This window comes from Callospermophilus lateralis, chromosome 8, assembly GCF_048772815.1.
Source record: "Callospermophilus lateralis isolate mCalLat2 chromosome 8, mCalLat2.hap1, whole genome shotgun sequence".
Lineage (NCBI taxonomy): Eukaryota > Metazoa > Chordata > Mammalia > Rodentia > Sciuridae > Callospermophilus > Callospermophilus lateralis.
In genome coordinates this window covers 24867800-24939888 of record NC_135312.1, presented here as the reverse complement: position 1 = coordinate 24939888, position 72089 = coordinate 24867800, and the positions used below count along the sequence as shown (strand labels likewise).

At 31.9% G+C, this 72089-nt stretch overlaps 2 pseudogenes; both read left to right on the top strand.

Annotated features, from left to right (window-relative positions):
- The first annotated feature begins 23721 nt into the window (after positions 1 to 23721).
- LOC143406435 (palmitoyltransferase ZDHHC6 pseudogene) lies at positions 23722 to 25507 on the top strand (annotated as a pseudogene).
- Positions 25508 to 41366: 15859 nt separating this feature from the next.
- Positions 41367 to 42205, top strand: LOC143406321 (mitochondrial glutathione transporter SLC25A39-like; annotated as a pseudogene).
- Positions 42206 to 72089: the final 29884 nt, after the last annotated feature.

Genomic DNA, 72089 nt, shown 5'->3' with positions numbered 1-72089 from the left:
ACTCAGAATTATGTTTCCGCTCTCACCCTGTCTGAGGCATTGTCTTTGAAGCAGGAATACCTTTCTTTTTGTTTTCTCTTTCCTGAAATGTGTTCCTTCTTAAGGAATTCCTAGTATCTCATGCAAATTAAGCCCTTGGAGACTCATTCAACTTATTCTGCAGACGTATGATATGATTAAATTTTAGTAGCCACAGGTTTGAGAAAAAGTGAGAATCCTTATAATCTCTTGAACCATGAGATGATCCACATAAGTTATTAAAGCACTCATGGTAAACCTACTTAACATTATACTTCTTTTTGACCATACTTAAATCTCATAAGAATTCCTTTTGTTGGCTTATAATGTATATGGACTACTTCATTCAACAATTATTTTGTTCATTCAAATTATAGATTTGAAACAATATTTTAAAGTACTAATGAAGGGGAAAAATATCATATTGTTCTTTTTTATTATTGTAGAAGACACAACTGCAGAAACTACATAGAATATTCTATGTAAATGTTTGATTGTTTATATGATAAAATTTTAGAAAATACATAGTTGGTTTATCAACATTTTATAATGTTTTACTGAATATGGAACCAAATTATTATTTAAACTGAGCAACAAAGCTAACATTTACAGTGTTGTTTTATATTCTACCTCATATTTTATTAAAAACAATATTGTGTGTGTGGTGCATTTTGCCAAAATTCAAACTTTCAAGATGTGCAAGAAAAGGATACAAATGGGATTTCCTCCCAGGTCAGTGTAATTGTTAAGTAGATAGTGATTTATGTTGAAACCATGATTCAAGGAAATTTAGTGTGACATTCCATCAAAATCTCTTGAAATTAAAATTGTGTGCTTTTACCTCACAGGGTAAACTGGCTGATGTTTGGGGGGGAAGGCTTTAAATCTGTCACTTTCTCTCCATCGTCTCCTAATTCACATCTTCCTCCCTTCACGCTGGCTGGGCCTCCATTCATCACACACTCTGCAGCTGTAACAGCAGTACTATCCTCCACTCTTAAATCATTGGCTGTCTCTGGCACTGTCAGGCCCAGTGTTTGAAACAGGAAAAAGAAAACCCAGAACAGCAGTTGCAATAGCACAAGCATCGTAAATGTTCCCCAGGACTCCCATCACACGATCCATTTGTGCCAACTTTAGGTTCAGATCTCTTCGCGCTACTGACTAGCAAATCATACAGGAGCTGTAATTGTGGAGTAGATGACAGTCACCCTGCACATCTTGCAGTTCAAGAGGGAGAGAGATTTAGGGCTCCTGGCTTCTTGAATGTAAATAAATTGGTGACAGCCTCTTTAAAACAGACCATCCTAACAAAATCACTTTGGCCAAGTTGGTTACAAGAAGCTTTAATTTTTGTCAAATTTTAAGAGTTTGAATGTGAAACATGACAGTGCTTTTTGCACCAAGAAACATAGTCATTCCTCTTCACCACCTCATCACTTATCATCTATGTCATTGATGTCTGGAAAAAAAAATGAGCAAAAGAAGAACCACTGTTGGAGCTAGGACTCTCACTAATAGCCTCAATCAGTATTCACTTGCTCAAAATTTATTTTGTTTATTTATCAATTATTTATTTTATGAGTGCCCTAAAAAGATTTAATTAGTCAGTAATTGAAGAAAGAATCAAAATTATATAAGTGGAAGACTGCCACAAATTTTTTCCAAAATTCTGGAAGTATGAATTTTTTAGAAAAAAAATGAAACATTTTCATAACACATTCATAAACAGCTTTACGATAAGGTAGAAGCCCACTGCATCCCTAGTGTCTGCCAACAGACAAATGCAATATTGCACTCTATTGGAAATATTGGACATGAAACAATGTCTGAATCCTTATAATTATTATGGTTTGGATATGAGGTGTCCCCCAAATCTTCTGTTAATGCCGAAATATCCAGAGGTGAAATGAATGGGTTATGAGAGCTATAACTTAATCAGTCTATTCTAGTTTGAATGGACTGACTGGGTGGTAGATATAGGCTAGCAGGATAAAACTGAAGGAGGTGGGTCACTGGAGGTGTGCCCTGGAAAGGGGCATCTTTCCTGTGTTCCCTTCCTCTCTCCTTTACTTCCTGAACCCTCCCTGAGCTGAGCAACTTCCTACACTGGGCCTATCCCCTTTGACCTGCTGTCTCACCATGATCCTAAAACAATAAAATTGGTCATCTAATGAATAAGACCCTGAAACCACGAGCTCAAATCATTCTTGTCAGATATTTTGATCACAGAGATGTAAAAGCTAACTAAAACAATAATGTACACTGGGTATTATGAGAGAGAGAGAGAGAGAGAGAGAGAGAGAGAGAGAGAGAGAGAAATCAAAAACAGTATTGAAAGCTAGGGTATCTCAGTAGCTGGTGACAGAGAGGACTTGAGATTAGGGAGAATAAAGCTAGTATACTTCATAAGCAGTTGTCATTTGTATTATTCACAGTAGGAAGAGGTATGATCATTTTTATGGTCTGGTCAAATTCTTTTGATTTTCTAAATTCACACACGATTAATTAATGATATGTTTTCATCTTGATTTATTATGATCATAGAGAAACATGGCCTGGTGATGTTCTGGAACATTGTTTCAAATTCAACAAGCAATTACAATGACCCAGTTGTGAGTCAAGTGTGACACTCCTGGAAACATCTGACCAACAGAGCAAGGACACTTCAGTCTTTGGAACAGCAGAGACTGCATTTTCTCTTTTGCAAAATGCATAAATATCTTGGCAATCTACAAAGGAAATCACAGAAGTAAAATCAACATATTGGTGACAAAAGCAAAAACAAATGTGTACCTACAATGACAGTGTATGTAAAATCAAGTTGAAAATTAAAAGAGTATATGATACTATAAATTTAAGATAGTGATTATATACTTTTGAGAAAAGTCCTGGCCTGAAAATGAAATAAAGGTGACTTCTGTAGAACTGGGATTGTTTATTTATTGACCTGGGACTGCAAAAATTTGTTTACTTTGTAACAATTCTTTGAGCTATGTACAAAGAATATATTCACTCATCTGCATGTATGCTATACTTGAATGACAGTTTATATGTTACAGTAAAAAATCAAAACTTGAAAAAATGTACTCAAGTGAATGTTATGATGCATAAAATGAAAGCTATTTAAGACAACTTATGGCTAGAAGTTATCTTTTTGATATTTATTTCAAATTCCATATTCAATAAAAATGCAGTGTATGCTGGAGAAATTATCCTGGGCTCACTAATACTGGGGAAAACTGGGAATCAACAATAGTATTTCCATGATATCCTTTAATGTAGCCAGCTTCTAGCTACACGTGGCTACTGAACACTTGAAGTGTTACTAGTCATAATTTTAATATGCTTTAAGTCAATAGCCACTAATTTTGGAAACTCAGATTAATAATGTATTAATGTTAAAATATTCTGTTTAGAATATAATGTTTAGAAATATGTTAAAGAAAATAACACATTAAAATCATTAGTTGTTTCTTTTTTAATTTAGATCCTATAACATTTAAACTTTTATATGTAGTTTACATTTGTGGTTCACAGTCTATTCCCTTTGAGTACCCTCAAGGTAAGTATGAGCTAGAACTCTCTTAGGGATTTAATTAGATGATGCTTATTCATAACCTGACCCTGAGGAAGAGAATGATGGTCTCATTCAATAATTAAGATATCTATTTTAATCTTTGCTTTTATTGTCTCTGAAATTTCAATTCATAAACCAGTCACTAAAAAGAAGGAAACTGAAATGGTATGATATAATGTTCAAAGGATCAAGGAACAAAACATGGCAGGTCAGATGAAAACACTGAGCTTAGCCTTAAAAATTGCTCTAAAAAATAAATAAACAAGCAAATAAATAAATACACAAATTTCTTTTCACTTCCTCATGGTGCTCTAAGAAACGTTTTAAGATGCCTTTAAATATGGGTACCAGGGAAAGATTCCCTATATTATTGCTCTTATCCATCCCATTAGCCTATCTTAGATCTTCCTAAAATGGGTCCATGACACACAGATTTGAACAAAACCAGCAAGGAGTTGCTCCTTTTTGGTGCAGGAGAAGCTCTACTAGAGGATCTCCCTCTTTTTCTTTCTTTCTCCTTTTGGAGATGGTAATGCAAACAGTATTTAATTCCAGTGGTCATCATCATTTTCACCAACAAATCATCTTCCTAATTATTTTAGTACTTCCAGGCTTATTTTTATCCCTCTAGTCTTTCTTTCAAACTAATACCAAAGTAATAATAATTTAAAAAGACAGAGTGGATCAGAGTGGATCACATTATATGCCAATACAAATATTTCCAGGAATCTAATTGATTTCAGTAAAAATGAAAAAAAAATGTTTCTGTGGCTTATTGGGCCCTTCCTGATCTATTGACTATCTTTTCTTTAGATTCATATCTTACATTTTATGACCTGTATCTTCCTTCCCATTTAGCCAAAGAAAACATTTTTTTTTCCTGTTCCCTATCCCTTATATTTTACACTTTCTTCAGTGTCCAGGACAATGATGTACTCTTCCTGGGAAGATGTCTTCCATTTCTCCTCCAAGAATCCATTGCACTATAAACTGCTCAGGATGCATTCTTACTCCTCTTTTGCTCTTTGAGCATGGGTTTTTCTTCTCTAGATTTCCATAGCTTCATGTGCATATGCTTCTGGAAATTTTCTTATAATATAGCATTGCATGGTCATTTTAACTTGGTAGATCCTCAATCTATCTTTGCTTCTAAAACAAAAAATGAGACAGACATACTCTGAGACACAATAAGAGGAATTAAAAAAAATACTAATGTGTGACTAGCAAAGAGTTCAAGTTTGACAGAGTTTTAAAATGTCTTAAATTCTCCTATTCCCATGTGAACAGGAGTTTGGTAACACAATTATGGAATAGGTTCGCCTTCCCAAGATTATTATAAGGACTACATAAATACCAACCTTTATATATCAATCCTTCCCTACGAACCCACGTATTTTAGTCCTAATTGGAACAGAAGGTTAAGCATTGAGGAAATTTAAATGCAAATGGGTTTCCATGTTTTTACATGTACTTAACGTTTCCAGCAGTTTCATAGAATATTTTGTTTCTTTGTTTTATAAATGAGGACACTGAGGCTAACAAATTTAAAATGAAGCTCTACACTTGCCTGAAGTACTGAATTTCTTAAGAGAGTGCGTTTTTCTTTGTTTGTTGTACTATGGACATCATCTGTCTCACAAAAACATTCTATATATGTGATATTTTCCAATTAAACCACAATCCAAATGTTTTGTAGTCCAAATAAATAAATTTGTTTTTTTTTTTTTATTTATTTCTTTTAGAGCACTTTGACAGAAAGAGTGAAAGAACAAACCAGGGGCAGTAGAGCACACCTGTATGCCCAGTGATGCAGGAGGAGGAGATAAGAGGATCACAAGTTCGAGGCCAGCCTCAGCAACTTGGCAAGATCCTGTCTCAAAATAAACATTAAAAGGGCTGGGGATATGGCTTAACTGTAGAGCTACCCTAGTCCCATCCCAGCAACACAAGTGGCCCATTTTGTGTGTAGTAGAACAGAAATAGTTTCAAAAATCTGCATGTTTTTTAAAAATAAAAGGCTATTTAGCAGAATAAATGTTTCTCTGAGGCAATGTCTTTGTCACCAAGAAGTTGTTGCATGACTATAGGAAAGTCATTTAACACTCTTATCTGCCACAATTCTCTTATCTGCAGGAAGACAAGGATGAATAAAGGATATCATGTTGTTTCTGTAGCTCTTAGGATATTATGACTCACTGATTTTTATCATTTGAGAACTTCCACATTGTAAATCATAAAGATATTACACGACCATATGCATTTCTGCAGAAGTAATTAAGTCACCAATTACTGTGTATTATATTACATTAAAATTTCTTTTGAATCTCCAACAGTCAAATAAATTCATCTGCATATACTGTTTTAATTTTTGTGTTCATCTGGGATTTATCTAGAATACCAAAATAAATAATCAACCAAATAATTATTTTTCTTTCCCTATTCATTCTGCATAAAGCAATATGTACTTTATAAAGAAAAATAAGTCTATACCCATATGCTGATTTTTATAACTGTGAAAGGAATTTTATTATGTGAGTGTATTATATTAATGAGATGAATTTGATTTTTAAAATGTAAAGTAATTCAGTAAACTTAAATAATATTTACTGGACACAAATTTTCTAAAACATACACAATACAAAATATAAAATGTGAATGAAACATTAAAATAAGTAAAACAACTCATTTGCATCTAAATATGGTACTCTCTGATATATCTTGGAAATTTCTAAACAACACAAACAATACAAAAAATCCTATGCATTTTAAGAAAACTGGAAACCTTGATTTGAAGTTTGTCTTAATGTAGATTAATGGATTAGAATATGTCCCAAATTAATTGACTTTGTATTTCACCAAAAAAAAAAATTGCAGTAGATTTATTGCCTGTTGATTATAAAATTCATATGTACAATGGAAAGATATTTTCACTCTCCTATTCATAATGATTCTATGATATTACAACAAAAACTATTCTGTATTTGTGGGTCTGTGTAAAATAACTAGTAATGATATTTTACAGTTTCAAGAAATATATATATATATATTTGTATATACATATATTTGTATGTTTATTTTTTAAGTATCAGGGACTGCATCTTTTCTATTTGATACCTGACTCCCCAGATAATACCTTTAAGTACACCTGGTTGCTATCATAACCATTCACCCCTTTGTACTTAAGTAAATATGACATTCATTTTCTGAAATTCTGTTTTATGGGATTTTAGACTATAAAAGCTTGGCAGTAAACAGCAAGGTGAACCACAAATGAGATTATAATCATAAGTAAGGTTTTATGAGTCAATTGGGGAAGTTGTTTTCTTTCTCTTATCAACCACTTTAAAGCCTTTTTAAGCTTTGGTGTCACTTGAAAGTGAAAGGTTTTACTTGGTAAAACAAAAGATTTTTAACAACCAAAAAAAAAAAAAAAAAAAACAGCAGAATCTCTATGGTATTCTTTGTGACATAGAAATAAGTCATTTTTAAGTTCTAAATCTTAGTGCTTACCTTAAAATTTTATCTTTACTATCAATTATTAGGAATGATGGAGCAGATTCATATTGATTGCATTTTTAACAAGAAGGATAACATTTCCACTTGAAATACCATACATTTCTTGATTTTTATCTGTGACGATGAGTATTTATCAGGACATATTTTGCAAGGATGCATTTTTTTTTTGATGAATAATACCTTGCTTTCATTCATAAAATGGTGATCCTAGTTCTTGTATTATTGATATGTAGCAAGGATCACGTAAGTAAATCATACAAAAAAAACCCCAGAATATTGTACTCTCAATTAGAGAATATTAGAATTCTAAAATATTAGTGATCAAGTGGCAGGTCTTAACCAGCAGAAGATAGTGAATACAATTCATAATAAGTGAATAAGTTGAATTGGCAGCTTGGGAAGCTGAACAAAAAGATGCTTGGGATTAATTAAAAACTTATGTCCAAATAAAATTGATATGACCCCATAGATACAATAAAAAATAATCAAAATTGTATTTTCAATTCAATTGAGTAATAATAATTCCAGGACTCTAGCAAGAAAGACCGTCACAGCAATGATTTATGAAAACGATTCTCCCAGGACTTTCCTAAAGAGTTATTTAGCTATTAACAACCATACAGTATGGAAAGAAGAATAGTTTCTTTTTGTATATAAAGTATATATTTTATGGATGTATATTGTATATATATATATATCACAGAATTTAGAATTTTTGGGGCTGGGATTGTGTCTCAGTGGTCGAGTGCTTACCTACCATATGTGAAGCACTGGGTTAGATATTCAGCACCACATAACAAAATAAATAAATAAAGTTATTTTGTCCAATTACAACTAAAAATATATTTTAAAAACTTAATATTTTCACTTCTGTTCTTGTACAGTTCATTAGTGAATATGTTCATATTATTGTGCAACCATAACTGTCATCAGTCTTCAGAACATTTTCATCTTCTCATATCGAAATTCTGTGCTATTAAATAATGAGTCCTAGCTTTCCCCTCCATCCCAACCCCTGCAATCACCATTCCTCTTTCTGTCTCTAGGATTTGTGACAACTCTAAGTACTTCATAAAAGCAGAATGGTGCAATATTTGTTCTTTGAACTCTTGCCTTTTAACTTAGCATATGTCCTCAAGATTCATTCATGGTGTAATATGTGTCAAAATTTACTTCATTTTTTAGATTGAATAATATTTCATTGGCCATCTATCCATATATTCTAATATTTTTTTAGATTGGATAATATTTCATTGGCCATCTATCCAAATATATATATATATATATATACATATATACATACATATATATATTTGTATACATATATAATCAGTTAGTTGTGATATATATATATATATTATATCAAATCATATTTCATTGGAGTTATATATTATATCATATATATATAATTATCTATATAGATAATTATAGAAAATTAGAAAATCGGACCCTGGCATAATATTGGAGCACTTGTCCTGTGAACAGTGACCATGTGGCTGCAGTTAAGGATCCAGCATTAATTCATAAGATAATGGAAGAAATACACCTAGGTCTAGGCATGAATAATTCAAAAGGCACAGATATGCTGCATGATAAAGCTTGCCAAACTCCAACCCATCACCATTATTAGAACTCATCTCAAATCTATAGTTGCCTCAAGTTCTTTTCAGAAGTTTGCTCTAGTTACACTAATACTGGACTCAGAAGAGGTTCGAAAAGATAGCAGTGCCTATACATCCTCCAAAAAAGCAGACCATCATGTGATGAACTAGTATCTTCTGAGCATAAAAGAGAAGTGACCTGAGGTAAGAGTATATACAGGTGCAGAGGCAATGTTAGTAGATTGGCTAGTTGGTCAAGGATCTAGAAATAAAAATTGGGAGATGAAAAAGAGATGTAGAATAGTCATGTGGATAATCTATATGAAAAGAAAGAAAGTGGAAGGGTCTTATATGTTAACACCAACCCCAGAGGCACAATACAAGAAAGGATAAAAATAACTTGGCAAGTTGGCATTGATTAGATTGTATCATTCACCACCCAATGATGGCAGAAACTGTGAAGATAATATCCATGGGGTCAGGGATGGAGGTATTTATGATCTTAACATCAAATGTTTGTAGACTGACTTAGGTACTTCCCCAGACTAATGTTTAAACTAGCCATAGTATAGCACTATACTGATCCCTGATAAGGTATCACCCCTCTAGGAATCCATCAGCTGTTTGGTTGTACATGGATTAAACACTGATACTATAAATCCTAGAAGAGGGAGTCATTTGTCTTGATGGGATGCATACATGTTCCAGGTATAGGTTTTCTTTTCCTGTCTACATTGCGTCCACCAGCACTATTTTCTAACGTTAACCACTGACACATGACACAGTGTAACACTGCATTTGACCAAATAATACATTTAGACTGGAGGAATTAGAGGAGGATACACATAACCACGGGATCCACTGAACATATTATTTACTGCACTCCTGAGAAACTGTCATCCTGAGAGAACAACGAAAGGCCTTTTAAAGAAACTGCTGAGGCATCAACTTGAAGAAGATTTTATGTGAATATAGAGTGCCATCCTTTGAAAAAAAAAATGAAATCAATAACCATTATACATTATCATGTCCCTAAAAGGTATGCACTGGGCCTCTGGCCAAGAGGCAGAAGTAGCTGTGGCCCTGCTTACCATTACTTCCTGTGACTTCCATGAAAAAGTCATGCTTGCTGTCTTCATAACTCTACATTCTGCAAATCTAGAGAGTTCAGGTTCGCAGGGCAAGCTTCCATCGAAGCGCAATAGCTGCCCCTTTGCCCATTTTTCGTCTTTACCACAAAGATGCCAGCACAGAAGAGTAACCATCCTGATCATCAAGATAAAGAGAAACTACTATTCCCGATGGTATGGAAATAATACCTTTGGTACCCAGCTGATTATTTAGACATCCTTTTGTCCTCCGATCAATTTTGGTGATAAATCAATAAATGCAACAGCTATGGCCTGAGGAAAATTTGATACACTGTGTTTCAAAAAATGCATGGAAGAGGGTCTGGGTCACCAAAACAAATAAGTGATTTAATCCAGCTGAGGTGCATGTTGGGTGTGAGGGAAAATTGCAATAGTTAGGAATGTTTATCAGAGAAGGAAGTTGATGAGATTTATTTGCAGCTCTGAGACCAGCTGCAATGGTAGGGGTTTTAGTTTGACCTACTCATTAAGTAATAAATAAGTGTACCTCAGGCAAGGGGAGAAACTGGCTACAACTGTCACACAATAGGGTAAACTTAAAGGAAGTTGATCCTAATGATGAATGCTAGGAGTTGATCCAGGACAAACTTCAGTGTATTGTTCAGATCTCCCTTCTGGGGAAAACACACATTCTATCTCCTATCAAGCATATTATCTATTGCCTGCTCAATTAGTTCATCCCTAGACATAGTCTTCAGTCAAAGATTGATTTCTTGCCTGAATAATGGCTTCCTCTTATGGGTAGCCCGCATCAAGCGACTTGTCCTATTACAATATCAAAATCCTCAACAGGTGTTATGTGGAACTTCTATGAAAGTTACACCTTCAGAGATTATTCATGGGATCAGTTTAGATCTTATATGTAATAACTATTGAATTTAACTTCTTCTGCTCAATTCTACTTTCTTGACTCTCATCGTATTTTTATTTGCTGGGTGGTTTTGTTTTGTTTTTCCCTCATAAGCATTTTTTAATAAAAATTCTCTTTGCAAACCTCAGTCTCTGAGTCTGTTCCGTGGAATTCAATATAGGAACATACTTTTAAGTGATTTAACATTTCACAGAGAAACTAGATGAGCAAAAATGTTATCAACAAGCAAAGTGGGAAAGTGCAGATAAGGAACATATTGCTAGAGATCCAAGCAGTCCAGAGGAGTAAGGACATAGTTTCCTCTGTGCAGGGGATGGGAGAGGGTGGAGATAAAAGTCTTTACTCTTCATGAAGTTTACTGGCATTGCAAATTTAACTCCTCTCTATAATACTGAGGTCAGTATTTGGAGGCTGAAGAAAAATATCGCTATTATGAGATTCCATATGAAAAGCCACAGAGAGTCACTTGGGTTTTTTGGAAGATTTGAAATGACTTTTGATCTATCATCAAGGGCTTAATTTATACCTCAAGCCTCTGATACATTCATCACCATAAATCTTAAGTACCTAGATCTCTTCCACTATCACAGGTTTGGGAATTGAAAGAGACTCAGAAGACTGGGTATCTTTAGAACTGAAATAAAGATGGTAATAACTTCTTTCATAACTATTCGTTTTGAAATGGAAAATTTCTTTGCCTCAATTTCACATTTAGGAAAGAAAAGGTAAATATTTCCAATTTAGGATTCAGAGAAACTAAACTCCAGATTTATAACCCACTTACGATAATAAAAATATAAATTTCCATTTTTAAGTTACTTTTATAATTCTGTCTTCTAATATCTTACATTTTGAAAAAAAAAAGAAGAAAATAAGGAAAGGGAATTAAAGGGGAAAAGAAACATATGGTTTGGGATACATTTTGTTTGTCACCAGTGTTAGATAACAGATTGGAAAATAGATGACAGCCATGTCACACTTCTTAAAGATCCCTCAGGGGCTATAAACTCTAACCCTAAGGACTGGATATGATTTTTTGAATCAGTAGCTGATTTGGAATAGAAGCAAAGAAATCTGGTTTGAGAAAATAAAAAACATTTTTTGTGAGAACAAACAATATGAATGGACCTGTATTATCCAGTAATAAAAACCACTAGCCTCATGTAGCTACTTCATCTGAAATTGGTCGAATAATTAAATTTCAAATTTGAGTTCCTCAGGCATGTTAACCATCTTTTAAATGCCTAATAGCCACATGTGGCTGCTAGCCACTACATTGTAAAGCAGAAATATTGAATGTTTTCAATAACACAGAATGTTTTGTTGGAGAACATTAAGCAAATATTTGAAAGTTCAAAAAATAATTCCATGATTTGAGGTGGAAAGATTAAAAATTATGCACCATCTTTAATGAATGATCAAAAAGTCAGAGGACTAATTCTCAGGACAGAGTTGTTCTCTTAAAAAACAGAAAGGTTTGTAAGCGAAATGCACTCTGTGTAAACTGGTAACTCCCAGTGCTCAAGGCTATCATTGCTACCAGAACAATGAGATGGCAAACAGGATTTGAAGTCCCTGGTCCACCACATTAAACAACTCCAAGTACACACACAAATGTGTATGTCAGATTGCTTGTTTTATGTTAGTGGGAAAAGAACTTAACACCTATTAAGGACAAAATTTTCTACTGATTTTAGTGAATAAGTAATAACCCATATGAGATATTAAATGAGGTGCAATTCACTAAATTGTTAGAAATAATTATCAATTAAAAATAAACATGTATTTTTAGTGTCACTTTGAAATATTTTGTGATATAGTATATTTCTAATGACTATTTCATTGAAACATAATTATTCTTTCTAAAATCAAATAATATTGAACTCAACACTTATAAATCAATTCAATTCATCTTTTGTAGTACTACGTAAGTGAATTTCAAAATGTATTATTTCAAACTGTAAAATCTGTCACTAACAAACTAAGATTTTGGTGAATACATTAAATATTTTAAGATATAACACATTTGTATTAAAAAATATACAGCTTAAATTTAATATTCAGTATATAGCAAATACAGAATGAGCATTTTTGAAACTCTTAAGCACCAATGAAAGTGACCATATATTATCTTTTGCTGTAATTTTCCTTCACCAAAAATTCAGAAAATGTGAGTTGATAAACAACTTAGGCAGGAAAAATTATCTTCATTAAATATTTCTTTTTTAGGTTTTTTGAAATTATTTTTTTTTATTTTTTAATAATGGCCTCTTCTTGCCAAAGGCCTTAAAATGAAGTAACAGTTCTTACTGTTCATTATATTCATATGTCCTTCTCTGTCTAATAAAAGATAATAATTCTGACAGAGACAACTGATCTAAAATGGATAAATTCTACCTTCCCTAGACTTTTAAATATAAAAGCAAAGAGACAAAAAGATTACCAAAACCAAGTGACATTGCTATTCTGTTAGTATATGTTGTTTTGAAATGTAAATCTTAACCAAGACCCTGGTTTCTCCTTTCAGAAACCTTCATTGTTTAAGATTTCTTTAATTTCCAGATATATTGCTAATGTCTTTATATGTTTGCTCTTTGTTCAACCTTAAGGAGTTCGATCTTGGTTTCTGCAGACAAATTAAAAAAAAAATAGTAATAATAATAATAAAAAAAATCTCACAAAAACCTTTGCATAAGCATTAGCTGCTTATTGTGTGATACAAGAAGAAATGAAAGCTTTATTTTCAATCAGATTTTTGTTGTCTTAGAGATGCAAAATGTGATTTACTCATTTTTAAATTTGATGTTAAATTTAGGAGTATAAACAATATGTATAGTGAGGAAAGTTCTGAAAAGTTTAATGTGATATCATCAGCTCAAGGGAAATTCAGATGACAGGCAATTCTTGTTACAAGTGTTTGATGACAATGGGATATCCAATAAATAATTGTTAATCAATTTTTGGGTGAACTACTATTTCCAGTGCCTGATAACATATGTGATTTGCCTTGTCTTCTTTCTTTATAATTATTTGCATTACCATAAATGATACAAAACAAAACAAAACAAAAACCCTGAATTATCCCTGAAGCTGGTAGAGTTTTCTTCCTAGGTCTTTTCAGAATTAAAGTTTCTTTGAAATCTTATGGTTTAGTGCCAAAGTAGTAAACTCTGATGTCCTGTGAGACAAAAGGTCATGTAAATAATTGAAAAAGGCCAGGTGGAGAGTATAAAAAATTGAAGAGAATTTGTCTTGTCTAATGGGGCAACCACCACTTGATTCCACATTTCTCATATAGGAACGTGGACCTACAATGGGTGATGCTATTGAATTAAATTTTTCTTCTTTTTCTTTTATCTTTCTTTTGAAAAAAATTACATTAATGACATATTATCAAACTTTGTTGCTCTTTAAACATATCCATTTGGGTAGCTTCACGCATTCTACAACAGGAAAATAAAACAAAGAGGCTTTTTGAAAAATGAATTTGTTTCAATGTCACCAATGTAAAATATAGTCACATAATGAAAATTTGTTCCACATAAATATTTTATGTAAAGTGATTTATTCCATTTGTATTATTCCATTGATGAATGGTGATTATTTCAAATGTTGTTCTAGAAGACATGTATCATTGAACATAGGTAAATATTGTATAGATGAAGGAATTTTCTAATCTTTTCACCTGTTTTTGCATCTTGTCTTGATAAAATGAGTAATGTGGCTCATGGACTGATTGACACCTTTTTTTTTTTCGTACCAGAGATTGAACTCAGGGGCACTCAACCACTGAGCCACATTGCCAGCCCTATGTTATATTTTACTTAAAGACAGGGTTGTACTGAGTTGCTTTAGTAGCTTTAGTTCAAAGCCATTGCTGAGGTTGGCTTTGAACTCACAATCTTCCTGCTTCAGCCTCCAAGTCTCTAGGATTATATCTATGTAACTCCACACCTGGCTGATTGATACCATTTTTACCACAGAATATGTTTTCAAAAATTATCAAAAATATAGAAGAGAGAGGCCTACAGATATTTGCATAAATTAGAGATGCACAATTTAATCAAGTGTTTTTATTATTTTTTAATAAATTGCATCTCCAATTAACAAAATTTGTATGCATTAAGTACCTACATACTTTATGTAACTTTTTAGTTGAAAAGATACTGTGGAAAAAATAATTATTTGCAGTTTTTTAAGAGTTTGATGATACCAATGGGCAAAATATTCATAAATGACATTTTTCAAATAACCCAAGATATACCATCTACAATTAGTGCTCCAGTGTGTGCATACACACTATCCATTTCCATGTGCTAATGCTCATGATCATATTGATTTAAATCTCAGGAGGACTGAATTATGTCAAATATAAATATTTAATTTATAATTGAAGACTGTAAGAATATGAAACTGTTTTAAAATAGATTTTTTATTGGAATAGTGCTTAATGCTGAATTCACATTATGATTATATAGGCAGCTATAAAATATGTAGAAATATAAAATAAATAAATATATGTAATAATAAGACATTAACTATAACTTCTTACTTGAACTGCACTACTTTGTATGCTATTTTTATATTTTCTTGAACCATTGGATACATTCTTATAAGCTTATATTTTATAATTTTTATACAAAAAAATTAAACAATTAAAATAAAACAAGAATGAATAAATGGTAGGATTCAAACTCAAAAGCTTCTTCTCAGCAAAAGAAACAATCTATGACATGAATAGAGAGCCTACAGAATGGGAACAAATTTTTACCACATGCACATCAAATAGAGCACTAATCTCTAGGATATATAAAGAACTCAAAAATCTTAACACATACACAAATATATATATAGCTTACATTGTTGGTGAAACTGCAAATGGGTGCAACTAATCTGGAAAGCAGTAAGGAAATTCCTTGGAACACTTAGAATGGAATCACCATTTTACTCAGCTATCCAACTCCTCCATTTTTACCCAAAGGCCTTAAAAACAGCATACTACAGGGATCCAGCCACATTAACGTTTATAGCAACATAATTCACAAAAAAAATAGCCAAATTATGGATCCAACCAGTTATCCTTCAGTAGATGAATGGATAAAGAAAAGGCGGTATATATACACAATGGAATATTACTCATCATTAAGAGTGAATATAATCATGGAATTTGCAGGTCAATGGATGGAATTGGAGAATATAATGATAAGTGATGTTAGCCAATCTCAAACAACCAAATGCCGAATGTCTTCTCTAATATGAGAATGCTGATTCATAATGGGGAGGGGGGGGGAAGAGCATGGGAGGAATAGATAAACTTTAGATAGGGCAAAGGTGTGGGAGGGAAGAGGAGAAGGCATGAGGGTTGGAAAGACAGTTACCCAAGTACTTGTATGAAAACAGGAATGGTGTGACTTTACTTTATGTATCACCAGAGACATGAAAAAGTGTGCTCTATTTGTGTAATATGATTTGTAATGCATTCTGCTATCATATATGAAAAATTAGAATAAATAAAATAAAAAGTCAACTATTATTTTATATATGTTGGTAGGATGGCAAATAACTCATTATACCTGCTTATTTTACAAATTAACCTGTTTAGGAACCATATAGCCTCATAAGTATTAGTTAGAACTAACATAGACTATAGCCATTATGAAAATTAAACAAATAATTTTATGGTTTTGTGTGTGATATAGCAAAATATTGAGATTCATGACTTACCTCAGAAATTGGTATATTTCAATTTTATTGGATTGCTGTTTCCTTCAGCAGGACATACATAGACTAGTTATGTATGATAGGACAGTATATGCAACATTTTATGAGAGTACAAATCTGGGTTTTGTGGGCTTTGTCCATATATTTTCATGTTAGTAGTTCGTGTCACACCAGAGCATGTTGCCATCAGAGAGGAAAAGAGCCCTCCTCAACTGTCAGATGGTTCAAACAAACTGACAACACACTGTTTATTAAACTGCTAAGATTTATGGATATAAGTCCTGAGGTCCCTGTGTTACATTATTACAAATTCAGCAGTTTTATAAGAATTGAGTTTAAAAACAGGAAGCCCATCTGACCTCATTTACCAATCTCTTTGACACTGAAATGAGATGAACTGACAGCACAGGAAACAAAAATCATTGTTTGGTGGTGGATAAGAACAACATGTAGGGAAAAGATACTCCAGTTGCATTTAATGTTTTTTCAGATTTCTTTTATCTCAGCATTTTGAATGCTACATATTCTTGTAAGGGAAAAGTAATCAAAATTCTAAGAAAATTTGGATTATATTTCAAATTTTAGAGACTAAATAGGGTGAGGAAATGAAGAGAAAAGAAACTATGTGAATAATTATTCCAGAATTACATTTGCAGTACAAAATTTGATGCTCCTTAAAATAGTAAGCAGACATCTGATTGAGAGGAAAAGAAATTTTGCCTTGTAAACTTCAGCATTTGATGTCCAGTGAAAAGACAAAGTAGGCTAACAGCTCAGACTTCTCTGAATGACTAATGACAATGTCAGATCTATTTTAGAAGTAGATATCATGGTTGTTAAAGTGTCTTGAGGCTCCTGAGTCCTTTATTAAAAATACACCAAAAAAAGCAGCCATTGGGGTCGCCATTCCCTGTGAGCACCAAACAACATGATGACTGCTGGAAATGTCAAATATTTTATCAAGCAAGAAAAATTGAATTACTGAAACCAAGAATACTGTAAAGCATCAAAATCTAGAAGGAATAATTTTAAAATGCTAGAATATCACAGTTTGAACATTCGATTCTTCACACTTTTGCAGAAGCAGATATGTGAGTTTGGTGAACTCAGTACACATACACCTTTCTTTGTTTACTTTAAAAATTGGGTAATGTTTGATTTTACTAAGTAACAGTAATATTGTGACCTAATTAGACTCCTGAGACATCAATACCACAAGTTACCTGCTTATCACATTGCATATACTCTTTGGCTTGATCAGGGCTATGTTTCAATACATTGATTGTAAATTCAAAATATCAGAAGTCAACAATACATTTAATATACCTCACATACCAAACAACATCACTTAGTGTGGTGTATGCTTATATGAGTCCTAAACATACTTAGATGAGTTCTAAACATGCTTATATGAGTCCATAGCTGTGAAAAATGATCTCACACAAAGACTATTTCATAATGAAGTATTATCTCATTCAAATTAGTGAATACCTGTGTTAAGGAATTGTTGGCAGCATAATATGGTGTCAATTGTGTACTCATGACTAGTTAGCTGACTGGCACTGTGGCTGGCTGCAGCTTCCCCAGATCTACAGAGAATATCTTAAAACATGTTGCTAGCCCAAAAAAAGGACAAAGTTCAAAACTGGAAATACAGTGTCTACTGACACATGTTATTTTTACATAATTGTATTGTAAAAGAATCATAAATTAAAATCATTTAAGTTGGGGCCCATATGTAGGAATTGTGCCATAAAGCCTCAAGGACATTGAATAAGGTTATGTAATACATTGAAAAAGACAAAGTGAACTAAAAACCTTGAAGGGATGAACACAAGTCATACTGAGCATCACATGTGGTAGAAGAGAATTTTTGGAAAAGTCTAATAGAAAAAAAGAGGGAATAGATTCCAATTATATTAGTTGTTTTAAAATATAAATAATTAGCACAATAATAAAATATTCCTTATTATTCCATGATAAAAATGAACAGAACCATAAATAAAATCAGTATTAATTGCTTTAGGTCTTAACAATTTTGAAAAAAACTAACTTTAAAATGTCTTACTTAACTTAAATAAACCAGAGCTATATTAATGACCTAAAAATATTTAATGAAAGATAATAACCTTTATGTAAAATTTGATAGATATTTCTCAAATTTGTTAATGCAATCTGCTACGTCTAAGTATTTACAATATTAGATAAATATCATATTTTAATACAATTAATGCAGAAAAATATGAGATAACACTGTTTTAGAGCTCAATTTAACATAATTTAATCCATATTAATTATTGAAACTTTTCCTTCTGGTTTTACACTTGATATAACTGATAAACTAAAATAGAAATAAAAATAAAACCACAATTCTCCTTTTTTTTAAGAAAATAATAAAATTGTTTAATGAAAATTCAATCAATTATGAAGTAACTTTTTTGGAATTATAAGAAAATTACTTACTCAATTTTTTATAAAATGGAATATATACAATTCAATATAGCAAATTCTTTCAGTATGACTTCCATATGCCTCTCTAATTGCATATATTAATATCTGCATACCTTTAGGATGGAAATCATTTAACTAAAATAATCTAAATAAGATCAAATTGGGAGATAAAGTACAAAGACACATTATCAAAATACAATTAATGAATCTAAGTTAGGTTTTGAGTATGATAAAATATCCATAGGGCAAAGAATACTACAAAGATTGAAACAATATTTAAAAATCATTAGTGAGTCCCTAAGCAACTGAGTGAGACCCTGTCTCTAAATAAAATACTTTAAAAAAAGTCTGGGGTGTGCTCAGTGTTTAAGCAACCTTGGGTTCAATCCCCAGTTGAAAAAAAACTCAACCTAAATTTTATAGTGTTTTTACCTATACTTTCTTATTCACCCTCAGATTATACTAAGATCGTGTATTTAAATTAATGGTTTTGAAGTATAACTTTATTATAGCTACAAATGATCTATTCACAAAAGGCAGTTTTAGAGTAAATAATCTTGAACCTAAAAACTAAAAGTAGCCATAAAAAGACATCTTCACACTTGGGAGATTTACATTCACTAATACATTATATCTAAAACTGGTTTAATAGATCTGAGAGTCATTTCTACTTTGTCTTAATTTATAGCCTTTACTTGAAAGAGTATAAAATTTCATTCATTCTGAGAAATTTATCCTAAGAAACTGAGTCAATTAGAACTCCATATTTACATGCAGGTCTCCAAAGGCCCAAACGTGTGGGCATATACACACACACAGAGTGGCAACCATATTCTAATATCATCCTCAATGATTCCCAACTTCTAGTTTTCCAGATGAAAAATGGCAGTCCAGGCGTAACAGATGATTATTCATAAAGGTCATATCCTAAAGATCTTCAAAACCAGTGGTACATAAAAGTTAGTGTTCCCATATTTCCTTCCACATTGTGGTTACTATAAAAAGGTCCCTGTCTTAATTCCCACAGTCTTTGATGTTATTTTACATGGTAAATGGAACTTTGTAGATATGATCATAAGGACCTTGAGCTGAGAAAGCCATTTTATTATTATCTAGGTCAGCTGAGTGATAGTGGAAGGGTTTTACAAAATGAAGGCAGAAATCAATGGTAGTAAGAGGCATGATTATGGCAGCAGTTAGCCTAATAGGCCAATAGTCAAAGCAAACACAGCTTCTAAAATCTGAAAAAGAAAACAATACTCTCCTGACGGCACCAGAGAGAATGCAGACCTACCAAAATTTTGGCTTTAGACTTCTGACCCTAGAACTCTTAAGATAACAACCTTTTTTTTTAAATCTTGAGTCACTAAACTTATGGTAATTTAATATAATAAATAGAAAACTACTAAAGGCAGTAATTACATTGGTAGAATAGGTACATATAATCTATGAGCTATGAGCTAAAAATTCTATTTACTTTTATATATTTTAGCCACTAGATTGCTTATCAAAATTATGCATAAGAAATTTTTTAGAATATGTAAACATCAAAACTATGAATATATTGTAAATCCATCAATATCCCATCGATTAATTCAAGAATATTCATAGAAAATGGTGTTATCTAAAGAGAAAAATTATACCATTAGTAAAAGAAACAACATAGATGTGTTTCCAGACTTTATATTAGTATGATAAAGTCAGGCAAAAACAGGCAAATGATGCATGACTTCATTTATTTTAAAAAATCTTAGAAATAGAATAAGAATTTATGGTAATCTATGGTGTTAGAAGTCTTAATAATGAATGCCACAATGAGCTCTTAGTTATCAGAAAATATCAAAATTTATGAAATGAAAATTCCCAATACCAGATATTTTTAATAATTAAAGAATTTCACCAAGCTGCATACATGTTAACTTATGTAATTTTCTGTATATATTATACTTCAATAAGGAGTTTATCTTTTAAGTTTACCTTAAAAATAGTTTAAAACTATACAAAAGTTCACTCTGTAATACCCAATTAAAAGAATGAAAAGAGCATTCAATTAAACTATATTGTCTTAGTTTGGGCACTGCACAATGTAGGAGGCTGTCATAGATACAGGGTGCCTATGTTTTATTTACCTGGTTCAATCATCTATGACCTGGAGAGCCATGGCAGTGTTCACTTATAGAAAATACTCCGGGTAGGAAAATTTTCTTTACAACAGAACTGCAGGATGTCTGATTGGAAATGTGATTATGATGTTTCACTTCAAGAACCTTATTATATAATCACAATATATGAGGGCAATCTAATTTGATGATCTGAGCTATTGAAAGGAACTTTCTAAAGCTTCGCAACCCTAATTAAGGTGATTTGGAAGCAATAACTTTAATGTTGATCATTAAGCATGACACTAGGTAGTAAACAAGAGATGCAGAGAAGCCCAGAAATCCCTGCTGTTATTTCAAAAGCAATATGTTTGAAATAAAGTCATTGGGTTTTAGTTTCTTCTGGCAGGACAAGGTGGTATGGGGGATAGGCAATATTGTCTGTCAAAATAAACTGTCTTGTTTATCTTTGTATACTTTAATTATTAGTCAGTTTTCACAGTAATGTCCATTCTACATTTTCCTATATCTTAATAATCATGCATAAGTTTACTTGTGTAAAATCAAATTAGCTATAAAATAGGAAAGATTATTAATTTCAAATATAATCAAATACATTGCTCATAAAATCATCAAATTTTATTTTATTTATATAAAAAGGTAACCCACAGTGAGTCGCACCACAATTATTATGGCCTAACATGTAAAATTGAAAACGTATTATTTTTAAAATGATAGAATTAATTTAGTTTGATACTATTGTTGCAGGTAGGAGTCACAAACACTAGGGCATACCTCCTGCTTTTGTGGGCAGAAAAAGGGGAGCTGGGTGATTCTTAAATTCATTGATGGGAGCTTGAGCTTAGGTTTCTTGACATTATGTGATTGGAGCCTGATGTTGGGGTTTGCTGATTGGTCTTCAGAGAATGTTGCTTTTGAGTCACTTCTTAAAAAGCCCCGTCCCTGCTGATGGGAAGAATCACAGCCTTTGGGATGGGAACCCCGGTGTTTCTCCTTTGCTAGTGAAGCAATAAACTTTCTTTTTCTTTTTTCTCAAAACCATGTCCTTGTAATTGGATTGGCATTGGAGATAAGGACCATGCTTTTGGCAACATAGGTATGAATGATATTCTCAATCAATAAATATGCATGGAAATTTTATTATTCCCGTTTATAAATCCTGATTTTGTATTATTTTATAAATTCAATAAATAATATTTAAGCACAAGTAAAAAGATATTGAATAGGTTCTCCACCACAAATTATCGTAAAATTCAACAAAATATATAAGTCAACTCTTCAGGTATTAAGCAAGGGATAGTGAAGATCTGCAATTCTTGACAGAAAGAAGACACACAGGGGAGCTTAGTATTTTTTTATCCCATCCTACCTGGGGACATTACTCTATGGTACATGAAAATAGAGTACAAGTAAAAACAGTTCGCTGCAAAAAGATGAAAGACATTGAATTCTGTGCTGCTTAAGCTGCTTGAACTGAAGGAACTGATCAGAAGCGGGTATTCAGAACTCTACATAGCCCTGATCCATGTTGACATGTGTATACACAAGGTAAATTTTCATAAAGCCAAACCAAAAGTATTTGTTGAGACACTAAAAACAAAATGGAGATACTAATCATTGGAAATGTTAGGATTCTGGATCATCTAGTGTAGACATACTTCACCAAGGAATTTAGTCAAGTGAGATCACCAGATAGGATAAACAGTGAGAAGTACAGCATATTGTAAATAACGTGTTCTAGGCTCAATGAGAAATTCAACATGCATCATCTGTAACAAATAATCAATCATACTTGAAATACTCAAGGTGATCCTGTCATTAATTAAGCCCCTGCCAAAACAAAATTCAATATTATTAAATGTAAGAATGAATTTATTTCATGTATCATGCAAATGTTTTGGTTTCATTGCTATACACTTATTGACAGATTCACCAAATTATATGTATTATATATGTTAAATTAAATTACATATATGTAAATATGTTAAACAGGCCCAATGAAATGGTTCTAAAACTATATAGCATAAAATAAAAATTACATAATATGAAGAAGATACAGAAAAATGTGTCATAATATTATTTATAAAATTGAATCGATACAGATAGTACAATTATTACATAGATCTTGAAACTTCAAAAAAGGTATTTTAAACAAGTTTAACTGTTGTGAAAAGATGAATAAAATGAACAGGTGAAGAATCTCAAAAATTAAAATGAAATACATAAATAAGCAAATAAGAAACAATTGTGATTCCAAGATGTAAGTACTGTATCTGAAAGGGAATATTTATTAGACAGTTTTAATAGTGTAATATGAAATGAAGAAAAAGATCAATGAAGAATGACTTAAAATAACATTTGAAAACAAATATGGTGAAAATTCCCTGTATTAATAAATATTGCATTTTTTACGAAGAGCAGATAAGTTCAAGTAGGATACACAGACAAAATAAAGTCATATGCCACAGTTAACATTAAAATCCAGGGTAAGGAGAGGAGTAAAGCTTAGAAATATCCAGAAAAAGAAAAGAAAAATAGTTACATTACAGAGAGATCAGTGCTTTCAAAGATGACCCCTCAAAATCAGGCCCACCATCCCCACCGGAAAGGGGTTCCCACCAGAATCCATCCTCTGTGAGGGGCAACTTTCCAATCCTCGCTGCCCCTCAGCAGCAACGAGCGCAGAACAGGAATGGCTGCCTCAACAGCTGCCTGTCGCATCAGGTCAGAGGAGGCAGAGTTGCTTGTGACAGAGGTATCCAAGGAGGAGGAAGTCTGTTCATGGTGAGCCCAGACCTTCCTGGAAATGCTGTGGTTGAGCAGCGTGTACTGAATTCTTCATAGTGGAGATGACATCATCTGCACTGACATCCCAAAGCTTGGAGGCATGAGAATGGCACATGGTAAGTGCACAGACAAAGGAAATCCATGACTTTAGAAGGTGGAAGGCATTCTTTTGCACCAAAACGGATACTCTGCACGTGCTTCATTCACACTGTTTCTCCTTTCAGCACCTCTGACTTGTGTCATTGCTGCGCTCATTTTTATCATGACTGTAAATAGAGCTCTGCAATCACTCCTTTGGATGGAACCCAGTAAACAGTGACATGAGTACAGACCAGAGAGTTCCTCTTCCAGTTGTGTCCTTTGGATTAGCTGGATTTGATGTCAACTTATCTGCCTTGGGATTACTTTTAGGAACAACCATAAATATTGGGATGATATTGTTTTCTATCCAGATGAAAATAATTCTTAGAAACAAAACTCCTATTGAATCATCATTGAAGAGAAAGCTAAAAATCAAGTTCAATATTAGCAACTAGATGAAATTTTTGTTTTTCCTTATGATATGGGAAATAGATGAAAGAACTTTAAATAGATATTTACATGGTCAGGGGTCCCTGAAAGAGATGGATTGGAGTGGCCAATAAGAGGATGCTGTCACAGGTACAACTTAGCAATAGAGCAGTTCAGCCAAAAAGCAGGTGAGAGAATCAGAAGTGTTGGTTGTAAAGTCATAGAAGATTCTATTGGTGCCTGCTGTCCTTTAACTCAAGGAATCGAAGCCTTCTTCACAAGCCCTTGTGCTGAGGGAATACAAAAACGGGAATTCATTTTAGCCACAAAAGGGTTCTGGTACTGATTGTGTGGAGACAGAATTCTTGATGATTCCTTTGTAGAAGGTGTTTTAAGAATAAGAGGATGGTGTGGGAAAGGGTCCCTATGATGACAAAACAGATACAGCCCCAGAGGGTAAGAAGAAAAAAATGAATAAAACAACCACTGTTTCAGTGAAATTATTCTGTAAGTCTGTTTTATTACTTAAAGAATTGTACATATTACTAAAAGATTAAACAATGCGCCTACTCTGGTTAAGGTGCCCTTTTCCTCAAAGGTGAGTTGGTATGGTGATTTAGGTATTTTTATCACCATTTTGAAATGGAGAAACCATTCTGCACAGGCCTTGAAGTCCCTGTTCTTGACCACCTTTTCCTCCCCTGAAAGGAGCCACATTTCATCCAAATCAATGAATTTTCTATATAAAAAGAAGAATAAGAACCAGTGAAAGCCCAAAATTTAGTCAGCTGGACCTGGGCCACACCACTCTATGGAATTATTCACAATGTTTAATTTTGTGTGTGTTTGGGGGAGGAGGTTGGTGGGTAGGTGCTCTACCACTGAGCTATGTCCCCAGCCCCATTTTTTTTTTTTTTTTTGGATGCAGGGTCTTGCTAACATACAGTATTTCAATCTGTATGTTGAGCACAAATAACACCGGTTTCATACAGCTACTGTGAGCACAGAATGGCAGGGAAGTCACTTTCCATGATGTCTTTTACATAGCTGGCACCCAGTATAAATGATAGTTGTTATTTGTTATCCTATGAGTAGTCTGGGCCCCAGATTCCTCACCTCCAAAGCAGAATTGTGACCTCCAACCTCCAATTGTGACCTGCAAGAGAACTCCAGGAGACTGACGTGTGTGTGCAGAAGTAAAGGCCAATGTTCCTCCACAGGTTACCCAGCCACCACACAGCCCAGCAGTTCCATTCCTGGGAATATGCACAAGAGTAGAGAGCATTCATTCAAATAAAACCTGTGCTCAGAGACCACAGCACAAATGATCACTTTCATAGTGGTCCAAAGTTGGAAGTAACAGGATTCAGTGTCACATGCCTGTAATCCCAGTGCCTCAGGAGGCTGAAACATGAGGATCATGTTTTCAAAGCCAGCCTCAGCAGAGGCAAGGCATTAAGCAACTCAGTGAGACCCTGTCTCTAATAAAATACAAAATAAGGTTGGGGATGTGGCTCAGTGGTTGAGTGCCCCTGAATTCAATCCCTGGTACCGCCTCCCCTTTGCCCCCCGCCAAAAAAGTAGAATCAAATGACACACTCTCTCCTTGACCAACTTTGGTCAGTCTCCTCTGAATCCTCTTCCCAACTAGACCTTTGTATTTAACAAGAATCCTGCTAAGTAAATCTTACCCTCAACCCTTTCTATCTGGCCAAACTCCTCACCTACCTTCAACAGATAATGTCTGAGCAGCCTGTCTCTAGAAGATTCCTGTGAGGTTAGTTTAGCTGAGAATCACCTACCCTCTAAGCAGTGTTTCCTCAGCCAAGTCCTCCAATAGGACCTTTTCCCACTGCTTAGCTATAAATTGCCACTTTTCCTTCTTGTATTCAGAGTTCAGCTTATTTCACTATTTTCCTGTGGTAATAGTTCCTGATTAAAATATATCTTTACATTAAAAAACAAACCAACAAACAACAACAACAAAACAGTGAACACAAGAAGCTAGCATTTTAAAAATCCTGAAAGGAAAACAAACAATAACAATGACACAACTATCAATGTAGAAATCAATATCCAGCAAGAATATTCTTTATAGAATAGGTAATACTAGCATATTTTCTGTTGGTTCAACAATGAATTAGTCCCCATTAAATATGCACCATTATTAAAGTGTTGAAATCAGTTTTATATGCCAAAAAAATATATTCTTAACAATTTTCATGAAATGGAAATATATTATGAAACACAACAAATAGTATGAAATGCAACAATCATAAGATGCATATTATAACCCAAGCATCTGTGTGACCAATAGCATATGGCAGAAGAGACAATATCACATTGTGGTGTGAAACACTGGAGACAGTGTGTTTTGAGTTCTCATTCTCTCTCCCTCTCTCTCCACACTCCCACCCCTCCCGCTCCTTTGTCTCACAGCTTTTGAAAGAGGCAAAAGAATCAGGTCCTGAGGACTCTGAGGTAGCCTTTGAAAATGCCCACATAGTGAGGAACAGAAGATTATGAACATCAACCAAGAGAAATCAAGGTCTCTCAACATTTCCTTTTAGTAAGTTTTGAAATAGATTTTTCAGGCCAACTTGAAGCCTAAGATGATGGTAGCCCCAGCTCCCAAACTGGACTCTTCCCCTTAAGCCTTAAGATATTTGTATCCCATTTCCCAAACTGGATTCTTATCTCTTGAAAGATGCTGAAGCACAGTTACCAGTGAAGTTTCTCTCAGATTCCTGATCCTTAAAATTCTGTGAGATAATCTCTGTTGCTTTTTAATTACTACCTTCAAAAGTAATTTATTGTGTAAGAATATTAACAAATATATGGCAATACATTTGAGCACATGAATAATATGGACTATTTTGCTAAAAGCTACAAACTACCAAAACTCGTTCAACAAGAAATAGACAAGCTATATATCCTCTTATGTATTTAAAAAGTTAAAATAAAGTGTCAGAAAGCAAACTGAAAAATACTGCATTTTAAACTGAGTGAAAAAAATCAATATCAGACCCAAATAAATCAACCTAAATAAATGGGTTGCAACTGACCAGTGCTGGAAGGAACTTTGTTTCTTCCTACTCTTTTGTTAGAAAAAGAAGAAAGGCCTTCAATCAATAATCAAAGATTCTATTTTAAGAAATAGGAAAGAAAGAGCACAAGAAAATAAACAATAAAAAGTAGAAGTCTATACTTTTTATATAGTATTGACTATAGAAAAATTACTCAAATCAGAAAATTAATATTTAAGATCAATAAAATTGTTAATGTTCTTGTTTGACTAATCCAGGAAAAAATATACCAACTTAAAGTATGAGGAATGACAAAAGGGACATCATTAAAGATTCTGCAGATATTAGTATGAATAATTTATCAGTATCAAAGAATTTGTATATGTTTATAGATATTTTATATTATTCTCTAATTCAGAAATCTAGCAAGCACATATCTATTGAATAATAGGTACTTCCTTCAACAATTAATCACTACTCATATGAATTCTTGAAACAACATTTCTAATGTAAAGTTCATTTTTATTAACATTTTTATGTCCTAAAAATGCAAAGACATGCTTCAATTAAATTAATGACATAAGAAATTTCCACTACTATAAAACTAACTAATCATGATAATTACAACATAAGAAAATGTGCATTTCTCATGTCAATTATCCATAGGACTGGCAAAAACTGGATCATTTCATCAGCATCTATGTAACTTACTAAATTCTGGTAATATATTTAGGGAATTTTCAATAAATTTATGTTGTATAAAGAATGTTTTCAGAGTGAAGGTTTAAATGTTGTTTATTGTCTAGATTTTTATAAAGAATACTTCTAATTTTTTGGAGTAAAATACTTCTCAGTATATTGTCATAAAGTAAACAATGCAAAATTTCAGCTAAAAATGTAAAACAAAATTTATGTACACTAAAATTAAATAAATTATTGGTTCTATTATTCTTACAAGAATGGTTACTAAGTTAGATCTATGAAAGCACACTTATTTATGATGTGGTCTTTGGTTTCTTACAAGTAATTTTTAATGGCCAAGTACATGGGCAATAGTCTCATTTCTATTTTCTTTATGTGATACCATGTTTTCCAAATTTGGATGTGTTGATATCCACTGCACTAGTGCACATTTCAAAGAGAATCTTGAAGACATGCCTAAACTCTTCTGTTCCATGATTTACTTCACTTGATTTTTTAGTCTGAAATTGATGGGATTCTTAGGAATCCTATCAAATAGACAGTAATCTTTTGACCTTAATTCTTTATGTTTAAGTGTATCTTTGATTTACAGCCATTATCACATTCATTTTTAGATGAGAGCATTATTTTTCTTCCATGAAGTCTTTGCACACCTTTCTTTTGAGCAGCATTGCTAACCTTACTAGCTCTCTGCATATTAGTAGTTTGTATTTTGCTTTTGGGGAAATAGCATTCAATCTGCAACTATGACCAATAATGCATGTCAATGTCAAAAACAACATGTCATAATTACCCAGTGTTATGGGGTAAAAGAGATTATTATAATTGTTTTAATAATAATCATACTGTATACTTTAGTTATAAAGGTTAAGCTTATTTGAAATTCAACATGGAGTCCATTATATTAAAATATAAATAAATATTTTGTACTCTGAGTATTAGAGGGATAAATTTGTGAAGTACCAATGTTAAAACTGAGGAATATAAACAGAATATCTGTAATAACTCTTAATTAGCTATTAAAGGCCTATCAAATCAAAAGCTCTTATATAGTGTTTTAAATTATTACATTGCAATAAATCTTGCAGATAAATTGCTATATGGTTCTTTCTTATGAGATACAGTGAATAAATCTTTAGATTTCTATCACAGGAGAAATGGAAGACCACCAAAAGGATTTAAAAAAATGAAAATATTCAACATATGTATTTAAAATTATTTCTATGAATCCTCAGCAAAGAATAGATTATAAAAAAGAGTACAGTGAAAAGAAAAAAAAAATAATGGCTCAGTTTTTCTAGCTTTCCAGGAATAGGAATAATGGTGGCTTTGGACTAGGGCACTGGTGTTTAAGGTGAGGCCCATAGAATACAGTGAACACTTCACTTACAGGGAATACAGTGAATAATTTTTTATACTAGGCCTTAAAATATAATTAGAAGTTTTGCCAAATTCATGGAAAAATGCTAAAACCAAAGGAACTTTGAAAAAAATGTTAATGTTTAATATATATATATATATATATATATATATATATATATATATTCTTGATTGTTTGTGATCTTTACAGCTACTAGTCCATAAGGTCCATGAGGGTAAAGTGAAATTTTCAGTCAGTATTATTTCAGGGGTTTCTTCTATTCCTTTCTCAGTCTCTTCTTATTCTACAATCTCTATTGTATAAAAATTGAAAAGTTTAAAGGACAATGAAAGTGAAAAATCATTATCTGTTATTTTAAATGTAGAACCTTTAAAATGCTTTATATATTCTTGAATTTTGTATTTTGCAGATGTACTAACAGGTATATAGAAGTTTTAAGTGTGTGGCCATGTTTTTGTTTGTTTGTTTTGTTTTGTTTGTTTGTTCATTTGTTTTTGTCCTTTTTATTTTTGATAGTTTCATTGGTTTTATAAATGTGTCCATCACTCATACAATTTAATAGCAATGTTATGGAGTTGAAGATCCTCTCTGCCTATCACAAGATTGTTAATCGAAGAAACCATAACTCGAACCTCAGTGTATAACTCTCTAACCCTTTACTCAATATGCTGTTATCACATGATACTGACTTATATAGAGTTAAACCTTCTTGCCTATTGACCAATATTTTTTCCTTGCCTATTTTATAGAAATTGGCACTTTTTTATTATAAATTTATAAACGCACTTCCCACACAAACATACTCCTACACTTAAAGGGTGTATTTGATACAGTTTCTGGATATTAGTGACTAATACTAGTTTGCTGAATAAATGACTATGCTAATAAAACAGGCACTGAATTTAAGTAAAATTGAACAGCTCTTAAATTAGTGTCTAAATACTAATAAAGATTCTAAAATAGCCAGGCCTGGTGTGGTGCCACGTGCCTGTAATCCCAGCAGCTCTTGGAGGCTGAGACAGGAGAATTGCAAGTGCAAAGCCAGCTTCAGTAACAGCCAAGCGCTAAGAAACTCAGTGAGACCTTGTCTCTAAATAAAATACAACATAGGGCTGGGGACATGGCTCGGTGGTGGAGTCACTCTGAGTTCCATCCTTGGTAACCTTCCCCCTCCAAAAAAAGATTCTGAAATAAAACACATATGTATATATACATATGTGTGTGCTTGTATGTGTGTGTGTGTGTGTGTGTGTGTGTGTGTGAAATATTTGCATTGAGTGAAGTGGGTTTTCTTCGAAGCAGACATTTAGATATTACCGGTGAAGGTTGGTTGGGCTTATAACATCTGTGAAAGGAACAAAAGAAAATTGATGGAATTACCAGATTTTGATAGTGATCTGATGAATTCTTTATTTATAGGGCCACAAAACCCCTCAGACCATGATATGGATCTGATTAAATCTGTACCAACCTAGTGAATTTGGAAAAAATGTCACTTCTAAGGGCAATCTACAGAGTATACCACATGTCCCCCATTAATATTTTCTGAGTACATCATAGTATGTTCTATAAAGAATACCCTTAAAAATTTTACTCAGAACCAAAACTTCTAAAAGATGTTGTTATAAGCATTGATAATCATTAATAAAACTATAACTCTTCTTATCACACAAATAAACAGTTGGAGTACATAAATTTCATCTTGAAAATATTATCATATGTTTTTTAATGTAATGTGAATGCCAAATAAGAATCCTGGAAAGGCAAAGGTAATTAAATTAAATTAAATTTGTAACATCCATCCTGGTTCAACAGAACATCAGATACTCAGTAAGATAACCACAATTTAATGTCAAAGCTTCCTGCTGAAAAAGAATGGCATATAGCTGACAGAATAACTCAAGAAAAACAAATGCAACTGACCATCACTCAATCATATTCTTATTTTTCCATCAAACAACCTACACCCTTTCAAATTTTACCTGAAACAAGAGAAGAACTAGATTCTATTACTTATGTAATCTTTAAAAATATATGACAAAATATTTCTTAAATATACCAACAAAAGATCAAAAATGATATCTCAAGGATTTTTTTAATTTCATTTTTCTAGTACTGTGGATTGAATCCAGGGCCTCGTGTATGCTCTACCACTGAGCTATATCCCCAGTCCTCAAGGTCTTGATTGGTATTCATTATAGCTCAGTCAAGGATTGCCCTCGAACTGTAAGTCCATCACTGAGTGTACACCGTAGTATAAAAGCTGCCCATATCTATTTTTTTTCTTAAAGTAGTGTCATTGATCTATTCAAGTAATCGAGATTTTAGAAATAAAGATTTAATAAGCAAAAAAATATATTTTGATAATTTAGTTGTTAGTATTAACCAACTGTTCATGGTTTGGACCAAAATATCTGACAGGAATAATTTAGTGGAGGAAAAGATTCACTCTATCTCATCATTTCAGAGGTTCAGTACATGAGGAGTTGTCTCCAGTGCAGAAACGTCATAGCAGAAACGCATAGTAGAGCAAAACTGCTTATCTTGTGATATCTGGGAAGCAGAGTGTGAGAAACAGAGAAAGGAAGGAAACATGGAGAAGATGAACCTCCTGGGGCACACACTTATTGACAAACTTACTTCCTCTAACTAGGTCCCAGTGCCCAGTAGTCTATTCACCTATGGGTGGATTTAATCCATTTGACAGATTAATAACTAATTTGAAAATAGTTAAATGGATGAATCCACTAATGGGGGTCAGAATCTTTATAATCCAGTCATTACTTGCAATCCCCAACTTTGAATCTAGCTGAATTAAGGACCATGTTTTCAATCTATGAGTGTTTGGGGGGTACCAAATCATACTACCTTTCCCTACCTCAAACTATGAAGCACTAAGGCAGCAGAATACAACAGACACTAGGATGGCAATATGTAAATCAGTGGATGTGTAACCGATGTGATTCTGCAATCTGTATACAGGGTAAAAATGGGAGTTCATAACCCACTTGAATCAAAGTGTGAAATATGATATGTCAAGAACTATGTAATGTTTTGAAAAACCAACAATAAAAATTAAAAAAAAAAAAAAGAATGTCTGCCAAGCCCAGTTCTTCCAGAAGCCTTTGTAAGTGGTGATAGTCTACCCATCTTCACATAGTCCAGGTAATTCCTTAATTTACCAAGAATTTGTTGAACCTCTTGGATATGCAAGCTATTATAGAATGTTATGGCTACACTTTATATTTTTAGTTTTCTTTGATCACATTTAAATTTTTTATAAATAATGAATTATTCTCACCATTAAAATTTGATAAATGGATATCAAAATTGATAACTTTTATGTTTTGGTCCAAAACTTTAATCTTACAACTAGATTTTGATCTAGAAGAAATTTAAAATTAAGGATGCTATTCTTTTCTTGTTACTGTATTTGATTTATTTTATAGTAAAAAATAAAATGCTCCCTTTATTAAACTCTAGGACATATCTCCAAAAAGTTAATAAAGTATCTACAAAAAGTAATTATTAAAATAAATAATAACCATTAAAATAAAATGATTTAAAATACTAATAAAAAACCTCATGGAACAATATGAAAATTTTATGAGATTGTTTAGGAAACAAGACTAAAGGAGACCGAGAAAATTGGATTTTATATATCAGCTAAAATATTCCTTTTAACATATGGTAGCTGTGGATTATTTTCACAGTCCACAGATCTGTGAGTATGTCAGTAAACATATGCTTGAGCTCTAAGCATCTCAAATGAAAATATTCATAATTTGAAATAAATAATTTCCAGCACTGATCAAAAACTGTTTTACTTATCTATTAACAGGCCGTCTGTTACTAATATAATTACACTGTATATTTATGATACTTGGCACTTATTGAAGCAGAGGGGGAGAGAAATTGGAAGGAGACAGTTAGACCAACAGAAAAAAAAAAATGAAGAAAGCACACATCCAAAATGCTTCAATGCAAACTGTTAAAGAGGAATAAATATATCTTTAAACATTATACTTAAAAAGATCAGTATAGAACTGATCTTTTGATTACCTTAAAATATTTATATATACATATCAGTAATTATAATTCATAATTGTTTTTTAATGTGTGTTCCTTCTACTAGAACACAAACTATGTGGGGATACTGCCTTTGGCTATTTGGTGTATCTATCCCATTTAACTCAGTGGCTGGTACAAGTTAGAAACTCAATAAATATTGGTTGAGTGGGTTGGAAAAATATATAAATGAGTGAGAGGTTACCTGTTTGTACCTGAGAGATTGAGAAAAAAATTTTTAAAAATAAATTTTAAGTGTATCTGGGGAATAAGAAAGGAGATTCTGCAATGTATGGTAAAGAGTTGCACATGTCCAGGAATGTAAGAACTTAAAATGTGCTACGGTATCATGCAAGCCACATTAATGGCAGAAAGAGTCATAGTTAGAGCCCCTACCTGGTGAGATAATGTAATCTTAAAAGTGAAGAGCTGCACATTTTCCTACCTTTTTCTTTGGTAAGAGAGATTAGGTGAAAGGAAGTAAATTGCAAGAGAAGATATTCATTAGAAAAACAGAACAGCATTAAGAGTTTCCATCAGGTATACCTAAAAAAACCTATTTATGTATTTATAAACAGCAATTCTTTTGGGAGTGGGAGTACTGGAGATTGAACTCAGGGACACTCAAACACTGAGCCGCATCCCCAGCCTTATTTTATAATTTATTTAGAGATGGTCTCACTGAGTTGCTTAGGGCCTTGCTAAGTTACTGAGATTGGCTTTGAACACTCAATCCTCTTGTCTCAGCCTCCAGAGTCTTGGGATTACAAGCATGTGCAACCATGCCTGGCTAAACAGCAATTCTTGATTTTTTTCTGGCAAATTCCAACAGTTAAGTACCCTCTATCTTTCCTTCTTTGCCTCTTAATAGCAAAAACCTAGAATATGTTAAGAATAGCAAAGTACTTAGTAACTCACCACTGTAGAGATTTCCAGATATAGAATGACAAGTAACTTATTTATTTATTTTGACATAGGGGAAATAGAGAGTTTTAAAAATATAAATGACTCCTGTGGTTAATCTTTTTCTGGCTATTTCTAATATATTGTATTCCAGTATCATCTAACACTAATGCTAACATTTAGTAATTTTAACCCATTATTTAATTTGAAAACTTAAATTACTGGAATTCATTAACACTTCATTAAGAACAAGTTATTTAATGCGATTATTGTATATGTATCAGCAAGGCAACAATCAAGATTTTGAAGGCTATATAAAGATTTCTTATTTATAATATCTCTAATTCTTATTCCAAAGGTAGGATACTCATCACTTATGTTTTTGTGTTTTGTATTTCTATTAGCCTTTGTTTGTAAACACTTAATAGTCATCTTATATACAATATGTCCAAAACAATTCCAAACCCTTGCATTCTTATGCCTGCGATGATTCAATATTAAATTCTCATCCTCATTTTCTCCCAATAAATAGATTCAGCATCTATTTTGTTCAAGATCAAACCCCAGGATTAATTCTTTATTTTCTCTTCTGTCTCTTATACCATCTTTCTCTCTTTCTCTTTTTTAATGTACCCATTTATCAATCACAATCATCACTATTTCTGCACAGGGAGGAAATATACTACTCATTTGTCTTTTAACTTATATATTTAATCACTAATTTAACAAATACATATGACTGCAATATGGTGAGCCCTGATTGGGTGATAAGTTAAGTGGAGTCCTGAAGAAGGATAAAGCCAATTCTCTGGACTCTCACACTTTAGAAAGAAGCATAGTTAATAAAATACACATAGCTGAATTTTGTGTTATGATAAAGCCTAACAACAGATGTGCTAGTGAACTCATGTTATCATGATTTAAAATCTATTTTCACATTGTCTACATTGAGACAGTGCATATTGTATAATATATTCATTCTCCTTTGATGACAAATATAGGACATAATTATACACATCTCAAATAATTAAAGATACATAACTAGGAAATTGAAAGCAATCAGAAAATAATTGAGTACATCCTGAAAAATTACTGATTGTTACCTTTCCACAAAATGCCTTCTACTATTTTGAGGTTTTGTTATTCTCAAATAGAACCTCAAAGAAATATAAACTCATGATTCATAAATGTACTTTGCATCTACAAACAGGAAAACAAATGGCTCTCTGAAGGTTACTGTTTTTATATCATGAAGTACTTTTTTGAAACTGAAAGCCTCAGATGCAGATGGACAATACCATCAGAAGATCAACTGGACTCAACAAGAAAGTGAAATAGTTATTCAGCTCAGCAAAGAGTAGTGAAAGCTAATGATGGAATATTAGCATCATCCTTAAAAAACTTTGAAAGTCACTCAAAGCCTGTAAATTAATGGAGGAAAAAATATTAACTATTAAATTTCTGGATAAATATAAATGTGATATTTGTGACAGAAAATAAATGGAAAAAAGTATCTCATAGTCTATTTGAAGGTTGTTATGCTGTAATTATCAGAGACATTATTTTGATTTAGCAAAGTATTGCTAATATAAGCAATACTTGAATATTCTAAAGGAGCCAGAATGCAAATCATGAAATATGCAAGAAACATATTCATTAACTATATTCTTATTCTGTTTGGGAATACTATACCAAAGTATCACAAACTGGGTGACTACTGAATAACATATATTTATCTCACAGGTCTGGAGACTGGGAAGTCCAAGGTCAGGGTGCTGACAAATTCAAATGTCTGAGGAATACTCATGGTCATGGATCCTCATGTGGTGACAGGCTCAGAAAAACTCTCTGGGACTTACTTATAAGGTAATAGTTCCATTAATGAGGACTCTACCCTCATGACCTATAACCTCCAAATGCAACACCTCCAAATACCATAACATTCAGGATTGGTTTTAAAAAATGAATTGTTTAAAAGGCATATCTCTCATAGAAAATATGAAAGTTTTGAGAAACTAAAGGTGGTTAATTATGTGTGAATGCCAGAGTAAATTCCACTCAAAGATTACTATATGTCAAGGATCTAAGTAATTAATTATTTCCAATTTCTTCTTTGTGGCCACGATGGCTAAATTGGATGTAATAATGGGTAATGTTTTTATGCTGTATATTTAATAATATTAAACATTTATTGTGGTTTATGAATAATATTTTATACACTACAAAAAAACTCAAAAAGATTAACACTAAAAAAAAAAAAAAAAAACTAACCCAGTCAATAAAAGGACAAAGAAGTTAAACAGACACTTCTCAAAAGAAGAAAATACAATTGACCAACAAGTATAGGAAAAAATTGTTTAATATTTCTAGCAATCAGAGGAATGCAAATTAAAACTACATTTAGATATGAGTTCACTCCAGTCAGAATAGCACGATCAAGAATACAGGTAACAATAAATGTTGACAAGGATGTGGGGAAACGTGTATATTCAAGCACTGCTGGTGGGAATGCAAGTTGGTTCAATCATGATGGAAATCAGAATGGAGATTCCTCATAAAATTTGGAATGGAACCACCATTTGACCAAATTATACCACTTCTCAGTATATATCCAAAGGATTTAAAATTGGCATACTACTGTGATGTAGACACATCGATGTTTAATGTATCTCAATTCACAACCTAGGTACCCTTCAATATATGACTAGATAAAGCAAATGTGGCATAAATACACAATGGAATATTACTCAGCCATAAAGAATGACTTAATGATATTTTCCAGTATTGACTTAATAGATGGATCTGGATAATATCATGCTAAGTGAAATAAGCCAACCCTCAAAAAAAAGTTCTCTCTGATATATGGATTATGTGGATGCTAACACATAACAAAGTGTGGGGGAAGGGGTAATATTTATTCATTGGATTAGACAAAGGGGAAGGGAAGGGTAGTGGATAAGAACAGGAAAAAAACAATGGAATGAATATATATGTGTAAAAGTTATATGTTTCATTCATGTTTTGTCTGTTTACTTATTTTTGCTAATAAAAGAGGGAACTTAAATACCTATATAGATTAGTGTATGATTGTAGGCCAAAAGAATGGAACCCAAAAATTCAATTTCGAAGGAAATTCAGCAGATACTGCAATTAGAAATACATTAAAAACAGAGGTACAAAGGTCTGTGTCCTGAGACTAAATGCAACTCTGCTTTTAGTTAAGTTTGTAAGCACAGGATGGAGCTAGAGTTGAAAAGTGGGGGGCAATCACTTCAAAAATCCCTAAACAGGAGGTGAGGCATTGGCTGAATGTGATGAAGATTGGAAACTGAGAATCAAGTAGAATTTTGCAAATATTACTAAATGAAGTATAAAACAGTGACATTTAAGCAAAAGCAAAAGAACTTTTGAATACTTTGGGGTTCATAAGAGTTTGCAAAAGCAAAAGGCCTTTTGAATACTTTGGAGTTCATAATAGTTTATAGGCATTCTTTTTAATATCATTAATATCTAATGAAGTAGTTTCCCCACTCCCATCCCCAGCAATTCTACAGAAGCAGTAAAGAAATAGGAGCAAAGCCTTAGAATTAGAAAATTAATTCATTATTTATTTTATTGTATTTATTTCTGGAAAAATTCTACTAAAATAACACAAATGGAGTGTTTTCATCTTTGTTCTTCCATGTTGTGGTATGTATAAGTTTTTCATTAATTTTATTGTCAAACAATATTCTTTTATACAGATATCTTACATTTTATAAATTTGTCAGTTGTGGGCTATTAGTCGTGCCCAGTTTTTAGGATAATGTTTATAAACATTTATGTACAAGATTTGAATAGACATGTTTTTATTTATGAAGTAAACATAAAATGGACTTCCTGGGCCATATAGTATCTATATTTTTAACAGTTTAATGAATGATCAAATTTTTTTGAGATAATGTCTTTTCAGAAATTTTGTGCATTTTTAGCATACTTAACTTTTTATTAGAGTCAAGAATTTAGTATACAATTCCTTATCAGATATATGATTTGCAAATATATTCTACAAATCTGCAGATTTTCTTTTAATTTTCTTGATTGGTATCATTTGTAGGACAAGTTTTCTTTTATTTTGAAGTACTATATGTGGATATTTTTCATTTTTTGTTGTCATATCACAAAATATAGGGAAGGATTCCTTCTAAGTTTTGTTTTTCTAAGAGTTTTATATTTTCAGCTTTCATATGTAGACAAATGAGCCATTCTGAGTTCATGTCTGTATGGTGGAATGGAAGAATCAACTTCATTATTTTTCATGTAATTATCTATTTGTTTTGGTTATAGTTTTGAGCAATCAACAGACACTCTGACAGAAAAGCCATGAAAGAAGTGTTGAATTAGTAGTTTTTAATAAACTTCTCAAATAATTCACATGCACATCGAGATTGAGAATGATGAGATTAGAATTTTTTATTAGGCAAAATAAAAAAATAAAATTCTGTAAAATAAAAGTGTGATTCAGAGAATGAGGGGTATGGGAAGATAGTTTTACTGAAAAGTTGTTGGATTTTCATTTTGCAACATGGATTAGAACTTTGTGATGAGGAGGGTCAGCATGTGACTACGGAGAGGATACCTTAACATTAAATGCAAGTATGTCATTGAAATTGAGGTCAAGAAAGTGTGAGGCCTAGTTCTACCGTGTAAATGGACTCTAATGACAAATTTCACAGAAGACCTCATGTTATTTATAAATATTTAATTCGGCATGAAGAATCGTGCAAGTCAAAGTAACAGTGTTGCTTTGATGTTTTTAGGCTGTGTCAGCAGGAGGATATAAATGACATATAATGAAGAATCAAACATTACCTTTTTATCCATTTGTCTTCAGAGATGATGTTTTAGCAACTTCATGATGAGATCTATTAGCGATGTCACTGGAAATGACTCTGCCTAGAAGGCTGTAGTGGCAAACTGCTTTTGATAATTATATTAGTATTTGGGCATTCCATTCAGGCAGGCATATGGCAGAAAATAAAATCACAAATGAAAGAAATCAAAAACTAACACCATTAGTAAACATGGAAGATGAGAAGGCTAAAATATAAACACTTTCTATTCCTTTCTGGGCTTTCAACCAATTGAAGAAAAAAAGAAAGAAAGTTAAATGTAAATTAAACATTACCTTCATAACTATTGAACACAATGCTGGAGAAACTGACCTATTTTACAGGAAGGCAGAAACTTGGAATATATTCACCTTGTGTATCTTAGTCTGCTTCAGAACTCTAACAAAGTACTATTTATAGAGTTATTTAGACAACAGAATTTTATTTCATACAGTTCTGCAGGATGTCCAAGATGATTGTGCCAGTGGATTCCATGTCTGGTAAGAAATTCTTCCTGACTTCCAGACAGACACTTTTCTATTATGTGCTTACATAAACTTTCTTTTGTGTGTGCTCATGGAAAGAGATAGATGCATATTTATTTCACCTCCAGATATCATCTCATTGGGAGATGAGTACTGCAATGTATGAATTTTGGAAGGACAAAAATATTCAGGGCAATACACAGTCGTTGGCAATAATGGGTCTCCTGCATAACAATTGTACTGGTTAGCTAACTGTATAATTGAGAATAACTAAAATAACATGTTTTTAACTTGTTGAGCCTAATTTCAAAATAGAAAGACAAAGAAAGGGAATGACTTAGAGATACTGAGTTGATTTTCAAAATCCATATTTCGGAGACATAATGAATGGACACAATAAGGAAAAAAAATGTTAGGCCTATAGAGATCCTTACTCATGGATAAAATAACCAGGAGTGGAACTAAACCAACTAATATATTACAGGTTTTGGATACCATAACTCTTTGGCTTTGATAATTACTCTTATGAAATCAAGCTGATAGGCAACTCTTTGGAGTAAAATATTAGCATTCTACTGCAGAAATTTTTATTTTTATATTCATATGGTTCTGTCCCTAATACCATATACTATTCCTCTATTAAAGAGAAGACTTGGAAGTCTCAGAATGAGATATTTAGCTCTGATGATGAAGAAATGAAACCAATGACTGCTTGGAGAGTTTCTAAAAGCTTAAAAAGAGAAGGAAATGGGTGCTCTCTTATAGACTCCAAAAAGAATGCAATTCTACCAATGACCAGATTTTAGTCTATTACAGACTTCTGATATCCAGAACTTTAAAATAATAAAATTGATGTTTGTTTTTTAGGTTACTAAATTTGTGGTAATTTGTTAAAACGCGATAGTTACATAAGATAATGTGAGACTTTTAGTTGAATATTTACTACTTTTTCTTAAATTTATTACCTAGAAATCTGACACAATACCGTAAGGTATCAGCCAACACATAGAGCTATTAGTTGAGTACTTAGAACCCTGCAATTCAAAGAGTTGTTCACAGACAGCAAGGTAAGTATTACTAGGACATTCCTAGAAATGTAAAGCCTATATCTCACTCAAGATCTAACTGTATCAGATTCTACTTATTAGTAGGTACCCAAGGCGATTCACAATTACATAAGATTTGGAAACACTGGTTCAACGCATCTCACCTTCAGAATTAGAGAATTTTCCTTATTTATCACTCTTTAAGGTGCTTGCTCTAAGGGTGAACATGCAGGTACCCCACATGGTGCATGGAAGCATTATGGGTCCCCTGGATCCCCTGGTGCCTCCAGGGGCCAGCACCTGCATAGAGTCAGAACTGAAACAACAAGATGTCTGACCAGCCATTTTGGGAGCTTTAGCCTTCTCCAATAGATGGTGGCCTTTGGGCCCGGAGCTGTGGTCACCTCTGTCTCATGACACTGCTGGATGTGTTGTGTGATGCCTACTGATGCAAGCTGATGAGATACAAGCCAATGTCTACCTAGAGACATTGGAGCCTATCCTACACCAAATCACCCTCTTCTTTCCAATCCACAGAGAAGTGCCTCCAGTACTGCAATGGTGTCCTAGAGCCCCATTACCCAAGCTCAGATGGTACCCTGTACCATCTGGTTTTATGACCCTATCCATGTCATTGGCACTGTGGATGCTTTTGTGAAGATTTTGAGGCATGAGGGCATCAGGACCCCTGGAGCCACCGCCTAGCCACCCTGTTGATGACTGTTCCATCTGCGGCCATCTATTTCACCACCTATGACCAACTCAAGGCCTTCCTTTGTAGGCAAGCCCTAACTTCTGACCTCTATGCACCAATGGTTGCTGGCACACTAACTCGATTGGGCACTGTGAGAATGATCAGCCTCCTGGAACTTGTGCAGACAAAGCTGCAGGGTGAGCGTGCATCAATACCTTGAGCTAGGCACCTGTGTCCAGCTGCAGTGGCTCAGGGTGGTTGGCACTTACTGTGGCTGGGCTGGGGTTCCATAGCACTTTGAGATGTGCCTTTCTCAGCTCTGTACTGGTTCAAGTATGAACTGGTGAAGAGCTGGCTGAAAGGCTCAAAAAAACATGGCCAGACATCCATGGGTCCCCTTTGCGGCTGGCAGCATCTCAAGGACGGTGGCTGCCCTCTCGACTCTACCTTTAATGTGGAGAAGACGCAGTGGCACGTTGCCCTGGGAGCTGTAGAGGCTGTGGGGGTGGAGTCCCCACTGCTGACTCTACATGCCTGTGGCTTCGGAGGATATGGCCTGAATCAGGCACCAAGGGACTCTTTGTAGGCTCCCCATGTCCTCGCCCCCAATACCAGGATCACCAAGGCTGCCCCCTCCTATGTCATTGTGATCAGCACGTATGAGTTTGGCAAAAGCTTCTTCCAGAGGCTCAACCAGGAATAGCCACTGGGCCATTAAATGGGGCCAAGAGATGCACTCCAGCTTTTCTGTGAATGGGGGCAAGGGGCAACTGAGTTAAGTGCCTTTTCCTCAGCACTCAGGGGAGTACCTTGCTTCCCTTTTCTCCCAGCCAAGTAGGCCTCCCCACTAACCCTAGGCCCCCAGGCCTTCCTTAGACTCAATGTGCATTCTGTTACTCCCCCTTGCCAAGATCATCACTTCTTTCCAGCCCCTAAATTTGAAACCAAATCTGATCATTAAAAAAAAAAAAAAAACACTTGCCCTATAGTATGTCTACACATGAATTTAATTTTGAACTTATCTCCTCTTCAAAATGTCCTCAGTGTTGACATCAAAGTGAAACTTTACTTTCTTCTCAGGAATTATTTTGTGTTCTATATTATGAACTAATATTTCAATATCATAAGTGCCCAAACCAAGGAAACCAGAAAGACATCCTGTTAGTTTAAAAAGTAGCAGCAATAGAGAATAGCAATGATTAATTTTATCCTTTTAATACTTAGGAAGATATGGATAAATGATTTTTTTCAGCCTTAGCTAAACTAGGCCAAACTTTATTTCATGAGATGAAGTTGTTAACCATGTATTTATTTAAAAGTTATTGATACAGAGGACTTTAATGATGAATTGATATGTAAAACTGATGTCCTAAAGGAGCAGGCACACTATATTTTTAAACACACACACATACTCACACATACATTGGTACATACATAAACACATTTACACATGGTCCTATTTTATGAATGACAGAAATTTTCACTAAATGAATAAATTGAAGATGACTTTTTAACCCTGTGTGTGTGTGTGTATGTGTGTATCCTTATTTTGCAAAGTGAAAGTGAATTTTTTCTATGGCCAGAAAATGAAAGTTTTATTTTACATCCATATTTATGTGAAAAAAATTAAAAAATATTTTCATTTGTAGATGGGTACAATATAATATTAATTTATTTGTATGTGGTGCTGAGGATCGAACCTAGTGTCTCACATGTGGTAAGCAAGTGTTCTACCACAGAACTCCAACTCCAGTCACTATATGGAAAGAATTTTAAGTTAGAATTTGCAAATGCTTATCAACATTATACATAGCATTTTACCTCTTTGCTCTTGTCAAAATTATTTTGTAACAGAGAATAACATAAAAACATGTTTTACTGCATTTTTGAACAAGTATATATTTATTATAATGTCTCACAAATTCCAAGGCTTATGAAATACAAAAGTCAAATCAAATAGAATCATTACTTAATTTTAAATCATTGTTAATGTGGGAAATGATTATACTTATATTTTAGAAAGTAAATAAGTACATACATGGACCTTTTTAAAAATGTAAATTCACTTTAATCTGAATCGATCTAAATAACAACAGAAAATAATATGGCTTCTAAGGTAGAATATTCAAAATATATTTGTATGTTATACTTTGTTAGGTAAACCCTACAAATTTCCTATGCACAATTTTATTGATGTATATATAAATTCATATCTTACTACCAGTTGATTAATTGATCAACCTATTCATATCTCAATGCACATATATAGTCTTTATGGAGGAAATTATTTGCTAAAGTAGGGTTAAAGTATCAAGAAAGTATAAGGTTCTAATCTCTTGAGTTAGAAAGGGATGCTGAGGATATCAAATTCCTGTTTTGAATTTTGATTGCCTTACTTTAAAAAGAATGGGAGATTACAATAGTTTGATTCCTGCATTGGTCAAAGGAACAGAATAAAATTCTATATATCATGCATTGTGGAAATGAAAATTAAATAAGGAATATGAGGTGTTTAGCAAAGTGTTTGACATATAGAAAATATATACAATTTTACCTAAGATCATTTCCAAGTCTAAAGTTCTGTTTTTCAGAAACCAAGCTTCTCTTCATTTCCTTCCTTCTGTGTTTAATGAGAACATAGTATAACATCTCTACAAATTATTCCACTGTCTTCGTTCCCTTCTCCTTTCAGGTCACTGAAGGTACAGCACTTAATTCAGCTGTTAACCATTTTAACCTGAGGGGTTGTTGAAAATAAATCCTCTTTAGAAGGCTTTCTAAGGTCCACTGATGATTTCAAAATAGCCTGAGAATCAATCAGATTAGCTAAAACATTTTCTACACAGACATCTATTAGAAAGCTGGTGTCTGTATAATGATTCTTTGACATTTTGAACCTTTATCATTTCAGATCTACAAAATGCATACCAAAAATTAATACAAAAAAGCAGATTTGTCCTAAACAGTGAGGACATTATCTGAAAATTGTCATTTCAAACTAGCATTAAATTAATATGTGTAACAACTTTCTTTGAAAATTACTATTGATGTTTATCAATTTCCCCCTCTCTCCCTACTTCCCTCTTTCACTCAATGTATATATGACATATATAGAAATGTATATATGATATATATGACATATAATTGATTATATATGATATATGTTATATATATATATATATATATATATATATATATATATATTATGATATAGTTGAAGGATTATAGAAGTGAGTAATGACTGAAGATTTAAAATATGGTTGAAATTATATCATATCAGACACAATTAGAGTCTGATAGCAATTAGTTATTAACTTTGAAGAGTCATTCAACCTGTCTGGACTGCATTTTCTTCATCTAGCAGTCAACTGTTAGGATTGTGTTATGTCTAAAATACTGTAAACTATATCTCTGAAATATCCGTGGCCATGAAATTTAGCTTTTCTCAAGCAGAAAATATATCTCATTTTCTCCTCTCCAACAATTTTTAGAGGTTTCCCATTATGTAGTAATTTTCTAATAAGTAATAATATGCAAATGATATAATTTTATGAATTAAAGAAATTTTGAATGGAAATTTTCAAGATCAAGAAGTACAACAGAACCAGGAGCGGTGGTGCATGCCGGTAATCCCAGTGGTTCCAGAGGCTGAAGCAGGAGAATCAAGAGTTCAAAGCCAACCTCAGCAACAGTGAGGTGCTAAGCAACTCAGTGAGATCCTGAATCTAAATACAATTAAAAAGTAGGTCTGGGGATGTGGCTCAGTGGTCTAGTACCCCTAAGTTCAATCCCCGGGATTCTCCCTGCAAAAGAGAGATACAACAGAATACTTGAAATAACACATAAAGCACATACATCCAAATTCTAAGATAACTTTTAAAGAATAACATTTAAAAATAAATACAATTAGCTTTCCACAAGTTGACTCTCATATGCAGGAATACGCGCTCTCATGTAAGTTAAGAACTAAATTTTGTTGCTCAAACAAAAGGAGACATAGAAACCTTTATAGGATTCACAATATCTACTCTGAATAACTTATTTTCATTATAATAGGCATCAGTTGGATTCAAGAAACACTAAAATGTGTTAACTTCCAAAGTCAAACACCACAAATGAGCTATATGTCATTTTTGAGAGAAATTGGTTTTGTGTAATTTGAAAAACATCTAAGGGTACTGATCTCTGTGTTAAACAATTTAAAGCTCAGGGCAACACTTTCCACCAGTGGCAGTGGCAAATGAGCAGCTGACTGCATTACAAAAGATACTTCAATGCTCTGGAGTACTCCTTATCATAGAAAATCAATAATATCATTGAGATGGTTTCTAAACAAAGAATTTTAGTGGAAATTACCACCTGGCCTGGTCCATTTTGAGATAAAAGACTATGCCCATAATATGAATATACAAAGCCAACTCTGACTAAACATTCCTAAGTCCTAATTGGAAATAAGCAATATAATTTCTAGCATATAAATTACATTTTATTTTTATGTGTAAACCTTTATATGTATTGTATGCACTTAATGTCATAATTGTGTGATTGGGCTAACACTAAGATATGATTTTTCATATTCTTCAAGAAAAACAAGAAAAAAATGAACCTGAGTCTGAAAGTTGAATTGTCTAATCAAGATTTAAGTTCTGCTGTTAAATTACATTGTCAACCTTGTAATAAATTCTGATTAAGAATTTACACCTTTGTGAACAGATTAGCAGAGCTAATTGATTTTGATCTGTTAACTTCAATTTGCAGTTTTAAAAGGTGTAACCTTACCCAGATTTATGATTTGAAGCTCTTATGCTGGAATTAATGAATTTTCCATCTGATCTTATGTTCAGAAGATTTTGGTGAAGTACATAAATTTCTCTGAGTAGAAATTATTTACTTTAATTCCTGGAATTGCATATATTTCTATGAATGACCACATTTTTAATCTCTAAACATATGAAGCAATAATTTCATATCTCATTTATGATTTGTCATCCCAGCAACTTCTATTTCCATCTAATTATGAGGAGAACTTATCCTATGTCTTTATCATCTCATCCTCCTCCTGGACTTTGCCTGCAGTGATAGACATATGGTTGGAATGTTCTAATTTAGTTGTTAACAGACCATATTGCACATAACAATCATTTATCATAGAAGCTGTTAGAGACTCTGGAAAAAGGCAGTCACAATAATTATAAATTATCTCTTGTAATTAAATTTTAAGTTTCTAACAATCATGGTTTATAGAAATTCATTACATGACAATGAGCTACTTTGCAAAATAAATATGGAATCTGAGTGTGGGCTTTGCCTCCTGGCTCTTATTTCATGTAGTTTATTAAGACTGGGCAACAAATTGATTAAAAAAATTTAAATTATGTGATAAAAAGTATGATCCTATGTCATAAAACACTGAGGAAAATTCAACTAATTCTAACATCATACAAATTAATTTTTCATTTACACAGACACTAATAAAACTCATTGAGTTAAAGTGAGCCCTCACTTAACTCCAGTATTATTTTTGGGAAGACATATTTGCTATTTTAATTAGCATCATGAAAAGTTTTAGTTATTTCCATTAAAATTAAAAATCACTTCCTTCAAAATCTATAAGGTGTCAAAACTTTAAACAGCATCTCCTAATTTTTCACTTTTCTTTATATTACCTCTACTCAAAACAGTACTTAATCTCATCAAGATCTCTAGTGTTTGCTAAAGTAATTCATATTGATTATCCCTTATTTATTTCCCCATTTTCTCCATGAATCAACTAAGACATTAGGTATTTGTGTAAGTTAATAAAACTAATAAAGACTTTGTTTGTTATTTATTATGTGTGCATATTTTTCTTTTTAGCCACTTTGATTACCTGGTTGATTCTGTTATCATTCTTTTGCATATAACCTCAAATCCTTGTCCTCTTCCTACTCCTACAAGTTTGAGATAATGGTCAGGTGACTAAGATATTGCCTTGGGTCCAAAATGTAAGGAGATATAAAAGTTCTCATAATCAAGATAATATTTAATGCATCATTTAGAAATAGAAATTAGTGCTAAAAGTAAAATTTCAAAGCATAAATTCAGGCAGGATCACTATTTTTCTTTTTGTCTCAGAGTTAACATGACTTAGGAAGACATGCCTACTGATCTGTCTGCCAAAGTCATGTATCTTCCCATTATCTGTCAATTTAACTTCATCCTATTTCAATGCATTGTCAATTCTTTTTCTTTTTCATATGCAAAGCTAGATATAATATTGAAAAGAACAGAAACTAAAGTCAGTCTAATTTGTGTTCATTTTTCTTGTTTGTTTTATATTATTTATTTACATGAATACTTAGCATCTTATTTAATCCATGTATAAAATGTGGGCATACATAAGAGATAATCAACTTGAATTAAGTAAGAAATTACAGAATGTGTCAATTTGCTCTCAAAAAAGCACACTCTCCATTAGGAGATCTCTCCAATACATCTAACAATGTCAGCTAACACTTTTCAGTATTTGTCAAAGTTGAAACCACTTATGCAGTTATTTGTTTAAAGATTGGCTTCACCACTGAATTGCAAGTAAAGGTTAAACTTAATTTCTTTTCTGCTAGGTATGTTATTCCAAATAGATAGCATAGTGTATTTTAAATAGTAGACAAATAAAACAAGGAAAAATTATTTTTTCTATGATTACTGTTTGAATGAATGATCTCAAAATTGTGTTCACTGATTTGCTTTCCTCCTACATTCTAACAGAAAATCTAGGATAAATTATTCAAATCAAGTAATTTTGATTAAAAGACTTTACAGAATCTTTAGCATGGTAGGTTTATGCCTGGATTTTCAAGGTATTCTTATAATCTTAGAGCTTATTATTCTATTAGACTAATGTGTCAGAAATAGAATTCTCAGGATTATCTCCTGTTATGCTTTAAATTTATAACCTATAATTCGGCAATCATTTTTAACATATACTGAAACACTATATAAAATGTTAAATTCTTAAAACGACAAAAAAGAATACTTTTTAGAAAAAGGTCAAGAGAATACATAATAGCAAAGCATTAAAGCTATTTGCATAAACTTGGAAATATAACTGTTGAACAGAAATGAAAAATATAACTTTTAGAAACCAGGATATAAATAAATTACAATTTACCTTGAATTCACCACTTATTTTCTATATGACTTTCACAAACATCAGAATTCTCACCTGTATAATTTTGTACAACTCATGGCTATTAAAAAGAAAAAAAAAGGCCTTTCTAAACTCAATGATTCAATATAAATATTTATCCTATTTACATGTTTTTATATACATAAGGTGATTTTTTTGGTCTAGATGAATTTGGGGGGTTGATAATATTTGCTTTTAATATTGTGACAAATTTTCCTAATATTGTGACTAGGCATTTTTATTAAGACCAAATCTACAAGATCTAAGCAATTTACAATATATCTGTAACATCTGTATTTCAGAAAATTATTGTCCTTTCTCTTCCAAGCATTAAGTGGGCATCCACCTAAATTATGGGGAGTGGTTTTCTGTTCTCAGAGATTTTATTGCTTTAGAAAGTCTATCAAAATTCAACTCAGGTGTCTGCAATCCAGTATATATGTTTCATCTTTAGTCATGATGTCATGCTTCAAAGGACAGCATAATAGGAATGTAGTTACTCCATGACAGCTAACAGCCTTGCTTAGAAAATCTTAGCCCTAGAAAAACACAAAAATCTTAAGTCTAAGATGTGATCAAGGTAAGCTCTCCTCACACCCACACTGATTCCCAAAAAGGAGAGTCTGAAGTTACTGGGCTGTAAAGTAACAATGTTGTTGTAGTGTGGTCATGGAGCTTTCTTTTATTTCCCTGAAAAATACATTTTATCAAATCTACTGGATTCAGTGACAGAGACAAGATATAATATCTGAGATAAGGTGTTCTCATGTGAAATTAACACACTTTTGGTGAACATGAGAATTACAACAATTATATTTTATAGAATTTTAATTAAGACATCATAAGAAAAAAATCATTAAGAGTACAAACTCTCCAAATATATTTTCAAATATTTTGAATACATAAACAAATATGATTAATCTATGAAACAATTTTATATTGATTATGTGAGAGTCTAGATATTACATAAAAAAAACTTTCAATTTTTTCCAATGGGTTCACTGAATGTAACTACTATGAATTTTATAAATGAAGACTTTCTTGGAATAATCTGCTTATAAATCCAAAATTACAAAATTACACTTTATTAATTTTGCATACTACATTTACTGTTATATACAAGGAAACTGTGGAGTTTGTTGTTACTTGCAATGTACTTTAAAATACTAGTAAACTCAAATGTTGACAGTCTTCTTTACAACCAAAATTAAATTACAGTTGATAAATCAGTAAAAACAAATTTATTCTTCTCCTTAAGTATACATTTGAGAAAAGTAATTAAAATAAAAAACAACTCAGGTGTGGTGGTTCATGCCTCTAATCCCAGTGGCTCAGGAGGGTGAGGCAGGAGCACCTCAAGTTCAAAAGCACTCTCATCAGCTTACGAGGCCCAAAGTAATTTAATGAGGCCCTGTCTCTATATAAAAATATAAACAAATAAAAAGGGTTGGGGATGCAGCTCAGGAATAAAGTGCTCCTGGATTCATTCCCTGGTACCTAAATAAATAAATAAATAAAGACATTCAGCATAGGACCAATGTTAAGAACATTTGTGTAGTATGAGTATACTAGGAAAGAGAAAGATATAGGGACTCACAGGCACCAAGTTCCTGGCAACTGATAAATATTGATCTGAAAACCAAATATTTTGAATATTAGTTCCCTACATAACAGTGAATTTTATTTTAAGAAGAGATTTTCTATTATATATACATGGAATATAACCTATTGTCATTAGGATCCCATTCTTGTTGTTGTACATGATGTGGAGTTTCATTATATATATTAACATAGGAAAATTGTATCTGATTCATTCTACTATCATTTCTCTTCCCATTCCATCTCCCTTCCCTTCATTCCCCTTTGTCTAATATAATGAACTTCTAGTCTCTGAACCTGTGCATTAGTATCCAAAATACAATCACTTTCATCTATATCTAAAAAGAAAAAATAAAAAATGCAAATTAAAAATACAAATTTTCTTAAAAAAAAAGAGACATTTAGTCACTCTAAGTTTATGTCCAATCACATGTAAATATATTTTAGCCATTCCTTTATATTGGAATGGAGAAATTATGGCCACATAGGTAGCCATAAGTAGACATATAATGAGAAAGAAAAAAAAAACCTTCAAATTTATTCTGAATATATCTATTTAAACACTTAAGTATTTGTTTGTTTTATTTCCTGTCCCAGGAAGACACTAATTTCTATGCTAACATGTAATTTGTGGAATACATTCCCTATACAATTGAAAATGACATATTTAATTCCATATTAATGATCTCTTTTGCATTCAAATATAATCACATTATATGAATATAAGTGTAAAAAATTGTTTGTAAAGAAAGAAAAATCTTATACTTCATAGGCTAATAATAAAAATTTTATCCTCTAAATTATGCAAGAGTAACATAAAATAAATTCAAATGCATCAGAAGAGCTTCAGTAAAAAATATGAAGTTATATTTTAAAAATTAAATTATATAAAGAAAAGTGTACATTCATACCTTAAAATTTAACTGGTCATTATTAGCCAAAAATATGAATATGTCAAAAATAATCTCTGGACGATTTTCAAGAATAGCTGATGAAATAAAAATTGTGTACTGGGTGAAAAACCTGCCACTTCTGAGTATCAAAACTTAAAACACTGACTTTCCTCATTGACTCTAGTGAGTAAAATGTACAAAGTGATTCTCTTTATTTATTATTATTATTATTGTGGTTCTTATTATTATTTTAGTTGTTGATAGACCTTTATTTTATTTATTTATAAGTGATCCTGAGAATTGAACCCAGTGCCTTATACATGTCCTGTGAATGCACTACTGCTGAGCCACAGCCCCAAATTACAACGTGATTCTTTTAACTGCCTTGATATGAACAAAGTGAATGTGCCCAATCCATATATGAATTAATCAAGAAGGAAAATGATATTAAACTTTAATGTTAATATTTAAGACCACTTTAATAATTTAAAAAATGTGAGCTCAATTCTCAAAATGAAATTTGACCTTCCTAAAATCCCATTTCCAGTGCAGTAAAGTTTATAATTGGCTCCTTTAGTTTGCCCCACTTATCTAGCTAGCTAGCTTCCTTGCTGAGACTAATGGATACATATTGGTATCAAAGGATGCTAACTTCCTGAACATTACAAAACAGATGTTACTTTTCTTGGATAATTTTCTTTACCTTTAGTATATTAGTTTAAGTCTAGACTAGCAAATTTTAGAAACAAATATTTATTATAAAACATTTGAATAATCAAAGAAATCTGATTAACATGGTATTATCATTTGCCAATGATAAAATATTTAGTATCATTCAGTTAGTTTGAAAAATTTATTGTTCATATGACTTCAGAGAGCAAAAATGAAAATATTTGTTACTAACCTGAATAAATAATTTATCAGACAAGGAGGTTTCCATGCATATACCATACCATAGAACTTTCTAACTTATACTGTCTGACTCTGAAATAGCTGGTTCTTGTGACTAGAACATTCCACTAACAGATACCAACATTAAGGATCTGAGTGACAGTTTGTTCATTGATGAATATGGAGGATTTGATGGATTGGAGGTATTTTATACTAAAGCAACATTTATGATCATATGGAAGTTCACTGTGAAAATTTAATATTTGCTATTCATTATAATGTCAAATACAAGCTATGTCAATATCATATCTTATGTGATTTTATAGAGCAATTACAAAGAGGTCATGACAAGGTTGTGGGAGTGGGGCATGAGGTACTTATGAATATGTCTTTGAAAGTCATGAAGGAAATCTGTGAATAAACTACACAATTTAAGAGGATCACAGACACGGATCAAGCATACATTCTGTTCTTACTAGTAACATACCTGATTTTCATTTTGATACCTTCTTCGTTATTCTTTCAAATTGCATTTGCAGCATTCTTAGAACAGTCAGGAAAGACCCTTACTCTGGATGCTACATACACTTAGAAAGAATTTCATTATTATAATTCTGAAAGCAAAATGTTTTTAAAGAATGAATGCCCATTTCTCTCATGATCCAGTCATCAGCACTGGCAAAGTAAGAGATATAACTAAAATCCACTCATGTGACTAGACCCATTCAGCTCCTGTGAAGATACTTTTCTATATTCCTTAAGTCTTTGAGGAAAAAAAATAGCTGCTGTGAATGTCAAGGTACATAGAATATAGACATGACTTCTGAGGGCAAGGACTTCAATGACTGAGAGAATTAATTAGGGAAAACATGTCAAAGAGCATGAATAGCAAAAGTTCTTTCATGAGTCATTTTCCAGAGTGTCAAGCACTCTCTTTTCTTTCTCTTTGAGTCACTTGATTAACTAGAACATAGGAATTAGAGTTATACTCACAACAAATGCATGTTTTGCAATTTTGAACAGTTCATATCAATTGTTTTTATGGATAGATACTGAGAGATGGTAGAAATAGACTGAGACAGAAGCAGAATTACACCCAAACACAGATTAGTGTAGAAGTGGCATCAATAATATCTGATACTGAATATTTCTTTCCTGGAGGGACCTAAACATTCTTTAAAGATATAACAACATTTTCATATAAACTATGATCTCCTCATATAATTTCAAAAACTCAATAGCACTTTATTCTGTTCTTCGGGAAAGAACTTGAATATAGTGATTCTCATTCTACTCACCACCATGTCTCTCAACCTCTGTTTTTTCTTTTCCATTTCCTCGTCTTTTCAAAATGAATTCTGGATATCTGAATTACAACTTTAGTTATATATGTATGTGTGTGTGTGTGTGTGTGTGTGTGTGTGTATTCAATATTTAATGAATCCAGAGTCACTTAAACACTGAAGCATAACTCCAGCACTTTTTATTTTTTATTTTGAGACAGGGTCTCAATAACACCTAAGGTCCTTGCTAAGTTTGGTGCCAAACTTGCCATCCTTCTGCCTCAGCCTCTGTAGTCATTGGACTTAAGGGTGTGTGCCACAACACCGTGTTTGGTTCTTAACAACAATAGTAATGTTGATTTTTTTTAAAATGTCTAAAAGCAGTTATTGGTATTTGTCTAAGTGTATTTTAATTTGTGATGATATTTTATTCCCTAGTAATTTTATTTTTAATTGAAAGATATTTTATACAGATTCTTTTTATAGTATCCATCAAAAACAAGTACTGATTTTATTAGAGGCTCTCTTCGTTTTCTAATTTCTATTGACTTTTCATGATGTACTTTTTATTATTTAAAAAATTTAAAGAATATTTTTTCATTGAGTTTTGTGAAGCTCCAAGGATCTAATTGAGTAGTGCTTTATATTAAAGAAAATTTGAACTTATTTTTTATCAAATGTAGGTTAGAGCTATTAATCCAGTTTCACTTTAACTCCTTGCTTAACAATCCACACATTTGCAAAGTGGTATAAATTGGATCTCTATGCCTACGTTACAGCAGGCTCACTCTTGGTTGTAAATTATCACAAGAAAATTGAGTTGTTTTCTTTTTGCATTTCAGAATGCTAGTTAGGTTTCTAATTTATTTTCCAGACAAAGATTAAATTGTGTATAAAAAATTTTAAAATGTGTAAAAATTTTTAAAAAAAGATAGATACCCCCCATCAATTATTTCCTATCACATGATTGGCATTACTGCCTAACTGTCTTTATCTATTGTAATAAAAGGTAGATAAACATACTTTGGATAAAAAGTTACATTTCTAACATATTAGTATTAATAATAATAATGTATCAATGTGTATGATAAATATATTAGTATCAGTAAGTTATCAGTCTTATATTAACTTTCTTTAACATAAGCAAAACTACTGATTTTTCAAAAAGACTCAAAAAGGAATTTGTACAAATTAAAACTCAGGAAAGAATTCATTTTCCTATCACTCTATATCATTTCCAAGAGTTAGGGTCTTCCACTTTCAACTTTTCTTAATTTCATATTAAGTTACGTATTTCATGCATGTTTCTCAATCTCAAATTATTTTTTCTCCATAAAGCTGATAGTATAAGAAAGCTAGAAAATCAATAGATCACTTGTCATTTTAAAAATTATAGCAGGATTAATAAATACATATTAAAAGGAGCATGCAAAAATGTCACAGACACACACACACAATATGTGCTGGAGAATGCTACATGACACATGCTCTTTTCTTTGTCTTTTTGTATTTAAAGTGGGAAGAGGGTCACACTGGATTGACATTAGAGATCAAATAAGAATGAATTTTTGAAAATCTGAAAGGTTTGATGGAGAGAAAAAAAACTAGAGAAATAAAAACAAACAAACAAAAAACAACAAAAGTCACTCTTTTGGAGGAAATATACAAGAAACATGGCTTACAACCTGATAGAATTCTATTTCCCACTGATAAATTAGAAATATCCTATGTGCTCAAGACTTCATCTTGATTTTTAATACATATCTAACTTGCCCATTCTCTACTACCAATTTTAGGAAAACATTCTAGGATTTCTTTGGAAATCAAACTAGAAACAAATTTTAAAAATCATAATCAACTAATAAGTGTAAGTTATATTTAAAACCATGATTAATTAGGTTCTAAAACAAATGCTGAATAACTGCATATTTACATAACTGTGTACCTATTATTTGCAAATTTGAAGCTAAAATTATGTTAAAATACAAATATGGAGTTTCAAGTTTGAGAAGTAATCATCTGATTTGTTGTCTGGTTTTAATGTGCCTTAGAAATTATGATTTCTGATTTTCCTTGTTCTTCATGTATAGCTAATGATAAACTATATACAGAAATCACTATATTTAGTAATGTGGAGCCCTTCAAATATTAGATTGTAAAATCTTATACTCAAATATCATTTAGATGCCTGAATGTTTCTTCCAAACCTATGATGAATTTCATTTTGTATTGCATTATTTTTACTCTGTATTTGAAGATGTGGTCTATGGCTGTCTTCCTAAAGCAGTGATTCCAAAGAAACTCTTTAAATAGTTTTCAATAGAGTAGGTATTTTGTAAAGATTAAATTAAAATAACAATATTGATAGAAGAAGGCACTCTTATTGGTTACTGGGAATAAACTTTGGAGATTTAAGATATCTGTTTCTAACTCTTATTTTACCATACATAACCTTGTGATCTTACTCCTCATAAAATTTAGGCCCTGTTTTTCTTCTATGTAAGAAGGTAATAATAATAATATATTTTGATAAATTGAGGACACTCCTTGAAAATCAGGTGGAAAATTATTCTTACCCATATGAGTTGTTCACAATTGACCCACTATTACTGTTGTGTATATATATATATATATATACATAACAATTATATAATGTATAACAATTATATAATGTACATATATAATTTTATATAAAAATATAAAATTATATATGTACATTATATAATTCTTTGCAAAATATACAAAGAATATATATGAGAATATATATATATGTACATTATATAATTAATATATATGTACATTATATAATGTACATATATAATTATATTGTATTATATATAATATATACTTCTATATATAATGTACTTCTATTTAATATAATATAATTATCTATGTACATTATATAATCTACATATATATATTAATTATATAATATACATATATATATTCTCATATATATTCTTTGTATATTTTGCAAAGAATTCAAGTGAATGAAGTTATCCAAACATCAAAGGACCACTTCATAAGTAATATTATGAAATAAAATCAATGAACATCATAGTATCAAAGTAAATTCAAGTCTCAGTACTTAAGTTGTCGTTGAATATATTAAGGTATTAGTTCTGTGGGGCACTGAGTGATGGCCGCTATCATCTCAGTATGTGTGAAGGAGTAAAGACAAGTGACTGGAAAAGAGAATTCTGCTGTCACAATGAATGCAGAAGATCTTCTCAGAACAAAATGTACCTTGTGACTTGTCCCCATGTACTCTAAGATGTCTAGTCTCTTTCAGATGTTCAGGCAATATCAGCTCCACATCTAGACAGCACACGTATCACCAGTGATGTACTCTCCCTCCTGATGAGCTGGCATTCTTTCTGAGCCTTTTTCCAAGCTCTCTGACTCAGGCCTTATTTTCTTTGTAGAAGGCATGTTTGATTTTACTTTTGCAACACAAAAGTAAAACTGTAGATAATCATGCTGAGCCTCACTTAGTGAGAAGCTTGAAGTACACATGGTACTTTTTGTATCACAAAATAAACAGCATGCTCTCAAACAAAACTACTAAAACATGCTACTCTTAGTTTTACTGCAGGAGACATATAAGGCAGTTACCTATCTATACACTCTATGAGTAATATCCTAGCATTAATAGGCCTTTGCCTTTAAAAGTAAATTGTAGTGGATAATTTCCAATATTTCTTATTCAATTTCTTATTCTTTTGGTGGATGACAAGAGTTAAATGCCTGGAGTGAATTATATTCTGGTTGTAATAAAATAATATTTTTTTTGTTTACCCTTTATGTGCTGGTTCTTCAAGTTATCTTCAATTACAAGATTTAATTGAAGTTTAAAAACTTTTGCTACCATGTTATTAATTAGAAAACAAATGGATATATTATTTTCCATTGATAAATGATATATATAAATTATAAATATATTATGTATACTTTATATAAATATATAATATAAATAATATGTTATTTATTATATAAAATATAATTATTGAATATTAAATATAAACATACAATTTATTATATAATAAATTGTATATTTATCATATATTATATATTTATGTATTATATAAAACATAATATATATTTTAGGTATTGTGATGTTTATATAACATATATAATATAAATAATATTTTAATATTTTATTTAATATATTAGTTAAATTATATTAATATATATTACATATTATAAATAACATGTTTTAAATATTATAATATATTATATGTTATGAATGTATTATAATATATAATATTATATTTACATATGGCACTATTTCTTAATCCATTCATCTACTGAGAGACTTCTGAATTGATTTCATAATTTAGCAATTATGAATTTTGCTGCTGTAAACATTGACCTAGCTTTGTCACTGTGGTATGCTGATTTTAGATTATTTGGGAAAATACCCATTAGTGGAATAGCAGGATCATATAGTGTTCCATCTCTAAGTTTTTGTAGATATTTCATTTGTCTTCATTTTTATTCTGATGCCAATACCATTCTGGTTTTGTTACTATAGCTCTATAGCATAATTTCAGGACAGGTATTAGGATGTCTTTCACTTTGCTTTCTTCCTTAGCATTTTTTTGACTATTTTGGGTCTCTTATTCTTCCAAATAAATTTAACATTTTTTTCCTATTCTTTGAAGAATTTTATTAGTATTTTGATGGTGATTGCACTAAATCTGCATATTGTTTTAGGTAGTATAGCCATTTTTGTGATATTAATTCTGCCTATCGAAGAACATGGGGTGTCTTTCCATCTTATAAGAATTTCTTCAATTATTTTCTTCAGTGTTTTGTGGTTTTCATTGTAGAGCTTGTTTACCTCCTTGGTTTGATCAATTCCCAAGTATTTAATATTTTTGAGGTTAACATAAATCGGATAATTTTCCTCATTTCTTATTGAGTTGAATCACTTTTGGAATATAAGAAAGCTATTTTTATGGGTGTTGATCTTGTATCCTGATACTTTGCTAAATTCATTTATAAGCTCCAAAAGTCTTTTGGTGACGTTTTGGGATCCTCTAGATCATATTGTTGGCAAGCAAATACAGTTTGACTTATAATTTTCCTATCTGTGTCCCTTTGATTTGCTTTTCTTGCCTGATTGCTCTGGATAATGTGTTAAGGACTATACTGAATAAGAGAGGTGAGAGTGAACAGCCTTGTCTTTTTCTCTGAATTCAGTATGACATTGACTTTGGATTTGTCATAAATGCCTTTATGCTGTTGAAGTAAGTTCCTTCAATAATTAGTTTCTCCAACATAAGTCTCAGATAGGTTAGAGCACAGTTATTTAAAAAAGAGTCTGCTCTCTCTTGAGCAAGGCACCAGGCTTAAAGTCTGGGAACAAAGGATGCTATCTACTTTAAAACCACAGATGAACAAAGAAGGAGCAGGACAAAGGCAAGAAAATTATTTTCTATCTTTACTGTGCCAGCCTTTAATCGATTTGTTGTTCAGATTGTTCCCATAGAACTTTGACTATTTCTAGAATTCTAAGAAAGTTGTATCTTACACATTCTGCTTGATATTCCTTATAGGAGGTGAGAACTGAGAGTTGTTTACTGCATAATTTTGCTTTTGCTTTTGCTATATTTTTTTTCTGCAGTGTCTCAGAAAATATAATACTTTCATTCTTTTTTAAAGCTACATTTTTGGGGCATAGAATTATTTGTTGACATCTCCTGCTGTCCCATGTACCAACATTTAAAACCTTGTTCTGATGTACCATCTTAGATTCTCTCTTTTTTTTCTCCTGACAATTCTGTTCAATTTTTATCATTGTTCTCTGGTATGCAATCAACTCACACCAACTTCATACTCACTTTTAAATATTGGTAATTATTTGTGGCTTTCATAAGGATGAATAATATGCTTATACATGATTTTCTTTCTGTTTAATGAGAATGAAGTTTGTGGTGCAGGATAGGGTTGGTGAAATTTGATCATATTTGCTTTTGTTTTCATTTAGCTTCATTTTTGTATCATATTTATCTTGCCACTTAATTTTTCAAATATGCCTGTTTTTCCTTTCATTCTGTCTGTCCCTTTCTATAAGAAGTTCAGTTGTACCAAGTTATGCCCCAATCAGACCACTCCATAGTGTCACACGATTCAAGTTTCAGTTCCCTTTTATTTTTTTAGTGCTTTAGTTTAAATAGATGTTTCTAGTATATTTAGTCTTTGTCTCTTATGTTCTGTAAGTTATATTCAGAATGTATTTTTAAATTTAAATATTAGATATTGTATCATTCACTTCTAGGAGTTTCATTTGGTCCTTCTTGGTTGATTGTCAGTATCACTAGAAATTTACCATTCCTTCCATCACCCATTGTCAATATATTTTCTCCCACTCATTAAAATACTTTTTAGGGTAATTGTAAGAAAATTATCAATGTGTTACAATATCTGGATGATTTTGAGTTCTGGTCTCACTAGTTGATTTCCCTTCCCCTCCTTACATTTTGCATTACAATTTTCCATGAATTTTAAATATAGTTTCTTTGGATGTGTGCTCAAATTGTCCCCTGTCAGTTAGATCTTTTATAATTTACTACTCTTTGGTATTTGATTATAGTTTTTCTTTCTTAATCATGATGCTAGTTCAAAGACAAAACAATTCATTTCTTTCATTGCTGAACCCACTTCACGTGCAACCATGCTGGACACAAAGAACATCAAAAATTCTGTTCAATAAATGAATTTATTATTCATGCTTGACTCATGAAAGATTATCATGAGCTTTGTAATGTTTTGAACAACCAATAAAAAAAGAAAAAAAAGAAAAAAAGTAAAATAAAATGCATAAAATATCATCTAAAAAAATATGTTCAATAAATGAATTTATTATTCAAGCTTGACTCATGTAATTTGAAAAAATATTTGAAATTGTTCTACCTCCATGAATTACTATTTATACTCTTCAAGTAAAGTCAAAGATGTGGAGCTTTCCACAAAGTAAAATTTCTTCAGTGCTTAGTGAGAAAATATTGTTAAAATATTTGAAGAAAGTACTGATGTGGATAGTTTTCAGGAACTCAACTTCTGTGTATTTCCAATCCAAATGATAACTGCATAGGAGTCTTCAGGGAGCTTCTTCATTATTAAAATTACTAAAATGACTGAGTAAATGACAAGTAGATCATTAAGAGTCTCCTGAGGAACTAAGATTGAGTTAGACTACCACTTTGTACTTCAAGATCTTAAAGACTAAAAAGTGTGAACATCAATTATGGGTGTTTGCTAAATATTGCAGACAACAAAAAATCAAAAGTCTTGGCTATCCATGTATATACTAAAAAGGCTCTTAACTAAAATATTTTATTTGAAAAATCTTTATTTTAAGAAGGTATTTTAAATAAAAATACAGATAGAAAAAACAAGATATAATAATCTAAGATAAGGCCTTCCTACTTTAACAATCAAGAAAGCAATGTGTTTCAGTTTACTCATAGGAAAATACTTTTTGAAGAAAGTGGAGAATGATAAGTTGGAGTTGATATAGATTTATATTAAAAAGGAAATTCATGCCAGGCCCAGTGGCCTATGCCTATAATCCCAGCGACTCAGGAGGCTGAGGCAGGAGTATTGCAAGTTCAAAGACAGCCTCAGCAATGTTGAGGTACAAAGCAACTCAGTGAGACCTTGAGTTCAATCCTTGATAGCAAAAAAAAAAAAAAAAAAGAAATTCATTTGAACCAAACATAAAACACATGTTAATCAAATTACAAATTATCTGGCACATTATAGACTCTCTTAAAATAGAATTAGATTTTTTTGAGAGTTATTTATAACAAATTAATTAGTTATCCACTTTACTCATATTTAGGTCATAAACATACACAACTCATTTGGGATTTTTTGAAGTCCATTGATTAAAATTGATGTTTGATGTAGTCATCATACTAGTTGTTATGGACAGAGTCGTATAAACATACTTATGCTTAATCACTCATTCATTTTATCATCTAATGGACTTGGAAATGTTTCCATACATTATGTTTGAATAAAAGTAAAAATATGTTAGAATGAAAAAAAAATTCTATGGCTGACAATATTTCTATTTTTCCCATTAAATTTAACAGATGATATGGAATTAGACAATTTTATTTGAGTTATGGTATGGAGATGATGTATATCAGTCTGTGAGCTGTTTGCTATTGACCCATTATAGAGTGAGTACATAAACTGAAAGTAAAAATTTGGACACTTTTATAGTCATATAATGTGTATACTCTATGACATAGTAATTCCATCCCCTGAGCACTGACTTCTTGTGTGTGCATCACACAGTAATATTGGCAATTGTTGTTCTATCTCCAAATGGAAACCAGTATGTGTGTGATCTGTGTGCACTAACAGTAGAAAAATTTAATATATTTTGATAGATTCATGTCACAAATTATATCACATGATAATAAATGCAGTTAAGAAATACAACAAGGGGCTGGGGATGTGGCTCAAGCGGTAGCGCGCACGCCTGGCATGCGTGCCGCCCGGGTTCGATCCTCAGCACCACATACAAACAAAGATATTGTGTCCACCGAAAACTAAAAATAAATAAATAAATAAATATTTAAAAAATCTCTCTCTCTCTCTCTCTCTCTCTCTCTCTCTCTCTCTCTCTCTCTTTAAAAAAAAAAGAAATACAAAAAATATGCATCATTCTGAGGAACACTTTGGTAAATGCAAAAGCAAGTGAATAAATATACCTATGAGAGGATCATATTCACATAAAGTTTGGAAACATAAAATTGAAGAATACTTCAATTAATGATATATATTTGTTAAACTTATAAGGAAAAACTCGAAGTTTTAATTCTTCATGTCCATTTTGTGTGACAATTGAATCCTCACCAAATATCTAAAAATTTAGTATGAAACCATGCTTACAACAATGATATAAATGAATTTCCTAAAACCCTTCCAAACAAGACTGGTAGTTTAGGTAAATTATAAGCAGTCCTTACATTGCAACATTCTTATATGCACAAATTTCAAATACCATAACTTAGCTATATAGCATAATTCCCCAGTAATGTGATGCATATTTCATTTGTCATGGTATATTATTTGTCAGTATTATATATCACACAAACATCGCTGTTTCTGTCCACAATTACATCACTACCTACATAAATAATAGATGGACACTGTGATCAGTAACAAATTATCACTGCTACATCTGTCCAAGCTCGCTATTCTTGCAGCTGTTGTTCAGTTCAAAAACCACAGTTTTGCTGACTTCTTGTCTCACAATGTAAATTCATTTTAGCTTTTTACCAACCAGATAATTCAAGTTGCAATTTGTAAACAAATATGAAAGTACAGCAAAGAAATTAAAAGTGTTTATACTGGAAAAGCAATTAGAATTCAAATGTAAAGAAAATACCTGACTAGGAATGGTTGATACTATTGCCTTTCCCAAGAATTCCAAAGAACAGCAACAGTGAATTCATCAACACAAATGAGGAAAGTGATGGTGACAAAACCAACAAAGTTGTCCTGTAGAAAATAACATCAGCAAAAGACTTCACATTCAAGGGAGTCAGGTGTTTTACTGAATTTACAAATGAATGATTAGATGTGAGGAAGATTATTTGCTAATACATAGAGAAGATGGTTAGTTCATGTGTTGTGGTTTGGATATGAGGTGTCCCCCAAAATTCCTCTGTTAAGGAAGGAATGTTCAGAAGTGCAATAATTAGGTTGTGAGACCAGTAATCTAATCAGCCCATCCTAGTTTGAATGGGCTGACTAGTGGAAAATGTAGGTACATTGTGCATTGCTGGAGGAGGTAGGATTAACCTTTCCTTACTAGCACTGTTCAAACTCATCTGGATAACTTTCTTTACAAATAAAAAGACATGTTAATATTTTAAATGAAACTGAAAATATGTCACATATGAAAAATATTTTAATTACCTTTCATATTCTTAAAAGGGTTTTGAAAAGTTTTAATATTTTAATAACTTTTGGGGATTTTGAAAACAATTTTTCTCACTGATATTTAAGTCATTTTCCACATATCCAGGTTTTGCAGTCATTTATTAAGTTCCACACCACTATACAAAAAGGACCACTTGTAGATTAGCCCTGAAGATGATTCTCAGAACCAAACTTGTATTTGTTACTATATTAATAAAGTTTATTATGTATATATATTTTTAAATTGATCATGACACTTTTTATAATTAAACATAAAGCTATATTTTCTAACAAAATAATGTAGTTAGTACATTTCTTCATTTATTATTTTGATTATTTTTGTGTTCATTTATTTTGCTTTAACCATTGATTCCACTGTACTACTATTAAGAGCTCATGCAATTTTCTAGGAATAATTTTTATAGCTTCAGTAATGTTCACAGATGTTTAATTAGTTTATGCAGAACTGCATGCTTATTAAAAATATTAGGGATTCACTTATAATATCTCTCAGAATATTTAAATAATGTTGAAAAAGCTCAAAATAGTCTGAAAATTTATGAAATCCAAGTAGAAGTTAAAGCTGCAAAAAATGAACATATGTTTAAAGCATATTGCACTTATCTAATTTGCATGCATTTGTTAACCTAAATAAGAGGAAATTATGTGTTTTATGAGAAAAAAGCCTAGAAAGTATTACATGAACAATTCACAATTGAGACACAACAAAAATATAACCCTAGGTTTCAAATAATCAGATATCTATGACATTAGGTTACGAATACTGTAACATTCCATGAGCTTTTTTTTTTTTTTTTGCAGTTTAGAACCATCAGGTTTGATAGTAAAATACCATGTTTTTTTCTGTTGTCCTGTTATTACTCTTCCTTAACACTAGTAAGAGTGTTTTTAACATTTTGTAAAATGTTTTAACATTTTGTAACAACTATATTGAGATATAATTTACATGCCACACAATTCACCCATTTAAATTTACCCTTCAGTGTTTTTACACATAAGCACTCAAATATCACCACAATTAATCTTATAAAAAATAATCAATTCAAAATGAAAACATACACGCATTAGCAATCATTTCCTCTTGCCTCCATTCCCCTTTGGCTTATGCAATAACTAATTGTTATGAATTTGCATAACCTGAACATTTTATATAAAGGAAATTAGACAGAATATGGTATTTTCTGAGTGATTTCTTTCACATAGCTAGCATAATGTTTCCAATGTATCCATGTGTCAGTACCTCATTCCTTTTTTGTGGTTGAATAATATTCCATTGAATAAATATATCACATTTTTTAATCAATTTTTTCAGTTGATGGAGTTTAGGTTGTTTCCAGTTCAGGATTATTGTGAGTACTATTGTGCCAAACATTACGTAGAAGTTTTAGATCTTCATTACTCTTAAGTAATGGAATTAAATTACTGGGACATGTAGCAAACATATTTTGCAGGAAATGCCATAATATGTTCCAAGTGTATATACCATTTTATATATAGTGATTTTTAAGAGTTCTTTCTATGTTCTCCTTGATGCTTGTTAATGTCTGCTTTTTTTTCTTATTGATTTCAAGGCTTTCTTCCTTTTTAAATATAGAAATTCAGTTATGTAAATATTCTTCTAAACACTGTTTCATCTGTATTTTGTAAAAATTAGTATATTGAGTTTTCTTTTTTTAATCTCAATGTAAAGTGTGTAAGTGATTGAGTGGAAGTTGTTAAGAGACCATAGAGCCCAGTGGTGGATTCTTAGGCTGAGTATAATAAATGCCATGCATTGTATGCCATTGGAACATTATAAATAGAGGTATCAGAGTAACATATATGGAAAAATAGATTTTTCACAGCCTTGAATGTTGGTTATTATTTCTCTTTCATCTCATGCACTAAGATATCCACAGGTTGAAGGTGAAAGAATGGGAGAAAACTTATCACTTACATGGATTGAATAAACAATCAGGGGATTCCGTTCTCATTCCAGACAAAGTAGACTTCAAACCCAAATTAAACGGAAGAGACAAAGCATGGTATTTCATACTTCTTACAGGAAGTATATATAAGCAGAACATAAACAATTATAAATATTTGTGTGCCAAAAAATGGATCATCTGTGTACACCAAACAAACCCTTCTCAATTTCAAGAGTCAAATAGACCACAGTACAATAATACTGGGTGACTTTAATACACCTCTGTCACTACTGGACAGATCTTTCAAACAAAAACTAAATAATGGAACTATAGAACGAAATAATACATTCAATAATTTAGATTTAACAGACATATATAGAATATTTCATCCATCAATGAGCAAATATACTTTCTTCTCAGCAGCATATGGATCCTTCTATAAAATAGACCATATCTTATGCCACAAAACAACTCTTAGTCAATACAAAAAAATATATATAATATCCTGCATCCTATCAGGAATAAAATTATAAACCAATAATAAAATAAAAAATAGAAGCTATTGAAACAAACGAAGACTAAACAATGCATAATGGAATGATGAATGGGTAGTAGAAGAAATCAAAGATGAAACAAAAAATTTATTAGGGGTAAATGAGAACACTGTTACAACAAATCAAAATCTCTTGGACACTATGAAGGCAGTACTAAAAAGAAAGGTTATTGCATTTAGTGCATTCATTAAAAGAATAAAAAGTCAACAAATAAATGACCTAAAATTCATCTAAAATCCCTAGAAAAAGAAGAACAAGTCAACACCAAAAGCAGTAGAAGTCAGGAAATAATTAAAATCAGCACTGAAATTAATGAAATTGAAACAAAAATAACAATTAAAAAAAATTGACAAAACAAAAAGTTGGTGCTTTAAAAACATAAATAAATAGTTAAACCCCTGGTCATGCTAATGAAGACAAAAAGACAGAGAACTCAAATTACTAAATTACAAGATGACGAAGAAAATGTCACAACAGACACATCTGAAATATATAAGATAATTAGAAACTATTTTGAAAATTTATGCTCTAATAAAATAGAAAATATCAAAGATATCAACAAATTTCTAGAGACATGTGACCTACCCAAATGGAATGAGGAGGTCATACATGATTTAAACAGATCATTTTCAAGTAATAAAATAGAAAATGCCATAAAAAGCCTAGCAACCAAGAAAAGCCCAATAACAGATGGATTGATTCTCAGCTGAGTTCTACAAGACTTTAAAAGAATAATTAACACCAATACTCCTCAAGGTATTCCACGAAATAGAAAAGGAGGGAACTCTTCCAAACTCTTTATATGAGGCTAGTTTCATCCTGATACCAAAACCAGACAAAGACATATTAAGGAAAGAAAGCTTTAGACCAATATCCCTGGTGAACATAGATGCAAAAATTCTCAATGAAATTCTGGCAAATCACATAAAAAACATATTAAAAAATACTACACCATTATCAAATCAAATTCATCCCAGGGATGCCGGGTAGGTTCAACATATGGAAATAAATAAACCTAATTCATTATATTAATAGACTTAAAAATAATAATCATATGATCATCTCACTAAATGCAGAAAAAGCACTTGACAAAATAAATACATCTTCATGTTCAAAACACTAGAAAAACTAGGGATAGTAAAATATACCTCAACATTGTGAAAGCTACATGTGCTGACCCCAAGACCAACATCATTCTAAATGGAGAAAAAAGTTGAAAGCATTCCCACTAAAAACTGTAACAAGGCAAGGATATCCTCTTTCACTGCTTCTATTCAACATCATCCTTGAAACTCTTAGCCAAAGTGATTAGACAAAAGAAAGAAATTAAAGGTATACAAATAGGTAAAGAAGAACTCAAACTATCACTATTTGCTGATGACATAATTTTATATATAGAAGATCCAAAAAATTCTACCAGAAAACTTCTAGAACTAATAAATGCATTCAGCAAAGTAGCAGGATTTAAAATCAATACCCATAAATCAAACACATTCCTATACTTTAGCGATGAATCCACTGAAAGAGAAATTAATTCACAATATTCTGAAAACAATAAAATACCTGGGAATCAATCTAACAAAAGAGGTGAAAGACCTCTGCAATGAAAACTGCAGAACACCAAAGAAAAAAATTAAAGCAAACCTCAGAAGATGGAAGGAACTCCCATGCTCCTGGATAGGAAGAATTAATATTGTCAAAATAGCAATGCTACCAAAAGCATTATTCAGATTTAATGCAATTCCTATTAAAACCTCAATGAAATTTTTTATAGAAAGAGAGAAAGCAATCATGAAATTTATTCAGAAAAAATAAGAGACTCAAAATATCTAAATCAATCCTTAGCAAGAAAAGTGAAGCAGGAGGCATCACAATATCAGACCTTAAACTATACTATAGGGCAATAGTAACAAAAATAGTATAGTATTGGCACCAAAATAGACTTGTAGACGAATAGAACAGAATAAAGGACATGGAGACAAACCCAAATAAATATGGTTATCTCATATTAAAGTAAGGTGCCAAAACATTCACTGAAAAAAAAAATATAGCCTATTCAACAAATGTTGCTGGCAAAACTGGAAATCCATATGTAGCAAAATGAAATTAAATCTCTCACCCTGCACAAAAATCAACTCAAAGTGAATCAAAGATTTAGACACTAGAAAAGAGACCCTGCAACTAAAAGAAGAAAATAATAGGCTCAAATCTTACCATGTTGGTCTAGGATCTGACTTTCTTAAGAAGACACCTAAACACAACACATAAAATCAAGAATCCATTAATGGAATGGATTCAAATTAAAAAGCTTCTTCTCAGCAAAGGGAAGAATTAATAATGTGAGGAGAGAGCCTACAGATTGGGAGAAAATTTTTACCACATGCACCTCCAATAAAGCATTAATCTCTAGGATATATAAAGATCTCAAAAAACTTAACGCCAAAAAACCAAATAACCCTATCAATATAGGGGCTAAGGAACTGAACAGACACCACACAGAAAAAGAAATATAAATGATCAATAAATATATGAAAAAGTGTTCAATATCTCTAGCAATTAGAGAAATGCAAATCAAAACTACTCTAAGATTTTATCTCACTCCTGTCAGAATGGCAATTATCAACAATACAGGCAAAAATAAATGTTGTTGAGGATGTGGTAAAAAGGTACACTCATACATTGCTGGGACTGCAAATTGGTGCCAACCACTATGGAAAGGAGAATGGAGATTCCTCAGGAAACTGGGAATGGAACCACCATTTGACCCAGCTATCCCACTTTTTGGTTTATACCCAATGGACTTCAAATTAGCATACTATAGTGATGCAGCCACATCAATATTTATAGCAGCTCAATTCACAATAGCTAGACTATGGAACCAATCTAGGTGTCCCTCAATAGATGAATGGATAAAGAAAATGTGGATTATATACTCAATGGAATATTACTCAGCTTTTAAAAAAAGAGTGAAATTATGGCATTTGTCAGTAAATGGTTGAAATTGGAGAATATCATGATAAGTGAAATAAGCCAATCACACAAAACCAAAGACTGAATATTTTCTCTAATATGCAGATGCTAATTCACAATAAGGTGGGAGGCAATAGGGAAAAATAATGTTACTTTAGATTAGGTATAGGGAGTGATGAGAGGGGAGGGTATATGGAAATAGGAAAGATAGTAGAATTAAACAGACATTAATATTGTATTTATATATATGACTATATGACCAATATAATTCTGCAACATGTACACTCAGAAAAATGATAAATTATATCCCATCTATGTATGATATATCAAAGTGCATAAATGCATTCTAGTGTCATGTATAACTAATTAAAACAAATTAACAAATTTTAAAAAAATAAGTAAATTATGTATTGTTTTATTTCAGTTTTTCAAGTAGAATGTCATTTTACTTCCTAATTATTACCTATGCCACTTTTTCTATTACTTGTGAGAATTCTGAATTTCTATCACTCACTTATGGCTGTCATTTCAGACTTTATTTCTCGCAATATTTTTTCATATGTTAGAAAACACACAAAAAGATGAGTGATCCTTTCCTATCACATCTTCCTCCCTTCCTACCACAGCATCCTCAGTCCCCACTTTACATTATAATCTTTTATTAACTATTAAAAGATATATGGTAATCTCTAGCATATAAATAGTAATTGATGTAAATTATCACCTATTTTGAAATAGACTCATCTGTCTCAGATTTTAATGCCATTTATACTGGATTTCAGAAGTTTTATGATCAGTTAGCTCCAGAAAATTTCAGATATCATTGCTTAAAAACAAAAGACATATATACAATAACAATACACAACTGTGAGAGTTGACATTGAATAAGAAACTATACTCCCAACAGGAAGTTCAAATTCAATATTATTCTGTTCTTGGTCTTGGAACACATAATTATTAGTCCCTTACTCAAGTCAAACAATACTATAATAATGAAATCAATTTTCACACTGTATGTGAAAAAAGTATGTTTACTTTTACTTTATTAGGTTACTTATTTATTTTGTTATGGTATAGTAGAATCTTTTATTTACTTTGTACTTTCCTTATTTAACAACCATCTAACAATAAGCAGATTCAAATTTTAAAAGATATTTATTTATAAGCTTAATTATTTTTCCCAAGGTTAGTTATCTTTTAATGATATAGTAGGACAAAACTAAAATCTACATGCTAGAATTAGACTTTCAAAAGTATAATATTCCAAAACCTGTGACAGCTCACTCTTCCCTACTCCTTACTACATCCTACCATCAAACTATTAAGCTTAGACAAAAAATTTTAAAATTAACTTACATTAGTTAAAAAAAAATATTTTGAGCCAAGAATCCCTGGAGAATAGAGATTTGGCAAATTTTGCAATAGTGTTAAACTGTGGACAATTAAATGCTGCTTCACAGGAATGTATTGACCTTCCTACATTGAAGTATAGTCCAGAAGTTTCTCATTTACCTAAAGGAAATATTTAAGTTATTGCTGTCTTTGGTTTACTATGTATTTTTTGCAACAAAAAATTATCAATTTTCATAAATATTAAAATTTATAATTACTTTCAGCTTATAAATGTTTAGTGTGGTTAAGGGCTTTATCTAGGAAAGAACTGCTAAAAATCCCAACTCCCTAAGTCAGAATCATCATACAATATTATTCCTATTTCAAATGATTAACCTTAACCTACTGCATAATTAAGTGAAATGATAAATTTTAGATAATTACTAATAATTTACTTCAGATATAGACTTTTTCCATAAATGTGTGTCTAGACCATTACACACAAAATACATATTGAAATTTGGGGAACTGTTGGGACTTTCTGAAGCACAGAAAAGACTGCTTCTGATTAACACATCAAAGAAATCATTGCTACATAGAAAGGGATTTCTAATAATAAAAATTTATTTATTTTTTATTCTGTGGAGAGTCCATGATTTCTAGAGGTACTCAAACAGTGTAATTAGTAAAGGATAGATGAAGGGCTTGTGCGTTCAAAGCCAGCCTCACCAACGGTGAGGGGCTAACCAATTCAGCGAGATCCGGTATCTAAAAAAAATACAAAATAGGGTTGAGTATGTGGCTCAGTGGCCAAGTTCCCCTGAGTTCAATCCCTGGTATACAAAATCAAACAAACAAAAAAATATTGGATGCATTCTGAATGGTAGCTGTACCTGGACTCTTCTTCTTCCTTTAGAAGAACTACAGCCAGAGAATCTTCTTGAGGCCTCCCAACAACTTCTCCTTTTGACACTGAATCACACACACAGAAACAGAGAAAAGTACCACAAAACAGAAATCCTTAAAATTTAGTATTTACGTTCTTTATTCTAAGAATTGTTTTGTTTTTTTTTCTGAATATTTATTCATGACATTCTATTTTATAATAAAAAACTGAAAACAAATTTATTGAAAATATAAAATAATTCTTATAATATGGGTACCCTAAAAAATTAGTTTGGATTATCTGCTTGATCTTTCCTAAATGATGACAAAACTAATCTGGTAATTTTAACATTACATTCTAGAAATGGGGATGTATATACCTACAGATATTTTGAAAGCTTTAGTACTGGGAAAATTAAATGTATTTATTTGGAAATTTCTTTAGGAAAAAAAAATGTTTTAACTTTCTTTGTGACTGTGTTCCTCCAAAACATCAATGTGTTAGTGAAGGGTCAGGGAGATCATCCTAAATGTGAATCAACTTTCTGTTGAGTGAGCCCCAAGACTAAAAGATTACTCCAGCACTATAATGGGCCTTGGGTTTAAATGGAGGGCTAAAGTAAGGTATGAAGTGAGGTATGAATGGAAAAGTGTAGAGTATTGAATCAGAATGGTGACAGTGTGTTTAACCCACAATTAGACCTCAGTAGAAGCTGAAGACCTCTCCAAGGTCTTCGATAAGGTATTATAGAAATGGATGTCCATGGATTAGAATGCAGATAAATGAAACAGCAGGACCGCCCAGAGGAGCCTGAGAGTTATCTACAATTACCTTTAGTGACTGCAATGTCCTGGCTGTGTTCCAAGTCTGATGAGAAGCAGATAGTTTCTCCCCATCAAGGCTTATAGGTAAAGACTCAATCAGGCCTGAGAAAGCATAAACATGTCTTTAATCAGGTGCTGGATTCATTAAGAACATTGATCTGTAAATTCATTCTGCGAAGATGTGGATTATTGTAATTTGGATCTAGCACAGTTTCTGGCATTTAGTAGTTACATAATGGATATGTCTTTAAAAATAGTATTTTTTAATGAAATAGTCAAGATTTGCCTTTTCATTTATGACTTAAAAGAAC